Below are 72089 nucleotides of genomic sequence, written 5' to 3' on the forward strand. Positions count from 1 at the left end.
CGGGCCTCTTTTACTAGTTGAAACATAAATAAACAAAGCTTACAATTTTGTTAACAGCATAATGATAGTAAAAATGACCAAATATAAACATAAATACAATAAATGAGGTAAACTTGAGAACAGCAAATTAAAACCTAATAATAGGACTACCATGAAACAGTATCAAAAATATACACATTTAACATCACTGAAATTCAAATAACAGAAATATAATACAATGTCAGCATAATACTAATAAAACATCTAATAAGCACACATTAGAACATTCAAATAACATAGATATAATGATAATGCTTTTCTACAATTCAGCTTACCATGTAGCCGAAGGGCCAAGTGAAGATACATATTATAACCCTAACCTAATCCTAGTAAAATCATAAATGAATAAATGAATAAATTAGTAAAACATATATAAAATTCCTTTAAACAACACAAAAAGATTAATATCATAAATAACATTTTAAAATATCAGAAACTGAATATATGTACAGAGGGGCGAAAATATTTCATCAGTAAACCAAACTGAGGGTTAACTTGATAAAAATAAACTTGACAATGTTTTCAGATCTCTAATATACACAACCTTCCTCTCCCTAAACATTAGGATTTAAATTTAGTGTTCATAAATGACTCCATCTTAAATTGTCAATCTTGGAGAGGAATTGAGCGAACACTTAAATGGTTAAGTGAACCATCAATTTCTGAATCTTATTTGGATGGTAGTAAATATCCTTCATGTGTCATCTGACTGATAGATGCAGTGTGACATGAAGGATTCTGTGCTTCTTGTAGGATAAGAATGCCCAAAATTGGAATGTTCTGGAAGTCTGTCAAGCAGTTTATATATGATGCTACAAAAATGTCCCTGCCTTGGGATCCTGGGATAGAAGGCAGGTCTTACCTGACCAATAAGTCATAGATTTGATTAAAAGGCAGGTATAATCTCTGGCAGGACTTCCCAAATCTCTCCTAGGGACCTCCATAGCTATTCACAGTTTCAGGATATTTGCAATGAATATGCATGAGATCAATTTGCATACACTGGAAACTCACTATATGCAAATTTACCTCATACATATCCATTGTGGATATCCTGAAAATCTGACTGACTGTGGGGTCTAAAGAACACATTAAGGAATCCCTACTGTATGAAAACTATGATTAGTGATACTTCCCTCAGCTGCACGATCCCATTAATGTGTCTTAATTACTAATTAAGGCTGTTATTCACTGGTAAAGCAGTTTAAAACATAAAATCAAAGCAAGAAAATAGTAATGAGCTGTATCACATGCAAAACAGCTTACAGCAATGGAAACAGAAGAATGTAGCTCAAGGAAAACTTTGCAAACTACCTTTTTCTAGAAACGTTAAACCTAAAGAGTGAATTAACTTTCTCTACTGGAAGCCTCACCAGGCGAGGAGAAGACCCCACCCCCACCCTCCATCCAAGTTCTTTGGTGTCTCATGGAGGTAAAGTAAATGTCTCCAGGTCAATTACTCCTCCCCCATGCATAAATATGAAAAACTTGTTCTATTAAGTATTTCCTCCACTTCTAACCCCCACTTTCACATTGAAACAGCCCTCAAGGTTGCCCGCTCTCCCTTGAAGCGTCCCAGCTTATAATGCGTAACAGAAGGGAATAGGAATGATCTCCACACACTCCTGCCTTGTGGTTGTCGTATATAACCTTGATGGTTCAGCATCTTTGAGAAGCTTTTTTTATTTATTCTACTTGGGCATCTTACTTACTTACAGACTCCTGAGGCAGGCACTTTGGCCGAAACATGGTGCCGTGTCAAGTCACTTAGTATTATGAAATAAACTGAATTCAACTACTACCATCTTCTTGGTGTGTTTGGAAGTGTCCTGTTGACTACATTACTCCATTGTTTGACATATACAACATGGCAGCAGCTCACATAGAGCATATACCTCTCTCACCCTTTCCAGTACAAATGACCTCCTCTTCCTCTTCTCCCCCATGATGATGCCTGAAACCTCCAAGGATTTAATGTTTCCTCTTGATCCTATATAACAGGGGCATCAAACTGCAACCTGGAAGGCCACAAACCATTGTGGTTTCCAGGATATTCCTAGTGAATATTCATGATATGTATTTGCATGTGATAGATAATGTATGCAAATATATCTCTTGAATATTCATTATCTATTACCTCTAGTAACAGTTCACACTTTGTATTTATATATTTATCCAACCTTTACTTTACTTTACCGTTAACATTTCTTATAATTGTACACACCAATAGTGCTCCATGCTTCTTTTCCTTTCGCTCATATCACTCATACACTCACACCACTTTCACTCGACTGAGCCCCTCATCACCAATATGATAACAGTCCATCATATTACAAGATTTCTTATCCGTCTTATTACATACACCATTGCTTATTTAACAAGTGGATATCTGATTCAGGTTGGATAAATATATATATAAATACAAAGTGTGAACTGTTACTGGAGGTAATAGATTAGAATAGTGTAATCAGTTAAAATACTTTGCAACTCATTTGATATCTGATTGAATATTTATTAGGGATATCCTCAAAATCTGACTGCAATTTGATACCCTTAATATCTATCTTTCCATATTTCTTTAAATTTATCATCCATATGACATAAAAGGGGGTGAAGTTATCAACATGAGCTAACTTTAAGACATATTACCTTACTGTTAACCCTAGTTATTAGTAACTAGGTCTCATTGCATGAGATGGGACCTGGGCTAAAATAGCACAAGTTAGTGGTAAAATAACACATTTTAATGGTAGCCCACATTGATAACTATGCCCCAAAACCAACATCTTTGCTTAACTTGAGCAGTGTTTTAAGTATTCACTGAGGCCCTCATGATCAAAAGCAAACTCCGACGCTAGAGGCTGTTAACGCCATTCTAGCGCCAGAGTTTGCAGCCGACCCATGATCAGAGCCCTCGAGCGCCTGAAACAGCGCACAAGTAGCACAAGTAGCATACAAATGCATGCTAAACAGGGCTTCTAGCGCAATTAGCCTGCAAATGCATGCTAATTGGTGCTTAACGCATTCGTCCCCAATGATCAGCGATCAGCGCGCCAAAGATTGGGTCGCTGGCTGCAGCAAAATCAACGCCAGCTCTGAGCTGGCGTTAGATTTTGTAGATCATTGGGGAGGAATGGTGAGCCCTGTCCAGCATGCAGTTGCATGCTGGCAGGCCCCCCTTCCCCCCCAAGGCAAACGCGAACAGGGGGTTGGAGGTCCGGTGGACCTCCGGTCCCCCCAACGATCCCCCCCTAGAAAAATGCTGTCCTACCCTCCCACCACTGTGATCCATCGACGGGGTGGGGGGGTGGGGGCTGGAGGTCCGGTGGACCTCCAGCCTACCCCAAATCCTCCCCCCAGCGTTGTCCTTAGATTCCCTGGTGGTCCGTGGTGTGCTTTGGTGTCGTGACACCCCCTCCTCCCGGCCCCCCTACCTTTTGTTGGAGGAGGGACGCAGCCTGCCTGCCTCCCTCCTCTTCCAGTCAGTCGACGCCGAAAATGGCGGCACCCAGCCTCGCCCATTGCATCCTGGGATGCACTGGGCGGGGCTACAGACCATGTAAGGGAGCGATTCCCTTACATGGTCTGTAGCCCCGCCCAGCGCATCCCAGGATGCAATGGGCGGGGCTGGGTGCCGCCATTTTGGGCGTCGACTGACTGGAAGAGGAGGGAGGCAGGCAGGCTGTGTCCCTCCTCCAACAAAAGGTAGGGGGGCAGGGAGGGGGGGTGTCACGACACCACAGCACACCACGGACCACCAGGGAATCTAAGGACAACACTGGGGGAGGATTTGGGGTCATATATGTAGTTTGTACACACACGGATTGCTTTCACTACTGGAAAAGAAAGCCTTGCAGCCCTTAGTCAGAAGTGAGAAAGGAGGGAGGAGGTTTGACGCTGGTTTTGAAATATATGCTTTTTCCTATGTGTCTCGTTTCGCTCCAACCGTGATTTATCTCACCGATATAAAAATGCATAACAAGGGCAGAAGGTTATACAAGGATTATGATAGGCACACAAAAGATAAGGCGGATCGATGTATAAGCACTTTGACAGATAAGACGTTTTATATATATATATGAAACTACACCTAAGGTGCACAGTAACCGGAAGACACAGAAAAAAATGAGACAGAGTTTCAGACACCATTGAAAAGTTAAAAAAATAAGCAAACTCTCCTGCTGTCTAAAGCTTCTCCCCTTCTGTATTTTTTTTTCCCCCTGCTAAAGCAGTTGATGTGGTAATTAAGAATTTGGATGAGAGCCCGGTCAGGTCACCTCATTTCTCAGATCAGAAATTCTTTCAAGTGTCCTTCTGCGTCGCCAAACATGACAACAGCATGCTGTTTGACAGGTTTGGGCGTTTGACAACCCAGACCTGTCAAACAAGTGCGGGAGGATTGTGCTGAGCGCATGCTCGGCACAATTCTCCCGCACTAAAACATGATGGTCAAAGATAATAGCGCTGCTTAGATTTGCATGCATTATCTTTGATCATCAATGCAGAAAAGCCCTGTGCTGTCCCGGCGCTATTTTTAGGGCGCTGTTTGGAACAGCGCAGGGCTTTTGATCATCTGGGCATGAATGTTTCTGTGGCTCCACTGTCACTGCTTCATAGAGGTGAGAACAGAATGAGTCACAGCAGCCCTGAGGGGCAATTGCACAGGGGGCTACAAGCTTGCCTGAAGCTGAAAGAAATACAGCCTACTTGTGGTATTGGAGCCCTCTCCCAAACTTCTGCCCTGAGCCCCGATGAGAGGAGCTAGACAGCTCAGCTATGGGGAAGCCTTTGTAGAATTTGAAGGGAACAGCACAAGCAGAAAGCTCAAAGCTTCAGTACAGAATCTCCCAATATCTCACTGGCATGGATTTTGCTTTCTGCAGATTTTAATCATATTGGCATCCGATTGCATGTTCTGTGACTTTGCTAGATTTAAGCTGCCACTAGTTCTACCAGCACATTCTGTGGGTTTTAGTTTTGCAAGCTTGCATTTTCATGTATTCACTATGGGCCCCTTTTACTAAGCCACGGTAGGCTCTACGCACACCCAATGCACGCCAAAACGGACTTACCGCCTGACTACTGCGCGCCTTTTGTAGTAATTTCATTTTTGGCGCGCATCCGAAAAATAATTTTTATTTTCAGATGCACATAGCGGACGTGTGCCAAGTAGCATCTGATGCACGTAGGTCATGACCGTCCAAATTTTTTACCACTAGGTCTATGGCTGGCGGTAAGGTTGCAGACCCAAAATGGATGCAGGGAAATTTTGATTTTGCCGCACGTCCATTTTCGGCAAACATTTTTTTTATGTATTTTTTGTACGTGCGCTGAAAAATATTTCTGCACGCACCCAAAACCCGCACCTATGATACCGCAAGCCACTTTTTACCACGGCTTAGTAAAAGGATCCCTATGGCTTTACTATTGCTCCATTTTCTGCTTTGAAAGCAGTGAGATACCTGCAGTGATACATAAGGTACTGCTTATAACCAGAGGAAAACCTTTGTTAGTCCTCCTTGGAGGCTTTGTGATTGCCCAACTACTAGGGCAGCTTTTGTACAAAGACACCCTAGGAGCCTTCCCTTATAGGCATGCCAGAATCTCACTGTGTGCACAACAGTCTTTTGTAAATAAAACTCTAGTGAAGCTCTCTATGTGATAATATAGTCAACTAGTAAAAAAGCCCCGTTTCTGATGCAAATGAAACGGGGGCTAGCAATGTTTTCTTCTGTGTGCATGTGGGAGTGTGTGTGTCCCTGCCCTCTGGCCTCTCTCCCCTCCCCCATCTGAGTCCTTCACTGTTACAGAGCCAGCGATTTGATTTCGTGCTCTGCTGTTTTCCTTCACTGACTGTGTTACAGAGAGGGCGGGGCAGACACTCATAGGGAAACCGGATATCTCGCCCCCTTCACACTTCCGGCTGGAGGCTTCATAGAACGTTGGTGTTGCCTTTTATATAGAGAGATGTGCTGATGTCAGACAGGATGCAACCTTTATAACAAATATATTGCATTGCACAGGCTTTCATTGTGATGTCACAAGATTACAAGAGAGAAGAAATGAATGTGTTCAAGTGACAAAGATGGTATGAGGTTTGCATAGCAAGACATATGAGAAGAGAGTTGATGACCTGAACCCTGGAGGAAAGGAGAAACAGGGGTGATATGATACAGAGGTTTATTTATTTATTTGTAGCATTTGTATCCCACATTTTCCCACCAATTTGCAGGCGCAATGTGACTTACATTTGCCGTAATGGCAGTTGCCATTTCCGGGTTACAGAATTACAAATGGTATTGCGTGAAGTTGCATGCATACATGGTAACATACATGGAACATAACATACGTGGAACATATCATGGTATAGATATATATCATGTGCATATACATGGTAAGGAAGAATACATTGTGGTAATGCAAGAAGGTTCCTGAGTAATAAATTGGATTGTAACATACCTCAGGTCATCGACTATGGAGAGATCATCTTCAACATAAAGATGAAAGTGGTAGTGCTTGATCATTAATAGCAAAGAGGTTAATTAGTCAAGTGATAAGATTTCAGTTATGTCTAGGTCGTGTAAAGTCTTATTATTTAGTATTTAAGATGGATGTTTGTGGTATGCCTTCTTGAACAGATCTGTTTTCAGTAGCCTTCGGAAGATAGTTAGGTCTTGCGTTATTTTTAAGGGCTTCGGTAGTGCATTCCATAGCTGCGTGCAAATGTATGAGAAACTAGTCGCATATGTGGATTCATATTTTAGCCCTTTGCAGTTAGGGTAATGGAGATTGAGGTATGTGCTGCTGATCTTTTTGCGTTCCTGGTAGGCAAGTCGATAAGGTCTGACATATAGGTCGGGGCTTCCCCGTGAACGATTTTGTGGACCAGGGTGCAAACTTTGAACGCAATTCATTCTATCAGTGGGAGCCAGTGTAATTTCTCTCTTAGTGGTTTGGCGCTTTGGTATTTCGCTTTCCCAAATATGAGTCTGGCTGCTGTATTTTGAGCGGTTTAAAGCTTCTTAATGATTTGTTCTTTGCATCCAGCATAAATGGCATTGCAGTAGTCAAATATTTGAAAGGTATTAATCCACAAACAAACCTTTTCCATAGACAGGAAGGTGGTAGGACATGACTTGAGGCTGAAGGGGGGCTGACTCAGGAATAATGTCAGGAAGTATTTTTTTCAAAGAGAGGGTGGTAGATACCTGGAATGCCCTCCCACGGGAGGTGGTGGAGATGAAAACAATAATGGACTTCAAAACTGCGTGGGATAAACACAAAGGAATCCTGTTTAGAAGGAATGAATCCAAAGAAGCTTAGTGGAGATTAGGTGGCAACACCAGTAATTTGGAAGCAAAGCCAGTGCTGGCTAGACTTCTACGGTTTGTGCCATGATTGTGGTTGAATAGATTTGGATGGGGTTGGAGTGGAGGTTTTCAAGGGCTTAAATGATAACTTCAGAAGTAAAGACAGTGCCAGGCAGATTTCTACAATCTATGCCCTGAAAATGGCAGGGACAAATTAAGATCGGGTATGCATATGGAGTATCGTAATGGGTTTATCTTGTTGGGCAGCCTAGGTTTTTATCTGCCATCATCTACTATGTTACTATGTAAGCAGAAGTCTATGGTGCTTTGAGTCCCATACTTCAGATGCAAGTCCCAAGTTTGTTGCTTGAACTGCAGATTGGAGAAAGGACAGTGGGGTACATTTTCAATTCCATCTATCCACCTAAATACAAAATTGGACACAGATTAGAATATGCAGGGATGCACTGGATAACTGAGTTTAGTTGCTCAAATTTTGATTTGTTCTAGGAGCAGGCTTGGCATAGTACAAGAAAGCCAGCCATTGTGTCACCTACCTCCTATATGTCAGTAGTATGCCATCATTAAATGGTGCTGCCAAGAGGGCTCTGGCATCCCTCCTGCTGGTGAAGAACAGATTTTAGAGAGCTGGTAACTGGGACAGGAATTTCTGGGGTATTGAGTGAGGGACCTCTCATTAAATAAGAAGCAATAGGTGGGAGGCAACCGTCATTCTCTGATCAATCAAATGCCATAGGTGGGAGGTAAGATCAGAGGTATAATTTTTATTTTTGTTACATTTGTACCCCGCGCTTTCCCACTCGTGGCAGGCTTAATGCGGCTTACATGGGGCAATGGAGGGTTAAGTGACTTGCTCAGAGTCACAAGGAGCTGCCTGTGCCGGGAATTGAACTCAGTTCCTCAGTTCCCCAGGACCAAAGTCCACCACCCTAACCACTGGGGGGGGGGGGGGGGGGGGTTAAGATCAGGTTTGAGACTAAGTTAATTTTGAGGTGGCTGCTCATCTTTAGCAGGCTGTATTATAGCTGAGAGGAGTGCATACTTAGGAATGTTTCACCCACAAGTGCAGCAGCTCTCCTTCTCCACAGAGCCAGCAGAACCTTGCACCTGCGGAGGGTACTGTGTGCATGTAAGATCACTTTGTTTGATATACCCCCAGGGAAAGGCGGTATATCAAGAATCATCATAAACAAACCACTAATTAATATGCTTCACTTCACTGTTTCAGGGGGTTTTGGCAGCAATTTCTGAATGGGGCATGATGAACTAGGAGAAGCCAGACGTGTGTCAATCCCAGGTACTACCAGCTTGGGTGTAGTTCACTGAGGGCACATCCTGAAGTCAGATACTCTAAGTATATATTATTTATTTCAATACATTATCATCCATATCAAGATGAATTGTTCTATAATGTGTAAATTTCTGGAAACAAGGTCAAAAAGCAAGGGAATAAGCCCCATGGGCTCTGAGCTAGTAATACTCTACTACACCATCTCCATACACCAACTAGAGAAATCAGTGGCGTAGCTAGGGTAGTTGACACCCTGGGCCGGTCATTTTTTAACACCCCCCCCCAAATCCAGTACTAGGCATACCGAGAATACAAAACACTCAGGACCTATAGAGCAATTCTACCATACCATAAGCAGTCATTTCTACGAGTCACACAAGGAAAAGGAAAAAATCTTAAAACACTACAGTGAGCACTAGAACATCAATTCACCTATTGTAAAATGAAACCAGACAGAATAGTACAGATCGTCGATCCTGCACAGTCAATGCCAATTGAAAGCCATATCTTTTTCACAAACACAGATACACCCTAATCCACTATAGAATAAGTAATCTTAAACTTTCTATTTAGACAAAAATTAAACTGAACCCCCGATGCCAGACTCTGCATACAATGCAACACCACAGAAACAGAAAATGTCCCCTAGTACTGTGCAAAATATAAAGACAGCAGATGTAAATTTGAAAAACTAACAAATACCAATCACCACTTTACAAATTAACAAATAGAAATAAAACAAATATAGAAAATAAAATAATACCATTTTATTGGACTAATACATTTAGCTTCCAGAGGCCAAAATCTCCTTCCTCAGGTCAATACAGTATAGTGCTGTTACAGTATCCTATCCTGACCTGAGGAAGGTTTTGTTCTCTGAAAGTTAAGTCAAAATGTATTAAAATTAGTCCAATAAAAAGATTACCTTATTTACATGTTCTATTTATAAACATTTATTAACACAGCTACAATACTATATCCTAAAGCAAAATAATAAAAATATATATTTACAGTTTGTTGTCTCTGGTTTCTGCTTTCCTCATCTTCTTTTCACTGTTTTCTTTCCATCCAGCATCTGTCTTCGCTCTCTCTCTCTGCCATCCAGTGTCTGCCCTCTCTAATGTCCCTTCCACCCACTGTCTGCCCTCTCTCTCTGTCCCTTCCATCCAGGGCCGTGCCAACACGGTAAGCGAGGTAAGCATGGCAGGGGGGCGCTTCCCTCTGGGGGGGCGCCGCCGCACCATGATCACCTCGCTCGCCCTCCCCCCAACATCCCTTTTCTTTTTTTTTCCTTTTTAAATGTACCTCCGTAGCGGTTCCGGCAGCGCAGCGTCAGTGAAGGAGGCGGCGCTCCCGACGTCGCTAGCCTTCCCTTTGCTGTGTTCCGCCTTCTTCTGATGTCATTTCTGACGTCAGAAGGCGGAACACAGCGAAGGGAAGGCTAGCAATGTCGGGAGCGCCGCCTCCTTCACTGACGCTGCGCTGCTGGAACCGCAACGGAGGTAAATTTAAAAAGAAAAAAAAAGAAAAGAGATGTTGGGGGAGAGAAGAGGGCTGGCAGTTGAACAATGGGAGCGGGAGGGCAGGGGAGAGACGAGAGCATGGATGCGAGGGGGGGGGTCATGGAAGGGAGAGAGGGGAATTGCTGGAAAAGGATGAATGGAGGGGGCAGGGGACAGAGGAGCGTGGATGGGCATGGATTGGGAGGGCAGGGCTCAGGGAGAGTGGGGAATTGCTGGAAAAGGATGAATGGAGGGGGCAGGGGACAGAGGAGCATGGATGGGCATGAATTGGGAGGGCAGGGCTCATGGAGAGAGGGGAATTGCTGGAAAAGGATGAATGGAGGGGGCAGGGGACAGAGGAGCATGGATGGGCATGGATTGGGAGGGCAGGGCTCAGGGAGAGAGGGGAATTGCTGGATAGGGATGAATGGAGGGGGCAGGGGACAGAGGAGCATGGATGGGCATGGATTGGGAGGGCAGGGCTCAGGGAGAGAGAGGAATTGCTGGAAAAGGATGAATGGAGGGGGCAGGGGACAGAGGAGCATGGATGGGAGGGCAGGGCTCAGGGAGAGAGGAGAAATTGCTGGACATAGAGGGGAGGGAAGAAAGATGAAGGAGATGAAATGAGGGAAAAGGAAGAGAGGAGAAAAACTGCACATGGATGAAGAAAATAGGCAGAAGCTGAGGACCAGAAATGAAGAAGAAAGGAGGAAAGGAAAGAAATAAATGGAAAGGAAGCCCTGGAAACGGAGTTAAGAGGACAGATAGCAGCAGAATCAGATACTGGGCCAGCATGATCAGAAAAAGAAAGTCACCAGACAACAAAGGTAGAAAAAAATCATTTTATTTTCATTTTAGTGTTTGGAATATGTCCACTTTGAGAATTTGCATCTGCTATCTTATTTTGCAATGTATAGCAATTTGTTTCTAAGAATATTGCTGACAATTCCTGTCAGTGTGGCAAGTGGTGAGCGATCATTTTCATGGGGGGGGGGGGCGCCGCCAACTGATAGTCTGCAGGGGGGGCACCAGAGACCCTAGGCACGGCCCTGCTTCCATCCACTGTCTGCCCTCTCTGTTCCTTCCATCCACATCTGCCCTCTATTTCTGCCCCTTCCATCTACCATCTGCCCCAGTCTGCCATTTCTCTCTCCCCTTTCCATCAACATCTGCCCTCTCTCTCTCCCTCCCTTCCATCCACATCTGCCCTCTATATCTGCCCCTTCTATCTACCATTTGCCCCAGTCTGCCCTCTTTCTCTCTCCCCCTTCCACCCACCATCTGCCCTTTCTCTCTGCCCCTTCAATCCGTCTACCCTCCCTCTCCCATCCATCTAGTGTCTGCCCTCCCTCACGCTCCCCCCTTCCATCCAGGGTCTGTCCCCTCTCTCTCTGCCCCCTCTTTTCAGCCCCAGGTTCCAGCCCCCTTATTCCATCTGCCCCTAGTTCCAGCCCCAGCCCACATCTCCCACCTGCCCCCCTTTTCAGCCCCACTATCCCACCAGTCCCCAGCCCTTTTCTCCCATCAGTCCCGAGCTTCAGCCCCCCAGCCACTTCTCCCTGTCCCCTTTTCAGCCCCTAGTTTCAACCCCAGCCCTTTTCTCTCACCAGTCCCGAGCCTCAGCCCCAGCCAGTTCTCCCTGTCCCCTTTACAGCCCCTAGTCCCTCCAGTTTCAGCCCCTGCCCCTTTTCAGCCCCCAGTTCCAGTACTAGCCCCCTTATCCCAACTACCCTTCTTTTCAGCCCCCAGTTCCAGCCCCCTTCATCCACCACATGCCTTGCATCCCCCCTTTTCAGCCCCAGACCCATTCTCCCACCTGCCCCAGGCATGGACCTATTTTCTCTCCTGCCCCCTTGTCAGACCCCAGTTCCAGCTTCAGACCCCTTCTTCCATCTGAGCACTCCCTTCCCCAGTCCCCTTCTCCCCTCTGGGCACCCCTCTGAGCTCCCCCACCTTCCCCAATCCCCTTCTCCCCTCTGGGCTCCCCCACCCTCCCCAATCCCCTTCTCCCCTCTGGGCACCCATCTGGGCTCCCCCACCCGCCCCAATCCCCTTCTCCCATCTGAGTCCCCCCTCCCACCCGACCCGACCCGATCTGACCTGACACATCTACCAGCTCTGTTCTCCTGCTCCCACCCTGTCCTGCCTTAAAAAATTTTTTTGAAGCGCCGGAGTGGCAGGCAGCGCCTCGCGTCTGCCCTGCTAGTAAAAATCTCCTCGACGTCGTCGTCGGGCCTTCCCACATTGAGTCCCGCCCGCCCTCGCGGTAATAGGAAGTTACCTCAGAGGAGGGCGGGACTCAATGTGGGAAGGCCCGATGACGACGTCGATGAGATTTTTACTAGCAGGGCAGACGCGAGGCGCTGCCTGACACTCCAGCGCTTCGAAAAATTTTTTTTTAAGGCAGGACAGGGTGGGAGCAGCGGGAGCGGAGCACCCCCCCACACCCGCTGACACCCGGGGCGGACCACCCCCACCGCCCTGCCCTTGCTACGCCAATGAGAGAAATCTCTTTCTTTGCTAATTCATCTGTGTCTTCTCTGCTTACCAGTAATAAACAGGGCTAGTTATGGATGGGAATGGGGGGGGGGGGGGGGGGGGTCAGTGCCCCCTAAATGTTACTGGTATGGTGCAGATACTGAATAGGTTCTCCCCACCTCCCCCATGAGTTCCTTACACTTTGACCCTCGCCCAAAGCAAGCAAACTATGGGAAAGAGGATGAGGATAGGATTTGACATACTTCTTTTCTGTGGTTACAATCAAAGTGGTTTGCATATTATTGTTTAAATGATTTTTATTGAGTTTTTCAGAAAACATATACATTCAACGTTTTGCAACATACTCACAGCATTGTAAGTCTCTGCATCTAACAACTAATCTTCCAACCCTTAACCTTCCTTACCTCCCATCCCCTTCCCCCCTCCCACCTCTCCCCTTCCCTGGTTAATCTACTACCCACCCTCTCCCTTCCCCCCCCCCCCCCTTTGGAGGTAACTCAGTCTCTTAACCTGTTAATCAAGTCCGTGCTTTACTTTTCACATATTCAATAAATGGCCTCGTGCTCTAGGAGTCAATGTGTCCAAAAAGGGACCCCATCTGCGATAGAATCGTTTCTCTCTGGCGGGGGGTTGTTGTTTTGCTTCCAACCTTTCGAATCTCATAAGCTGTATCATCTCCCCTCTCCAAGACTGAAGCAAGGGGGCTCTTATGGACAACCATGATTTTAAAATGTTTAACTTGGCCACAATTATGGCTGGTTTGCATATTATATACAGGTACTTATTTTGTACCTAGGGCAATGAAGGGTGAAGTGACTTGCCCAGAGTCACAAGGAGCTGCAGAGGGATCAAACCCAGTTCATCTGGTCCTCAGGCCACTGCACTATCCATTAGGCTATTCCTCTACTCCACTAGTAATAAAAGTAAAAGTGGAAAACAGTCTTGTTGACCCCCCATCACCAGTAAGGTGTATGTAGGCAAAGTTCATGGTATTAGATGTCTTACTTTGGCAACATATGTAGAATTGTCATGCCAATAAAGTTAATTCTGAATCTGTTTTTCTTGTGTAACATGGTGCCCTATCCCTGAGAATGAAGCTTGCATTAATGCACAATGACCACTAGAGGGCCCTATGTTATCAATTAATCTGTAGAAGGGACCTGGAAGATACATATCAAGATGCTTAACCAGCTCTTTAGAGGCACAAAGTCCACCTCCCAAGAATCACATTATCCTGCTATTTACAAATATTCTAGCTTATCAACCTCTACTGCCCAGTCCACCATCCAGTCCAGGCTTGTCCCCCTTCAAGATCTGCAACACAGTGAGAGTAGACAGAATCCCAACTGATCTAAGAAGGCTTGAGGAGTGGTTGAGTGCTTTGCAGTTAGGATTCAGTACTAAATAAGCAGATGTATATACTTTTGGAGTAGAAATTCAAAAGAGTGAGCAATATACAATGAAGGGAGATTTGTCAGTCCACAGAACAGGACAGAAACCTCAGAGTGATTGTATCCAAGGATATCAGTGTGACAAAACAGCATGTAAGGTACTGGTTAGTGCCAGAGAGATGCTGGGCTGTATAGGGAGAAGATTATTTTGGGGTCTAAATATGAAGACCCTGGAGAAGAGATACAGAGAAGCTATGATAGATGCATGAAAGATATTACAAGTGCCTGTGAAGGAAACTTTCAAGAGAAAGGAGCTCTAGAAGAAGGTGTTAGTGATAATGAGGCTTTCAGAGGGGGTCGACTGAAGAACAATTTTAGGCAGTGCTGTACCATATTCGTATTCAATTCGATTCGGCCCTGAATAGTGCCCCAAATACATTATTCATATTTTGCCAAATAGTGATTTAAATTCAAATACTAATAATCCTGGGCTCTATTATGCTAAATCCTACTGAAATAAACACTTGACCTCTAATTTCATGTTGCTTCTTTCTTTTTTTGTTCTTTTATTTATTTATTAGGAATCATTTACCGCCTTTTTGAAGGAAGTTACTCAACATGAGCAATAGGCAATTATAGCAGTAAAAATATTCAAATAACAATACAAGATATGGCATGTTATACTACGTAGAATGTCAACACAATACGTAATAGAACATTTTAATTGACAGTGAAGGGTCTAAGCAAAAACAAAATATATAGATAGGTAAGAGAATAAGAGGCGTTAGAAAATAAGGTGACTAATTTAAAGAAAGGTGCACATGAGGTCAGAGAGATGGCTAACATATAGATAGGTAAGCCCACTATTTGTATTCAGCTGAATGAAATGTTTCATTATTTATATACAGCCGAATAGTAAAATATGTTATTCGGTACAGCTCTAATTTTAGGAATCTTTTTTTTTCATGGCAATGGTGGTGGATTCATCCTGCCCTTCTACAGTGAGCGGGTGGTGGAAGCTAAAATAGTAATGGGCTTCAAAAATGTATGGAATAGGCACAGAGGATCCTTCTGCAAAAAGGGAGAGGCAGTGGAAGAATTAGCTAGTACATGGGTCTATCTGCAGACTTCAAGTTCTACAATAATTAGAAGTCCTGAAGGAATTTCAGACACTCACATTGCTGGGTCTCTCTGGCAGGTTAAGTACTCCACATGTTAACTATTTTGATGTGGTGCACAGCATTGGTGATGGCAGGGCATCATCCAGAAAGGTTACAAGGACTTGGGAGACTGGACGTTGCAGTATAAACTGTATTGGTTTTGGTGGCTATTAGATTATTGTGGTACTTTATAGCTGAACAGGAAGGAGAATGATGGGATGCTGGGTGTGAACTAGAAAGGGGACCTTTGAATGCTCAGTTATGCAGGAAAATGGATTTCAAATGAGGAAGACAACAGGAGCTAATATTCTGCCAGTGTCGTTATGCTCATATTAGCCCTCTCCTCAAGTCACTTCACTAGCTTCCTATCCATTTCTGCATACAGTTCAAACTCCTCTTATTGACCTATAAGTGCATTCACTCTGCAGCTCCTCAGTACCTCTCCACTCTCATCTCTCCCTACATTCCTCCCCGGGAACTCCATTCACTGGGTAAATCTCTCTTATCTGCACCCTTCTCCTCCACTGCTAACTCCAGACTCTATTCCAGGCATATGGTGCAGCAAGATAAAAGGAACAGACTTCCTGAGCTGGTACATCAAGCTCCATCTCTGGCCGTCTTCAAATCTAAGCTAAAAGCTCACCTTTTTGATGCTGCTTTTAACTCCTAACTCTTGTTCACTTGTTCAGAACCCTTATTTTATCATCCTCACTTTAATTCGTCTCTTGTTTGTTCTGTTTGTCTGCCCTAATTAGATTGTAAGCTCTGTTGAGCAGGGACTGTCTCTTCATGTTCAAGTGTACAGCGCTGCGTACGTCTAGTAGCGCTATAGAAATGATAAGTAGTAGTAGTAGTAGTAGAGTAACATCCTAAAGGCAGTGGTAGTCTGTGTCTGGCAGCTAGGATATATCATGGTAGCATGGATAGGAAATACTGAGCAGACTGGATGAAATGATAGCCTTTTGTTCTGACTTTATCTAATCTGTAACTGTGACGCAGCATCATTCAGGAAAAGTCTTCTGAGATTCTCCCTCTCTCCCCCTGAACAAAAAAAAAAATTAGACCCCCAAGTGGGCCCCAGCTGAGACTTCTGGGCATCTATGCATTGGATTGACTGAGTGAGTGATTAATAACAGTTTACCAAGAAAGGACACGTAGGTTATGGATGAGTGTCTGACTCCTGCCCCACCAGGACTCAGTGTAGTATCTTTGTTGCTTTCACTAGCTCCTGCTTCCTACCTCTAATCCTGAGGGCTGGACCCCAGGCACGGGTTGCAATGTAGGGCTATCCTCTTCCCTTCCTTCAAGAATCCATTAACTAAACTCCCTTTTACTGAGAACTTTGCACAAACACAACATTAAGAATAATTTCTGTCTGAAAGAGGATAGTGTTACTAAGCCCTATCAAAACCTCTTCTGTTTCAGAAAAACACAGAATCTGTTGGCAGAGGAACTTCTTCTTACTAAAGCCGGAAATACTCACAGTCCTTCAAGCTCAGCTTTGAGCCTTTTCATCTTATTGTGTTGGATACTTCCTGATCTCTGGCAGGGGCAGGCAGATTCTATTGTTAAGAAAACCTTCAATGGCCTGGATTCATTTCCTATTTTCTGACGAGTTGAAAAATATGAAAAATACCACTTTCCATTCTCCACCTTCCTTTTCATTGTCGGTATATAAGGGCAGGCTGTTCTTCCAGAAGGCAGGGCTGCATAGGAGAGAGGTTCTCTGGAGTGATGGGTTGTTACATTACCTTTGCAGGAGTTCTGGTCTGGTTGGGAGTTTCAGTATGTGGTAAGTTATCGGTTCAACTGAGTTAACAATAACTCTTGTCTATGACAGTGATAGGCTAGATAGATAGTCAAGAGTTCCCAGGAGCTGTGGAGGGAAGCAAGGAACTGGTCGCTTTTTCATTCTTGTATGGTGCTGCAAGCTCATCACAACAAAAAAAGCATTGAGTCTTCATATCGTTTTTATAGATCCCTATGGACTGTATTTTTTAAGTTGATCTTTGTTTATGACATTTTTAATAAATATCCCTTGGTTGGTACTTCTTCGGTCGTTCCCCTTTTCGTTTTGTTTTGCCTCATTTAGTGCTGCAACCTCATGCCATGCTGAGTGTCAAAATAATTCATCATAGGAGTGAAAATATATCAAGCTTCTAAAAGTCACATAACAAGAATTTATGTCTGAAAGAGGATAGTCTAAGAGGAGCCATCAAAGAACACAAGGACAGGCTGTGTGCAGCACTTCCTTCTAATGGGTTGGAGCTTAGACCTCTAGCAGTCATCCTGGTGAAAACTGGAGTCTTTGTGTGTTGTGACATCTGAAGCACCAGCAAACCATACGCTAGTCCTTGAACTTTGGAGAGCACACGGGCCCGTCACAGCTGAAGAACATGCCATGTGTTCTGCAAAGGTCAGACAATACAACAGTTTGAAAGAGTCTCACACTCTTCCTCTGTGGAAAAAATGCATAGCGTGGGATAGAAATGATCGTGTTCCTCAGAGAACCTCTGCAGCCATTTGAATTTATTTGGAAGGGGGTTAGAAGCCTGTGCTTGTTAGGAACCACTGTAAATATTAGTATCTGGGTCATAAAATTATGCTGAAATAAATGCTGCAAGTTCTAGAAAGACCAGTATCACCCACCTGGTATTTATCAAGATTTGAGGGAGTGGGAATTGGCAGAAGGGCTTTGCTTCCTTTCTTTTTCAGTGCAGGTTAGATTAACATTTTGTACTTTTCACTGTCCTGGGACTTGCACTGCAGGCGGTTACTTTCTCAGGGCTACCATCAAACTACTCCAAGTCCTGCATTCTTCACTTTTGAGTGAAGTAACAACTAGGAAGTCCCTGTGGACCTCTTCCACTGCCATTCTCTGAGCACAGCACCTGTATAATGGCCACTTTAGCTGAGTATGGTAAATGTGACCTCGGGAGGGCATGGTAGGCTGATTCAGGGTTCCTGTATTCTTGCCTGGGAATAGGTAAATGTGAAGGCAGTGGCAAAGTGTAACTACCTCAATAAACTGATTAGTCTATACGGTGCCACTTGCCTCTATCAATTGTAAAGGGCAAAGTGACCGAGAGTAGTCCTTTCCGATCTCTCTGGCAGTTGAGCAGATGTGATCAGGGTAAATGATGTTGAAGGACTCACGACTTGTGCATTTTGCCAGCTGCTCAGCCTGTGGGCCGAATTCTGGGTGGTTCTGAAGCGAAGCCCCACCTGAGGCCCTACATGGCCTCGCTACACGTGGATGGAAAACACTTATGTGGAGGGTTCCTGATTGCAGAGGAATGGGTTCTGAGCGCCGCACACTGTGCCCCTGAGAAGTAAGTCTCTTTTACCTTCCTATGTTTGGCTGCTTTTCAGATTTGACTTGGCTTTAGGGGTTGTAGGTTAGGATTAGCATGGTTAAGCCAGAAAAGGAGTATCCTTGTGGTTAGAGCAGTGGACTGGGAACCAGAAGCGTAGCCAGGTTGTGATGCCAGGGAGAGCAGAGAGCGGATTACATAGGCATGACGGCCTGCCTAAAAAGAGGTGCTGGCGCAAGTCCATTTGGGGGAGCAATCGCTCCCCTGGCGCCCCACCTAGCTATGCCTCTGCTGAGAACCAGAGACCATAGGACTTATCCAGTCTGCCCCATCCACACCAATTACTAATCTCTGCAATCCTTTCTTCTCCCTTAAAGATCCTCTGTGCTTGTCCCTTGATTTTTTTTGAAATTCAAATACAGTCTTCATTTCCATCACCTCTATTGAGAGGCTGTTCCACACATCCACCACCCTTTATATACAGAAATAGTTCCTTAGATTACTCCTGAGTCTGTCCCTTTTCACTTTCATCCTACAACCCCCCCACCCCTCCTTTCAGAGCTTCTTGTTTGTAGCTTGCCTTGAGCTTGGATTTTGGAAGATAAGTAATACATTTTAGAAAGGATAAGCACAGTAAAAAGTATTATTCCCTCTCCCCTCCCACTTATTTCAAAGAGTTAGCAATCTGATTCTGAGATGGTAAAAGTTCTTAAAGCATTTCTTTCATTTTCTTTTAAGTAGGAATCTTATGCAGATCTGCTTTCACAAATCTACCACTAACCTTCCTTAGATCAGAGTTTCCCAAGTTCAGTCCTGCAATACCCCTTTCCAGTCAGGTTTTCAGGATCCACAATGAATATGCATGAACTTGGTTTGCATACACTGCCTCTGTTATATGCAAATCTTTTTAATGCATATTCATTGTGGATATCCTGAAAACCTGACTGGCAAGGGGTACTTCAGGACCGGACTTGGAAAACATTGCCTTAGCAAATATTATCCCAGCTTAAACTGCTAATGCCTCATTCCAGAGCACAAGCAGAGACTGGGCTGGATGCTCTCTTCTGTCTATGATGTTATAGTTGTGTTTCCAGGTCAGCAGGAAGAAAAAGACTTAGAGGCATATTTTCAAAGCAGTTAGACAGGGGCAGCCCAACCATTAGGGCACCTAAGGTGGGGGCCTCGGGCAGCACTCTTTAGGAGCGGCATCTCGGAGGGCAGCTTCACGGTGTTTTACTTGGTCACGGTGGCTTTCCAAACCCGGCAGCAGCAGTAATTTCCCATAACGCTGCCCTGCCACTGCTGGCACCCGCCTCTTCCCTTTATTACAGCCACCTGAAGTAACTTCCTGTTTCACTCAGGCAGCCTCAGTAAAGGGAAGAGGCGGGTGCCGGCAGCGGCAGGGCAGCGTATGGGAATCGCTGCCACTGCCGGGTTTGGAAAATCACTGTGACCAGGTAAAATGCCTGGGGGGGGGGGGGGGGCGGCATGCAAGCTCCGCCTCAGGTGGCATCTTGTCTTGGGCCGGCCCTACACTTAGAGGTCCTTTTACTAAGGTGTGCTAACAGATATAGTGCACGCTAAATGATAAGATGCCCAGAGGAATATAATGGGCATTTAACATTTAGTGCATGGTAATCATTAGCACACATTAAATCCATTAGTGTACCTTATTTATTTAGATTTTGCTCACACCTTTTTCAGTAGTAGCTCAAGGTGAGTTACATTCACGTACACTGGATATTTCTCTGTCCAAGGAGGGCTCACAATCTAAGTTTGTACCTGAGGCATTGGAGGGTTAAGTGACTTGCCCAAGATCACAAGGCGCAGCAGTGGGATTTGAACCGGCCACCTCTGGATTGCAAGACTGGTGCTCTACTCCTCCACTCCTTAGTAAGCTATGGAACTTTGTAAGTTTAATTGCTTTGAAAATGAGCCCTTAATGCCACTTTTAAAGCAAAAACAAGATATGAGATCACTCCTCCACTCCCATTAAAGCTTAAGGTTCAAATCCTAATAAATAAATAAAACTGAAGATCTAGCACTCTTTTTTTCCTTGGATCTCTGCATGCTGGTAGATGTGCAGTAACCCATCCTTACAGAACTATAGTGATAATCACTTCTATGGTCCTTACTTAGGCATTTGCTGAACTTTCCTCTTTAATCAGAGCTTCCCAAAAGTGTCCTGGTTACCTCACCACACTCAGGTTTTCAGGACCTGATATATATGAGACCAGTTTGCACAGACTAGAAATCAGGTCTATGCAAATATGTCTAATGCATATTAATTGTGGATACGTTTAAAATCCAGTTGGCCACAAGGTCATCAAGACGGGTTTGAGGGTAGTGTCATAAAGTTTTGTTTTTTTACTTCTAGGAACAATGCAACATTTCAGGTTCTCCTGGGAGCCCATTCCCTTTCAGAGCAGGAACCATCTAAGCAGTTCTACCAAGTGTTGAAATACTTTATTCATCCAGAGTACAATGATACAGAAACCCACAATGATCTCCTTCTTCTAAAGGTAACTACAATATTCTGTGCCTGTTCCTAGTACATAATTAGGTTACAGCTTCCAACTGGATCCAGTCCTGTGTTTACCCTGTTGCATGCAGGAGTTTGTAGCTCTGGGTTCTCCCATTGCATTTCCTAAGGAAAGCAAGACTACAAGTCCCAGCATGCACTGGGGCAAACCCAGGTCTGGATCAACCCTGTCTGCAAATCTGGATCCAGTTTGTGGCCTCAACTTAGTAGGGATATAAGCACCATGGGGCAGGAACTGTCTCTTTGTTTACCTGTCCAGTACTGTGTATGTGATAAGCGTAGGACTAGAATGGGATTGTAAGATATTCCTGAAAGAGCAGAGGTTTTTCCACAAAGTGTGTTTTAACAGAGCTGTCAAGTTACCCAATTCCAGGAGGGAGATTTTGGGTCAGTCCTGGATTTTTGACAGCCCACCCTGGTTCACTGTGGGACCCACAGCCCTGGGCCCATCTCCCAGCCCTCCTCCCGTGGTCGCCACCGCCTCCCAGCTGCCACTTCCCCCCCACCACCACTGTGAAGGTACCTTGGCTGGCGGGCATCCCCAACCCCACTAGCTAAAACATTTGTCCCGCACTGGCCTCACATTGCTTGGTGCCCTGCTGTGCACGCTCGTTTTAATGAAACTGAGCATGCACAGCAACTGAAAACAAAACAGGGCGCCAAGCAATGTGAGACCAGTACGGGACAAACGCTTTAGCTGGCGGAGGTTGGGGGCCCCCACCAGCCAAACCGGAGGCCCCAGAGCCAATTTGGGGGGCCCAGGCCCCCATGGCCCCCCATAGCTACGCCACTGGGTGGGCCAAAATGTGCCCCTCCACCTTGGGCTCTGGGCCCCTTCCAGTTGAGGTCTAGCTATGCCCCTCCACACGGCCTTAAGTTCTCTTTCTCAACCATCCTGCATGCTGTCTTTTAATTGCCCATGCATGCTCTGAACCTGACTGAGGTCAGACATGGCTCCATTTCCCTACCCTTCCTGGAGCCCTTCCCTCAGAGATCCTACAGAAATATGAACCGGCTCCTGCCATCACATTTTACCTTCAAAGCTGCCAAGTTATCCAGTTCCAGGAAGGAGACTTTTTGGCCAATCTTAATTTTTACCTAACATCCCAAACCAGTGTGGTATTTGCAGGGCTTTTTTTGAGGGGGTACTTGGGGTTACTGGGTACCGGCACCTTTTTCATTGTGTGCTAAAATTGACCCATGATCCCCAAGTTTTAATGAAAGAGCTCAGGCCCTACACACCAATTCTGCCTTGTCATATATTCTGTGACTGGTTGCAGGGGGCCTGGCTATTGTGTGCTGGGTCCCTAAGCGATCACCCAATCCCTGAAGGGTGACCTGGCATTTGAGTACTGGTACCTTTTATGCTAGAAAAACCACACTGAGTAATTGTAATCTCTACCCATTGAAATCCATGATGCAGTCCCGTAATAAAACAGGATGGGGCTGTCAAAAATCCAGGACTGGCTCAAAATCTCTCTCCTGGAAATGGATATCTTGGCAAACAGTACACACAAATGTATCTGTCAGAGGATGACACACGGAGCTTTGGCACTGACTGGCTGAGAATGTTAGGTAAAGGATGAATGGTACATGTGAGATCAAATCTCTCCTTGTTGATTGCTTAACCATAGTCCTGGAATTTATAGACATATTAGCACAGTAGGTCCATATAGAATCCCTGGGGTCTCAGCTCAATGATCTGTTTCCATACCTCCCAGCTGAAAGAGAATGCAGCCCTCAGTCAAGAGGTACAAATCCTTCCCTTCCAAACAATGGATAGAGATCTTCCAGCTGGGATGTTGTGTAGTGTCGCAGGATGGGGACAAACCAGCTTGACAGGCAAACATCCAGATAAACTGCAGGAGGTGACAGTGGTGGTGATCAGCCGGGAGACCTGCAATCAACGTGATCACTATGACAATGAGATAACAGAGAACATGATCTGTGCAGGAGCCCGGAGGAAGGACTCGTGTGAGGTATTTATTTATTTATTTATTACAATTGTACCCCACGCTTTCCCACACATAGCAGGTTCAATGCGGCTTACATAGTAAATAGAATTACAAAGTTCTTGTAAGGAGAAATATTACAGACTATAGTAAGCATAGTAAAGGCCTTAAGAATATATGAACTGAATACGGAAAGGTGCAACAAAGAAAGTGTAAGTAAAAGAAAAGGGAATGGGGGGGGGGGGTATGGTGTAGGGAAGATGGTGAAGAAGGACTAGGTATTGGCTAGTGACACTCTAGAGCTGGTTGCATGTTACAGCTAGATGCGAATAATCATTTCATAACCTAGCTACGGATACAAATGAAACCTTAGTGCTGATTTGGGGAAAGATTTGTACTAGCAGTGTTAAATAAGCTGTTGCACAGTTAGAATTTCTCTTATGCTGTGGTCATCACAGACCTGAAGTAAAGCTACTACTACTACTCATTTCTATAGTGCTACTAGACATACACAGTGCTGTACATGCTATATGCAAGAACTTTATCCCTAGAGGGCTCACAAGTTTTTGTAGCTGGGACAATGGAGGGTTAAGTGACTTACCCAAGGTCACAATGAGCTGCAGTAGGAATTGAACCCAGGTTGCCAGGATTAAAGCCCACTGCACTAACCATTAGGCTACTCCTAATGAGGGCACCTTTGCACTGTTCTGCTTATTTACATCTCTTTTAGAAAAAGCAGATATCTCCTGCTGAAAAGGGTACTCTGGTTTCCAGCGGGACAGTTGTGTTTGCACCTTCTTCCATCTCCTTTGCCTCTGCTGTTCGATTTCGTGCTGGCTGTCTCTGCCCAGCATTTTCCTGCAGTCCTTCTCATTACTCAGGCTCTCTGTTGCACATGAAAAGATTAACTTTCACCACAAGCCAAATTCAACTGTGGGCAGGAAAGGCATGGGCCACAGTTTGAGGACTCGCACGCTAGGAGCAAGGTTCACATGTCAAGAACGTGCTTTAGCTAAAAACACATGTGACAGAAAGCTGCAGTAATCCTGAGTGCTGCTGCCTCAAGCACAAGAGCCGCCTCCTAGGTGGGGGAGAGGGTTGCCTGGGCCAAAACATACTAATTAACTACTTTGTCTGTGATAGAAGGCAAGTGATTCTACAAGAACATCAGTTCTGTAACGTGTTAACTGTGTAGTTCAAGCACAGAGCAGTGAGATGTGCCTAGGGACCATTTGGATAAACTCCCCCTGCACTCATGCCCCGGTGCTCAAATCTCTGGTAGTGCTAAATAACTTATATGGTAGTTAAGCCCCGCCCAGTGCATCCCAGGATGCACTGAGCAAGGTGTCGCCATTTTGAGGAGGCACCCAGCAGGAGGAGGGAGTCCTAGTCCCTCCTTCTTCTTCAAAGGTAGGAGCGGGGTTGGAGTGGCCACCAGTAGACCACCAGGGCTAGCTCTCGGGCAGGGGGGGTCAGTGGCCTGTCTGGGGTCCCACTGGACCACCAGGATGTTATTTATTTTTCAGGGGGGTTCTTGGGGTTCACTGGGCCACCAGGCCCTTGTGTCTTTAGAGGGAGTGGGGGGTCTGGGTCCCACTGGACTACAAGGATTTAGTGTCTGAGGGGTGGGGGACTTGGGGTCCACTGGACCACCAGGCCCTCATGTCTTCAGGGGGGTGGGGGGTCTGGGGTCCACAGGACCACCAGGGCTTAGGTTTTTGACAGGGTCATTTCCTATTTCTCCCCTGTCCAGCTCCGAGCTGGCATAGGATTTGCTGCGGGAGGAGCACCCTTGTTTGGCATGCTATCCGCTGAGCATTGGGGGTGTTACAAGAAATATTCACAGTTCTTAATATCCATTAAAATGTTACAAAAAATGTTACAGTTCTAATATGATATTTAAGAACAGGGGGAATTACTCAGCATGTGATAATATTTTTAGTTTTTAAGAACATGCGCTGTATTTATATATATTTTGATTCATTCTTCACCAATTACCTATAAGATAATAAGACTTACAATTGCAAGAATACAAAGGAATTAAATGTTATCTCTGTTGGAATTGCACTAGCCTGTACTGCAAGATTTAAAAGCATGTACTCAGAACACAACAAGACCATATATTTAGCTGCAGAAAAGGGTTTATTTACAGTACAGGTAATGTAATAGGTACAAATAAGAGGTAGCTTTAGAATCTTTACAGGAGAAATTGTGCTTTAACACAAGACAACAGGTTCAAATCAAAAGTTAACTTACTAAAGTCCTTGTTGTTGTCCTGCTGATTGATGAGCAGCATGAGGTAAGAGGAGCCCAGGAATTCTGCAGTCAGTGATGGAAGAGAAGAGAAGAGCAGGGCAGAGAGTGGAGAGTCTCTCTTTAGAGGAGCATGCTCTTGCCTTTATACTGTCTTTTTGGAGCACTGAGTTGCAAAGGGTCATGGTCCTCGGTGCACTGATCCCTGGGTATTTGCAAAGCATTATTGTCTTAGGGTCCACTGAGTTGTGGGTAATTTGCAAAGCATTATGGTCCCGGGTGCCCTTGGGTAATGTAGTTGCAGAGGAGCATGATTACATCATATGCTAAAAAGCCTTCTCTCTACACATGGGCTGGCGTCCAGTTGTCTGGGGGTTGATGGTTTATTGTAGCAAACCCTAGGTCTGAATTTCTACTGGCAAATGGTCTTGTTTATGCTTGATGGCTTCAGCCTTTGTCTTTAATAGGTGGAGTGTCACAAACCCAGTCTCTCTGTCTGCTGTTGTCTTTGAACTTTGTTGTGTTGATCTTTTACACTCGGGCAGGCTTTTCACCAGTCCTTTCAGGTGGGAGGGGGGAGAGGAAGTTTATCTCTTTGAAGCAATACCTTTTGTCTTTGTCAGAGTTTGAAAGAGAATAGTCTTTTGTTAAGGGTAGTAGATGTGTTAATGGCTTTAGGTAACCACCCAGCCAAGCTTTTGTTATCAGTAGTTACCAAAGGGGGGGAAAGAGGGGGATGAAAGCCAGACCAGTTTACCTGATTCTGTCCCAATAAGTCTTTAAAGCTGTATTTTTATATTGGTATTTGATCCAGCAAAATTAATAACTCTGCTACACATTTAATTCTGACAATTAACTCATATCATGCTACCTATTTCCCTCTCTTGATTCTTAGAGACAATATTAAAACAATATTGGAACGGAGAATCACAAATAATGGACCGTGCAGGTCTTTTTCTGCCATCATCTACTATGTTATTATGGACCTTGGAACGTGTCACCTAATAGGAATTGTAACTATTATAAGCAAATGATTCATCATTATTACTTTTGCTTGCTCCTACTCATGCCTTAAGTTTAGGTGGCTAGGTTAAGCTTTCTGTGGTCACCTGGCATCTGTTCCATTCGGCTTCTATTCAGTCAGGCGGCAAGAGTCTGGCGTTGCCCTTTAAAATAGGCTTGCAATTACACTTACATGTACCTTTAATTACATCAGTGTCATCTTGCTCCACCCCCAGAGACCAGCTACTTTTCGCCACCCACTCAGGGACATAGGCTGCTCCCAAGTTTATGCCACAGGATATCTTACTCAGCATGCTAGCCAAATCATTAGCATGAGAGTGAGCATCTGACCAATCGATACCACCACAATGGGATGGAACAATCTATTCAGTACATTATTCCCATTATTTGACCTTCCAAGGAAAATATCCCACTATGAATGTTTCCCTATGTTCTCTATTTCAGAAGCTAACTGGTGTATTAATAGCAATAATAAAAGGACAGATAGTTCTAATACATAAACAAGAATGGGAATATGGAACTACTATACTACTGTTATCATCAGAAATATGAAAGGCATAGGTATGCAATTATCATAATAATTTCCTAGGTTACTATCACACACAAAATAATTATTCCTATACCACAATATCTACTTAATCATTGACCAAATAAGCAAAAACAGAGTCATGGTATGGTGCCATGAAGTATTTTTCAGAGAGAAACCATGTATGGGTAGTGAGTGTAGTAAAAGGTTACAATATTTATCTGCTTTAGCAGTGTTCAATGTAGTAAATTAATAGACAATACTCATGTGTTTAGTGTTATAAAAAATTTTAATAGAGATATGTTAATTGTGCTTTGCACACAACCAATATTTCATTCCAGAGAGAGACATTGTGTATGCACTGGTTGTGATACAGAGTAAACTAAAAAGGTCAGATACATTCCCTATACTGATTGTATCTGGTAGGTCATATAAAGAGAGAAACTTTTCTTTTATTCATAATTTTAAATACACACATATAAGTACATGACAGTAAATAGTAATTTGTAGAACTTAATATATATATACCATAGCTTGAATAATAGTGAGCATGTTTTTTTCCCTATAGCTTGCCTGCCAGTGAGAATGTGTTTTTTCTTTTCTTTTGGAAAAGGACATGGTTCAATTTGAACTAATGGAAGGGCTGTTAGTGGGGAGGGTCTAGGAATGTCTGTTTATAGTTTCTTGGGTATCCCATGAGAAAAACAAACATATAAACACGGAGACCACATGACAGACAAACACAGAGCTCTAGTAGGCCTTATGTATCCGACCGTTCATTCTGGATTCAGGATTGGGCTTAACCTGCAAATAAAACACAAAAGCAGCATATGAGGCATCCAATTTGGATTACCAAAGCAGTTTCATTCATTGAGAAGTACTTCTTATGCGCAAAATAAGCAAAAATTATACATGGTATCACTATCTCATAAGTAGAAAAGGCACAGAACTGTTTATTTTAAAATGTATCTGAGATAGCCATGTATGTATCAATTTCTGACCCATAAAAATCCTAAATTTAAAGCTTGAACTCTGAAAAAAAAAAGAAAAAGACACTTTCACATTAATTTAAAAGGTCACATGGCTCCATGTTTCTGGTGGGACATTCCCTCCTTCACAGTTTCTTCCTGGGATCTTAGATTACGGCATGCAAGCTGGATATAGATAAGTTTTAGTTTCTTCTACAAAAATAAGCATGCCTTGTTAGTTCAAATTAAAGCACAATATTCAGTTTCAGCTCAAGTGGGAGTTACTTATTACAGAGAGACATTTTTAAATCTTACACAATATTCTTTAGGTACTTCAGTACAAAAACATTTTCCTATTTTCCTGTCCAACCTATACCAAAAATCAGCCACCTGGATCCCACTGCCATCTGCAGAGTGGATCCTGCTGTGGAGAAGTCCAGTCCAGGCTGGACGCGTCTCCTCATGTCTCATAGGAATCAAACATTGTAGGAAGGGCTGAGAGAATGTCAGTTTCTGGTCCAGTAGGGCATGCAGCTATAGGTTCATGCTTATCTGGTGGCAGATTTCTCTTTTTTATAAGAATTCTGGGTAGCTATCTGTAAGGCTCTTGCTGTAAGGACACTGGTGGGTTTGTTTTCCCAATATGAAATATTCTCACCATGAGATTTTAAAATGTCACATGCGTGCTTGCGGTTTTCAGTATCTACATACTGAGGAGCTGAATTTTTAATCAAAGGTTTACTTTTATGGGAGCTTCGGTCAGAATGCAGCCCAGGTGGTGCATCTGAGTGTTGGGGAGCTGAATATTTAATTGAGGGCTTACTTTCATGAGCATTTAAATTAGACTGCAGAACAGGTTGTGCATATATGTGCTGGGGTTTTGGATGCTGTGTGGGGGCCTGGGGGGCCTGCTCTTGGTATGAAGCTAAATCAGGATATAAAGTGGGTCCCGCTGCTGCCACTGGGTGTGAAGCATAAGGCTGATACCTTTGGACATTCCTTGCCTTCACATACAAATCTCTAGCAGAGGCAGGCTCACCTGGGGCCCACGAGCAGAGAGCTCTTGCAATAGTAGGATGCATGCCTTGACAAATTTCTCTTAGATTCTCAGTATCTATGTGCATATCTAGAAGATCTCTTGGGGGGGCGCCCTCTTGCATCCCCCCCTCAGCTGATCCTGTCATCACCAGCAATAGAATTGCTTTCCTAACATAATCTTCTGTACTCTCATTTCTATCCTGTTGAAGATGTACACTTTGAGCTTTGAACCTCCTCATGCCAAAAGAGACACTAGCAGCCGACGCCAGAGTTAGCAAGGAGAACCCTATTTGTTTTGCCAATTCAATAGCTCTCTCCATTTGTTCTGCAAATTCAGGTTTAATACAGAGACGGATCACTTTAATTAATTCATCTGTATCAAGCCTCTCTTCCTGCTCTAATTTCCCTAGCACCACACAAGCATGGGGGAAATTATTAGGGTCTACCTTGCCTAGCTGTTTAGCTATCATCTCTATATGTCTGTGAGAGGGGCTGAGAGCTAATAGTTCTAGTTGAACCTCCTGCTAGGGGTGTGGACTGTGATACTTTTACCATGGCTGAGACAGGCATGGCTGTGGCTGTATTTGGAGGGGCACATGGGGCACATGGGAGACCCGTAATGGCTGAAACCTGCATGCGAGCATCCTGCAGCTTTTGTCTTAATGCTTCTATCTCCCTGTGACAGTGTGCATGATCAGTATTCTCACCTATAGGGGGCGTCTGCAGTGTTAATTCTCTTATTAAGTGCTTCAAGCCTGGAACCTGAGTTGCCTGCATATCTAAAGCTGAAATTTGGGTCTTCATTTTATTTTCCTGGGCTGTCTGGTGCTCTATCTGCTGCTTAGAAGAATCTAATTGATAATTTAAGCAATTAGCCATTGTGATTAAAAAATTATTTTCTGTGCCTATCTGCATGCATTCTTTTTCATTCGCTAATAACCTCTCTTTTAATTCTGTCTGTTCTTTTAAAACTTTATTATACGTTGTCCATATCAGCCAAATGCAAGCAGCATTTCTCTTGCGCTCTGACTTAACTGAATACAAGGCACAATATTTTTCAAATTTGTTATCAATATCAGAGGGGCCACTAATGTCCTCTGCTATGCTAGGAGTCCATGGATTGGGGCCAGAGGATACTATGCATTGCTTAAGCAAAGTGGGGTTATCTACCCCTAACATAGTGTGTGTATCTGTGGCTAAATATTTGGTTATACAGTACATAAGTGCAATAAGTGCATAAGTACCTAGGTATTGCCACACTGGCAAAGACCAAACATCCATCCAGCACAGCATTCTAAATACCCTGAAAACCTTATCAATTTCTCAACTGGGAATTTAATTAATGAAACCTGATACTCTGTTCTCTATAAAGCAGAAAAATACAAAAATACAATTTCAGTAATTATAGGAAGAACACTGTCACCTTGCGCACAATAGCTCTGCCCACATTCTCCACCATAAAATAATGTTACAAGAAATATTCACAGTTCTTAATATCCATTAAAATGTTACAAAAATTTTTACAGTTCTAATATGATATTTAAGAACAGGGGGAATTACTCAGCATGTGATAATATTTTTAGTTTTTAAGAACATGCGCTGTATTTATATATATTTTGATTCATTCTCCACCAATTACCTATAAGATAATAAGATTTACAATTGCAAGAATACAAATGAATTAAATGTTATCTCTGTTGGAATTGCACTAGCCTGTACTGCAAGATTTAAAAGCATGTACTCAGAACACAAGACCATATATTTAGCTGCAGAAAAGGGTTTATTTACAGTACAGGTAATGTAATAGGTACAAATAAGAGGTAGCTTTAGAATCTTTACAGGAGAATTTGTGCTTTAACACAAGACAACAGGTTCAAATCAAAAGTTAACTTACTAAAGTCCTTGTTGTTGTCCAGCTGATTGATGAGCAGCATGAGGTAAGAGGAGCCCAGGAATTCTGCAGTCAGTGATGGAAGAGAAGAGAAGAGCAGGGCAGAGAGTGGAGAGTCTCTCTTTAGAGGAGCATGCTCTTGCCTTTATACTGTCTTTTTGGAGCACTGAGTTGCAAAGGGTCATGGTCCTCAGTGCACTGATCCCTGGGTATTTGCAAAGCATTATTGTCTTAGGGTCCACTGAGTTGTGGGTAATTTGCAAAGCATTATGGTCCCGGGTGCCCTTGGGTAATGTAGTTGCAGAGGAGCATGATTACATCATATGCTAAAAAGCCTTCTCTCTACACATGGGCTGGCGTCCAGTTGTCTGGGGGTTGATGGTTTATTGTAGCAAACCCTAGGTCTGGATTTCTACTGGCAAATGGTCTTGTTTATGCTTAATGGCTTCAGCCTTTGTCTTTAATAGGTGGAGTGTCACAAACCCAGTCTCTCTGTCTGCTGTTGTCTTTGAACTTTGTTGTGTTGATCTTTTACACTCAGGCAGGCTTTTCACCAGTCCTTTCAGGTGGGAGGGGGGAGAGGAAGTTTATTTCTTTGAAGCAATACCTTTTGTCTTTGTCAGAGTTTGAAAGAGAATAGTCTTTTGTTAAGGGTAGTAGATGTGTTAATGGCTTTAGGTAACCACCCAGCCAAGCTTTTGTTATCAGTAGTTACCAAAGGGGGGGAAGGGGGGGATGAAAGCCAGAACAGTTTATCTGATTCTGTCCCAATAAGTCTTTAAAGCTGTATTTTTATATTGGTATTTGATCCAGCAAAATCAATAACTTTGCTACACATTTAATTCTGACAATTAACTCATATCATGCTACAGGGGAAAATAGGTAATGACCCATTTAGCATGCATTTGCATGCTCATTATTTCATGTGCTCGCCAGCTCTGAGCATTAGGCAGTAACAAATGCGGGGGGTTAGTCTGGTGTTAATGGCCTCTAGTGCCCACATTTGCTTAGGAGACTGAGGCCTTGATGCTCAGAATATCCTCCCTCCCCCTGAGCTCTAAGCTATGCTCTTAGCTGCAGTTACATGAATCATTTTCTGTGGTTTGCCTTACAGGGAGATTCTGGTGGGCCATTGGTTTGTGATGGAATAGCAGAGGGAGTCGTTTCCACTGGCTATCGCAAGTGTGGCAATATAAAGAAACCCGGAATTTACACCCGGATTTCAGCCTATGTCCCCTGGATCAACAGTACCATGCAAGCAGCCAGCAAAGAAGAGGGGGAGAGTACAGGATCCAAAGAGACTGCAAGTCAATAACATAAGCAACCGTGACACCCTGTCCCAGCGCCTTGTAACTCAGAACCCACACTAATAAATGACAACACATTCACTTTGTAATTAGTGGAAGAACTCGGCCACAGCTTTATTACAACACACGAGCCAAATGTAAGCTCTAAAAAGCTACCATCACAACACCCAGTCCGCCACCGTAAGCAAGACTGACCAATGAGCTAGAGGCTGTACCAGGATGCTCCCGCCACGCAGCAGGGTGCGTCTAACCCAGGTGCAGCAAACCCATCTGCACCAAACTGTAACTTGATGACTTAGTGCTCCCCCAATCATTCAGGTTCAGGTATTCCCGCTGCGACATGCATAAATTAACATACATAATAAATAAAGCAAGGGGTGGGTGGGATGGTAGGCTGATTTCACCTGTGACCTGCGGGAAGAAAAGGACACACCCAGTAAAGCCCATGTCTATGGCCCCTCCTACACAGTAGGGAACCCTATCGGGGGCAAACCCTCTTCCGGCTGCTGAGGCTCCCTTCCAATCGCAGCTCACCTTCCCTCGCAGCCAGGGCATGGGTGCTCAGCACCATGTTATGGGCGGCTCTGAGCACTCTGGCCCTCTGCCTTGTTATATACAGACAAGCATTAGTCTCCCTCCCTCCTTCTAGACCCCCAGTATTAAAGATGCTACAATTACTATTTACAGTAGTCGCTCGACCAGGAATAACCATGGTCACCCAATCTACTCTCCATGCAATTAACGGCACTCGCACTGCCTGTATAAAACCACTTTTTAACTCAGACTCTTTAAATCCCAGATTAAGTAGAGTTCTTTTAAGAAAGGTGAATCTTGGGGGAAAAGAACAGTATATTTTATCAGGGCTTGAGTGTCTGAAACAGTTTTCCATTGTATATTAGACTGTAATCTTCCTACTCTTCCTTTCATAAACAGTGGAAAACATTTAACATAACAACAGAAGCATTGCTATACTGGGACAGACCAAAGGTCCATCAAGACCAGTATCCTGGGGCCTTTCCAGGTCACAGGTTTCTGGCAAGATCCCAAAAGAGTAAAACAGATTTTATGCTGCTTATCCTAGAAATAACAGATTTTATGATGCTTATCCTAGAAATAAGCAATGGATTTTCCCAAGTCTATCTTAATAATGGCTTATGGACTTTTCTTGTAGGAAATTATTCAAACCTTTTTAAAATTCTGCTAAGCTAACTTCTTTTACCACGTTCTCTGGCAATGAATTCCAGAGTTTAATTACACAATGAATAAAGAAATATTTTCTCTGATTTATTTTAAATTTACTACTTACTAGCTTCATTGTGTGCCCTCTAGTCCTTGTATTTTTGGCAAGAGTAAACAAACAAGCGATTCATGTCTACCTGTTCAACGCCACTCAGCATTTTATAGACCTCTATCATATCTCCCCTCAGCCATCTCTTTTCCAAGCTGTATTCCATAAATATTTAAGTCAGGACTAGAGTTGATCTGCAATTGGTTGTTATTATTATTATTGGGGTTTTCAGTTATTTTAATATTAATAACTTTGTTGTAATATCCCAGAGTATACGCTGGTTTCTGTTATGGAATCTGCCCTGGACCTACACGGGAACAGGTAAACTATTAAATTCTTAAGATTAAACCTGGTGTATGCCAAATGAAATTAGATCAGGCATTAAATATGTTTTGCTGTAAAATCTAACACTGTTTCAACTGTGTAAAAGCTGTTTTTTTTTTGTCATATAATTAGGCCTATTATTTGGGTAAAAGTTCAGGGATGTATTAATCTCATAGGACATCATTCTCTGCTGGTGTTATGAATCTCTTATCAAATAATCCATCAGAAGAAAGTGTCCGAGTGTGCAATACAGAGTGCCTCTGATTTCAGGACCAGGACCAAAATCACAAGGGATGAACAAGCTTGCCTTGTCTGAAGTAGGCATCCCAAACCCACCCTGGTGACCCTGCAGGATATCATTGATGAATTTGCAGGAAATATGTTTGCACATATAAAACAGCAGTGCATGTAAATTTATGCAAAAAAAATCAGTTTACATACACTGCTTTTCCGTGGTTGCAAACATAGCTTATGTAGAACCGTCAGTGGTACCCAGCAGGGTCACCATGGTGGGCTTGGGATGCTCTGAGATGAATACTGAGGAGAAGTGATTATGCTGGTGGCTTCTTTTTAAATTGACACTTCTAATTCCAGTACTAGCTTGCTGAACACCCAGTAACTTAGACCACTTCTTTATATGTTGTTTAACTGTACAAAGATTTTACCTTGAGTTTAGCCGCCCATCTTTTTATCCCAGTTGACTCTGTACTACCCATCTTGTCCCCATCTATATATATCTGCACTTTGTGCCTCAGATACATAGAAAAGCATTTGCATCATATCTATGTTATTTTAATGTTCTATCGCGATGCTTATTAGCTGTTTCATTGGTATTATGCTGACATTGTATTATATTGACATTATTTGAATTTTTTTCCATGCTGTCTATTATGGTATTGTTTGTATTGTATCGACATCATGTTTCGAAGTTTACCTGATTTATTGTATTTATGTTTATATTTTGTCATTTTCCTATTGTTACAGCATTAACAAAATTGTAAGTTTTATGTTGACCTGGACCTACTGTACACCAACTTGAGTGAACCTGTTCATACCCAATCAATAAAAATGGAGTGAAGCCTGCCCCCAGTTTATCGGTTTTGTATTACGAGGGGTAAAAGATAACATATAACTCCCCACCATCACCACCATTGTCTCAATGTAAAGGGGACTGGGGTGCAGATTTTGTTCATTTCTAACCCCTCAGGGTTTAGATACTTGGACTCTGAAAAATCACAGTGTTTCAACAAGAATCCTAACTCCAATAAACTTACTTCAATGGTGATAATGTGCTGGGAGCTGAGATTGCTTCTCACAGGAGGGGCTGCTTCTCTGTTGCAGGATCTCCTCATGCACAGGGTTAGAGAGTTCCTAGGGCAGTGTTTTTCAACCAGTGTGCCTCTGGTGCTCTGGAGGTGTGGCGCAGGCATTTGGTGTCACTCCTGTCCCCTCCCCAGCCAGTGACCTGGCATTTTAAGTTTTCTTCTGTAGCGGTTGGGGGCAGCAGGCAGCAATTCATACAACTTGCTAGCGCCAACCCCTGAGTCTACTACTACTACTACTTATTACTTCTATAGCGCTACAAGGCATATGCAGCGCTGTACATCATACATAAAAAAACAGTCCCTGCTCAAAGAGCTCACAATCTAAGTAGGACAGACAAACAGACAGAACAACTAAGAGGTAAGGGAATTAAAGAGGAGAGGATAAAAGGGTACAGGGCAGGTGAGTAGTGGTTAAGAGTCAAAAGCAGCATTAAAGAGGTGGGCTTTTAGCCTGAATTTGAAAACGACCAATGACGGGGCTAGACGTACAAGATTGGGAAGTCTTTTTCAGGCGTGAGGTGCAGCGAGATAAAAGGAACAGAGTCTTGAATTAGCAGTAGAGGAGAAGGGGCAGACAAGAGAGATTTATCCACAGAACGGAGTATCCGAGGGGGGGCATAGGGAGAGACAAGAGTGGAGAGGTACTTGGGAGCGGTAGTGTGAATGCATTTATAGGTCAGTAAGAGAAGTTTGAATTGAATGCGGAAACGGATAGGGAGCCAGTGAAGTGAGGAGAGGGCTAATGTGAGCATAGCGACTCTGGCAGAAAATGAGTCATGCAGCAGAGTTTTGGACTGATTGAAGAGGAGAGAGATGGCTAATCGGGAGGCCGGTGAGAAGCAGGTTGCAATAATCTAGGCGAGAGGTGATAAGAGTGTGGATAAGGATTCTGGTAGAGTGCTCAGAGAGGAAGGGACGGATTTTGCTGATGTTATAGAGAAAGAAACTACAGGTTTTGGCAATCTGCTGAATGTGAGCAGAGAAGGAGAGAGAGGAGTCGAAGATGACCCCAAGGTTACGAGCTGATGAGACAGGGAGAATGAGAGTGCCATCCACAGAAATAGAGAAAGGGGGGAGAGGAGAGGTGGGTTTTAGGGGGAAAGATGAGAAGCTCAGTTTTGGCCATGTTAAGTTTCAGATGAAGTCCTCTCTCTGACGTAACCTCCTGCTTTCGCATAGGCGGAAAGTGTCAGAGAGAAGGCTTGGTTGGCGCAAGCAGGCTCTCTGAATCTCTTCCTGCTGCCGTCAACCGCTACAAAAGAAAACTTAAAATGCCAGGTCACTGGCTGGAGAGGGTGTAGCTGTGCAAGGTAATCGGCTCTTGCATGGGGCACTTTGTACTGCAATACTTTTAAGAAAATACAGGACTTGTGCTGTAAACTGCTTTAAACTCTCTGGCTAGCCAGGCAACATAGTGAGAAAGGTATGTTAGTGTGTGTACAAATGTATGATTAGTGCACTGTATATACACATTTTCCGCTTTCCATCTTCCTCTCAGGGGCAGACTGACCATTTGGGCAACTGGGCAGTGCCAGAGGGCCCAGAGGCTCTGCCCGGATGCCCACCGCACACTACAGCCTTCCCCGGTCCTACCTTTAAAGGCACACCGCTGGTGATCTAGTGGCCTCTACGGGGGGGGGGGGGGGGGGGGGGGGGGAGCATGTTCTTTCCTGCCTGTTATGTTGCTGCTATTCCCCCTGCCCGGCACTGCTGTACTTTAGAAATGGCAGCTGAGACTCCCTGCAGAAGTCTCGCAAGACTGTCGAGACCTGCGAGACTACCTTGGGAAGTCTTGGCCACCATTTTAAAAACACGGCGGTGCTGGCAGGAGGGGAATAGTGGCAGCGCAGCGGGCTGGAAAGAGCATGCTTCCCCCACTCCCCGCAAACACTATACCAGCAGGGCCCTTCAGGTAAGACTGGGGCTGCAGGGGCATCGGCTGCGGCGGTAGGACGGGTAGCGGCACGGCGGAAGGGGGTGTGTCGGCAGAGGCCAGATGGGGGGCCCAGACCACTCTCAGTCTTCCCCTGCTTCCTCTCCTCCTTCCTGATGGATACGATCTATGGTAGTAATAATACTTTCTCTGTGTTATTCCTCTGAGAGTCACACCAAATGAGAACTTGTGTCTGCCAACCCATAGTCGCAGCTTCCATCATTTCTAATAAAGCCATGTGGCCATCGGACTAGTAGAGAAGTCCACTTGGATAGGTTGAAAATAAAGGCCAACAACTATCTGGATAATGGCATGCTAAAGTTAGTCCAATAAAAATGTACCACCTACAACAGTTTACAAGTAGGCTTTGTTGCAAGGGGTCGACAGAACCAAGCTGAACGCAGTATTTATGGGCCGAGGCTGCTTTACAAGGGAAGAGGCACAGAGAGTGACACCATCCTTGGTTTATTTCCAGGAAAGTGTGTGCTGGAGGAAGTGCCAGGAGTAAAAGGTTCCTGCTACCTTGGAAAAATGTGTGTGAGGGGAGGGGGCAAGTGGAATATGGCATCCTAATTGTTGGGAAAATGTGGGAGCAAAGTAGGAGGTTTTCTGTTGTTCTAATGCACAGGTGGGTTTGTTTGGAGCAGAAATGGAGCAGGACTTTCTGCAGTATTGGAAAGAGGGGTAAAATCAGAGAGAGAGGAAGCTGTATTATTTCTATTGGCTTCAATGCAGTAACAGTAGTGTTGGAAATGTTATTTGAGAGCTGAAGTTTTTCAGTAAATACTCGTTTGATAAAATATATCTGTAAAAAACTGCTGGTGTGCCTTGATAATTTTTGTGCCTTGCCAGTGTGCCCCGAGATGAAAAAGGTTGAAAATCACTGTCTTAGGGAGTCAGTCCCATGCATTATACTGCAGTTTGCGTTCCTGTTAAAATGGTAAATAAAGACATGAGACCCATCTAGACCCCTGCTCATTCTATTTCCTCTCTGAGTTCACCTCCTTTTCTTACAAGGAGGATTCTTCTGTGCTGGTCTTATGCATTGTCTTACTTCCACTGAGGGGAGAAAATAGACCCTGGGATTACTGGGGGGAGGGGAGAGATGACGTAGAAACCTAACTTCAGGGTGTCTGTGGCAGAGCTACCAATCATTCCTGTCCTTTCCAGAGCAAAGGGATTCTGGCTGGGTCGAAGTGTTCTGGATAAAAGCCTGAGGAGAATCAATGTATGATAAAGTCACATCAGCGCAAAGAAATAAAGGTTAATACAGAAGCACAAACCGGCTGTTATTCATAGTATAGTAACATAGTAAATGACGGCAGATAAAGACCTGTACGGTCCATCCAGTCTGCCCAACAAGATAAACTCATTTTACATGGTATGTGATACTTTATATGTATACCCAAGTTTGATTTGTCCTTGCCTTTCTCAGGGCACAGACCCTAGAAGTTTGCCCAGCACTGTTCTGAACCTAACATTGAAGTCCCTCAAAATTTACACTCCAGCCCATCCCTATCCAGTCACGATCAGGGTGTAGACCATAGAAGTCTGCCCAGCTCCTGTTTTGTTTCCAATTACCGGCGTCGCCACCCAATCTCCGCTAAGATTCCACGGAACCATTCCTTCTAAACAGGATTCAAAATGATTAAAGCAGGCAGGAGAGGCTCCTGCCCGTTACTTCACTTGTCTGTGGCTAATCACCGATATTCAGCAGCTCTTAACGGATTAGCACCTGCGCTGAAGTCAGCTAACCTGTGGGTGTTGCAGGGGTGGAGATGGCACTGATGTGGTTGTGCAATATTCAGCCCTTGACCGCATAAATAGCAGTCCTATGTCTAAATGGTTCAGCTTGTGCGGTCAAGGTCTCAATATTGCGCCGAGCAGCATTATCTAATCTAATCTACTATTGGCATACTTATTCCACTTTACCAAAAGTGGCCCCAGGCAGATTCCATCAGAAAAGAAAAGATCAATAAGACAATTCCTTGTTATAAAAAATATTTCCATAATAATTGTCCTATGTGGCAGAGTGGCCAACCTAAAATTGGATATTCAATGTGGTGTCTGGATATGGCCCGACCTTGAATATTTGGGAATATAGCCAGCAGCGGACATAAAAATGCTGACCACTGCCGGCTGAATATCGGCCAGAAAGAATATTAGGCGATACCTTTTTTTTTGGAGTGACATCAAGGGCCATTTTTGATATGACATCTAAATCCGACTTTGGACATTTTTCAGAAAACGTCCAAAATCTGGATAGGAAAGAAGGCCATTTTCCAAAAGGAAAAACATCTATCTTTTTTATTTAAATGCTGTTTTGTGATCTGGATGTTTTGTTTTTTGGTCCATTTTCGAAAAAAACCCGTCCAAGTGCAAAATGCACAAAATCAAACAATTGTGATGTAGGAGGAGACAGCATTTTTAGTAGACTGGTCCCCCAGACATCCCATGAAAGCAATAGGACACCCTTGGGGACACTGCAGTGGACTTCATAAAATGCTACCAGGTACACATTTCACTATTGCTCCCTTATCTTGTCTGGTGAGCCCACCAAAACCCACCCAAAACCCACTACCCCCAACTATTCACTACTACCATAGCCCTTACAGGTGAATGGGGCACCTATATGTGGGTACAGTGGGTTTCTGGTACGTTTTGGAGATCTCACAGTTTCCACAAGTGTAACAGGTAGGAGGAGGTATGGGCCTGGGTCCACCTGTCTGCAGTGTACTGCACCCACCACTAGACTACTCCAGGCATCTGTATGCTGTTCTAATGGACCTGAGTATAACATCTGAGGCTGGCAAGTAATGTTTTAAATCACATTTTTTTTGCTGGTGGGAGGTGGTTAGTAACTACCGGAGGAGTAAGGAGAGGTCATCCCTGATGCTCATTCCTCTAGTGGCCATCTGGTCATTTAGAGCTCCTTTTTGTGCCTTATTCATTATAAAACCATGTCTAGCTCAAAACATCTTAGTTTTAGTTGGACATTTTTGTTTTGTTCCATTATGGCTAAAAAACCATCCAAGTGTTAGGAACGCCCAGATCCCGCCCTTAATACACCCCTGACACATCCCCTTGTGATTTGAACGCACTTCTGGCAGATTTCATAGAAAAACATCTAAAAAATTGGTTTTGAAAATACCAATTTGGACGTTTTTGTGAGAAAAACGTCCAAATGCAGATTTATGTCAGTTTCAGGACGTTCTTCTCTTTTGAAAATGGGCTCCAACATCTCCCAAAACTAGTTGACAAATGCAAACACCCCACTGAAAGTGCAGCTTCTTTCTGAATTTCTGTTTCAAGCCTGCTTCTTACCCAGCTTTTCTTCACATTAGGTGGTTGTCAGAAGGCCTGTAGTGGTAGAGCAGGGAGCATCTTTCAGTGGAGTGTTAGTACCCAAAAGGTAATCAAAAAATAAACTAAGATAGTCCAATAAAAAGGTATTGCTTACATTAAAATATATTAAGATAGTCCAATGGAAAAGTATCACCTCAGATTCTTGGTTATTTCTTATTTTTTATTTATCATTTTACTTAATTACATTCACATTTATCACGTAAATGTAAGGAAAAACAGAAATTAATATAAGGAAAAAGAAAAAACATTTTCTCTCAACAATATATATAATTGTCCACAATTGGGGGATCCAAGATCAGGAAAACAATCTCAAAGAAAATAAGAAAAACACCAAGTGGTTAATCTTACAAATTCATTTAATCTTACAAATTCATATTTTCTGAGGGAGGAAGGTTAATCGGTAATTGCAGCCGGTACAGTGGTAACTAAAGGAAGTTGCTGCAGAGGGTTCTTCATCTGTTCTTTTAACTCCACAAACTCTTGTAATTTCTTGGGTTCAATAAATAAGTAATAAGGAAATAAAACACTTACAAGGGAATCGCTGTAGGAAGGTCCCACCTAGGGCAATGATTCTTGGCTTAAAAGCCAAGAGTTCACACCTCCTAGTCTGCGATTCCCTTGATATATCAGGAAATATATTTATCTTTGAACCCAAAAAACTATCAGCCATATATCGGAAATACAATTTCAAAACATTGTTCCTATCTAAATCAAAGGCAAAAGTCACTAGTAATATAACTCTCTATGTAGGGTATTTTAGAAAGTTTTATCATTCTCAAGTTATTTTTCCTTAATTGGTTCTCCAGAAGTTCCACTTTTTTACAAGAAACATGACTGTCCTTCATTACCAGATTAACTGATTTTCGTAGAGAAACCATTTCCGTAATCAAAGTCTCTATTTTTATATCTTGGACTTCCACTTTGTTAGATAAGTATTGATATAATCACATATTTATTCATGAAAAATTTTTGACATCTGAAGAAGAGAATTATTCACACTCTGCAGCACTTCCCATAGTGCGTCCATTATGACATTTTTTGTCTTCACCAAGTCCAATTTCTCCACAGAAACCGCTCCAGATATCTTCGGGGGGAAGAGCTCACTCTCCAATCCCCCAGTTGGTTTATTATCCGGAGTCAATGCTGCGCCAGGACCTCCTTGGATCGTGTGAGAATCCTAACCCATTTCGGGCGTTTCCACTGTCGACCTCCATAGCGAAGCGTTACTGTTTCCGAGTCTTGGAGATGTCATGCCAACAGGGAGACTCAAAGTCACTCCCTCTCCACTGAGATTTGGCGATAAAGCCTTGCTGTTCCCCGAAGCAGGAACCGATATCCCGACGTTATGACCCCGAATCTCTCCAAAGTAGACTGAGAACTGGTGGGAACCCCAGCCGTGTTTGAGGAGGACAACACCACGGCTTTGCCTTTTTTCTTCCCCATTCTCTGGGGAGCGCGCCTACTTCTTCAGGTATTCTGGTGTAAAACGGGAACTCAACTAACGTACGTCCTCCCTCGACGCCATCTTGGATCCTCCAGTTTGGGACACTCTTTGTCTGGTTTTTCCTCAGAGGCCTGTCTGATATGGGTAACCCTTCAGCATAGCCCTCTAAGTCATTGAAACACGGAAACCCCTCCACCACTTACAAGGTGGTGTCCCTTCAGAGGGGTTTATTTCTGTGCTATGCACGAAGAAAATTCACTTGTTTTCTCCCCCAGATAACAGCACATGAGGCACAGAAATGGTTCAGCACTCAAACGCAGGAGCTGGACCAAGGCTCTGAGTATTTGCACTCTGTTCACATACTAAAGAGTATGGAACTGGATAAGGAGGAAGCTATCTTGGGCAAGACCCCAGCGTAAATGAAGTTCAGTTTTGTGTTCAGTTTTGGAGGCCATATCTTACTAAAGGATGTAAAAAGATTTGAAGCAGTGCAAAAAAAAGTTACAAAAATGGTATGGGATTTACCTTGCAAGACATACGAGGAGAGACTTACTGACCTGAGCATGCAGGGCCATGCCAATACAGTAAGCGAGGTAAGCATGGCAGGAGGGCGCCATCCTCTGGGGGGCGCCCCGCCGCACCATGCTTACCTCGCCCTCTTCTCCCCAGATCCTTTTCCTTTTTTTTTTTGATTAAATTTACCTCTGTCCGGCGGCAGCGTAGCGTTAGTGAGAAGGAGGCGGCGCTCCCCTGCCCCGACATGTCAGTCTTCCCTTCGCTCAGTTCCGCCTTCTTCTGACATCAGAAATGACATCAGAAGAAGGCGGGAACTGAATGAAGGGAAGACTGACACGTCGGGGCGGGGGAGCGCTGCCTCCTTCTCATTAACGCTACGCTGCCGCCGGACAGAGGTAAATTTAAACAAAAAGAAAAGGATCTGGGGAGAAGAGGGCGGGTAGTGTAGCGATTGTTTTCGGGGGGTGGGGCGGGCGCGGGGCCAACTGCAGGGGGGCGCCGGAGACCCTAGGCATGGCCCTGTGAGCATGTATACCCTGGAGGAAAGGAGAAACAGGGGTGATACGATACAGAGATTCAAATGTTTGAAAGGTATTAATCTGCAAACAAACCTTTTCCAGAGACAGGAAGGCAGTAGAACTAGAGGACATGAATTGAGGTTGAAGGGGGGCAGACTCAGGAATAATGTCAGGAAGCATTTTTTCACTGAGAGGGTGGTGGATACGTGGAATACCCTCCTGCAGGAGGTGGTGGAGGTGAAAATGGTAACAGAAATCAAAACTGTGTGGGATAAACACAAAGGAACCAGAGAAGCTTGGTGGAGATTGGATGACAACACCAGTAATTGGAAAGCAAAGCCAGTGCTGGGTAGACTTCTACACAGACTGTGCTCTGAAAATGGCAAGGACAAATCAAGGTCTGGTATACATATAAAGTATCACATACAATGAGTTTATCTTGTTGGGCAGACTGGATGGACCTTACAGGTCTTTATCTGCTGTCATCTACTATGTTACTATGTAAGTTGGCTCTCTCAGACACTTTCAAATGACATTAACTTTACTCATTTAGATTTGTGCTGTGATGTATGCTGCACAGAGAAGGGTTAAGTCCACCAGCTGACAATTGATTGCCATGCTGCAGCCTCTCTCCCTGGTGTTAAATATTTATAACATTCATTTCAGTTCTCTCTCACATGTCAGTTCATGGGAGTTACTGGAAACTCCTGCAAGGAGTGTCACCCTCTTTCTTCATCCTTCAGCTTCCTGGAGTTGGGTCATTGGGTGGGTGCATCACTCTGTATCCAACACTTTCCTCTCCTTGTTTCCTGTCACTTAGATACAATTAGGGCAACAATCAGTCTTTGAATTGCAGGCAAGTTTTATTTCATTTTTCACTACTCATCAGTGGTTTGAACACACAAACATAGAAAGCACTGGCAGAAAAGGAGCAAGCTCAGATAATATTTCTTCAAAGAAAGCAAAAAATATGTTTAAAAGCCTGGGGTAAGCACAGAGGATCCATAGCTTGGGGGGGGGGGGGGGGGAGTGAGTGGTAAAACCTGGAATAAGCACAGAGGATCCTTAGCTGTGAGAGGTAAAGCCTGGGATATGCACAGGGAATCCTTAGCTGTGGGGGAAGTGAGGGGTACAGTCTGGAATAAGCACATGATCCTCAGCTATAAGGGGTGGGAGGTAAAGTCTAGGAAAAGGTGAGGGACAGATTATTCTAAGAAATTGTTAGTTTATTTCGGTCTTGCTGTTGTGTGGACAATGTGAAGGCTCATTTTCAAAACACACAGACTTACAAAGTTAAATAGGTTACTATCAGGCTTATTTTCGAAAGAGATGGGCGCCCATCTTTCGACACAAATCGGAAGATAGGCGTCCTTCTCACAGGGTTGCCCAAATTGGCATAATTGAAAGCCGATTTTGGGCATCCTCAACTGCTTTCCGTCACGGGGATGACCAAAGTTCATGGGGGCATGTCGGAAGCATAGCGAAGGCGGGACTGGGGCGTGCTTAACACATGGGCGTCCTTGGCTGATAATGGAAAAAAGAAGGGTGTCCATGACGAGCACTTGGCCGACTTTACTTGGTCCATTTTTTTCTTGTGACCAAGCCTCAAAAAGGTGCTCGAACTGACCAGATGACCACCAGAGGGAATTGGGGATGACCTCCCCTTACTCCCCCAGTGGTCACTAACCCCCTCCCACCCTAAAAGAAAAATTTAAAAATATTTTTTGCCAGCCTCAAATGTCATACCCAGCTCCCTGACAGCAGTATGCAGGTCCCTGGAGCAGTTTTAGTGGGTGCAGTCAGGGCCAGTGAGAGACTGGGCCGGGCCCGGAGCAAGGCTGCCCCTGAGGCCCCGCCCCTGCCACCCTCACCCCCCCCCCCCCCCCGAGGTCACCGCCACCGCTCCCCCAGATCTGCAGCCACTGCTCCCCCCCCACCTCCCGAGGTCGCCACCACCGCTCCCCCCCTCTGTCCCCTACCAAGCCAGGCCCCCTGCATTGAAATCACAGTCTCACCTCCGTGAAGGCAGCGCTGCAGGCAGCAGAACGCCTCCCTTCAGCCCTCCTTCCCCCCTTGTGTCCCGCCGTCGTGTAAGTTATATCAGACGAGGGCGGGACACAGGGAGGGAAGGAGGGCCAAAGGAAGGCATTCTGCTGCCTGCAGCGCTGCTTTCACGGAGGTGAGACTGCGATTTCAATGCAGGGGGCAGACGGTCGACGACGGAGGGTGGGTGGGACTGCGGCACCAGGCTCCCCTTGGAGGCCCAGGCCTGGGCCCGGGGAATTTTGTCCCCCCTGCCCCCCCTCTCAGTGGCTATGGGTGCAGTGCACTTCAGGCAGGTGGACCCAGGCCCATTCCCCCCCCTACCTGTTACACTTGTGGTGATAAATGTGAACCCTTCAAAACCCACCACAAACCCACTGTACCCACATCTAGGTGCCCCTCTTCACCCCTTAGGGCTATGGTAGTGTTGTACAGTTGTGGGTAGTGGGTTTTGGGGGGCTCAGCACCCAAGGTAAGGGAGCTATGTTCCTAGGAGCAATTTGTGAAGTCCACTGCAGTGCCCCCTAGGGTGCCCGGTTGGTGTCCTTGTTGGAATGTAATTGTATTTTACATGCATTGCCTGTCACCTATTATTTCTCTGTGATTACTCTGTGACCTCTGATGTGAATTACTTAGAGAGGTCACACAGCTATGCAACTTCCTGTGGGGGATAGACACAGCACATGCAGCACATGAAGCACATGGAGCTCATGATCTCTCCTAACCTGAGAGGATCTATGGTGGTGTGAGCATCCATTACCATCTAAGCACATGGAAGGAGCTGATAATACAAATGTATAGTAATATGTATATATAAGCCTGTCTGATTATAATCTAACTACAAACTGTGAGTAAACAGATGTTTTGTTACTTCAACTTTAAAGTGACTCAGCAGTGAATTATTCAGGGGTGAATGAGAGAGAGATGAAGAAAGAAATTAACATTTCTAAAGCTGAAGCTGTGTGTACTAAAATCTGCTAATTATTTACTACAAATAATCCAACAAAAGGGTTATGGGCCCAGGGCCAGGAATTGAAAAAGAAGAGAAATATTACCAGGCAGAAAAAAAGGCCACATTTTTCTCTTAAGTTTTAAAGGAAAGATTCAGTCTGTCTCTCTCTCCCCCCCACACAGCAGACAGAAGGCTAAGAAAATGGCTGAGGGAAGAAATTCACCATTGTTCTATTCTCTCAAGGTGCCTAAATTAACTGAGTTTAATTATCAGCAATGGGAATTAAGATTCATATGTCTCCTTCGAGCAAAAGGATTAAATATATGCTTAGACCAAGACAGAACAGCTGAAAATATGGCTGAATGGGACAATGCAAACTATTATGTGAAGTGCATGCTTTTGGAAGCTCTCTCAGAGAAACAAGCCATATTAGTGGAGGGAAAAGATACACCAAAGGACATTTTATATAAACTGAGAACTATGTATGCAACTACATATGCAAAGCAGCAACCAATTTGGTTGGCAGAGTTGAATGAAACCAAATTAAGGGATAAAAGTAAATGTAATGATCACATTATGCATCTTATGTCTTCATTTCAAAAGTTAGAACTTTCTGGAATTCCCATGTGTGATGCATTGAAAAGAGCATTTCTTTTTACCTCACTATCAAAGAAGTTTGATGTTTTTAGGTCTGTAAATGAGGCCATTGAAGGGCAATCTTTTGAACAGACAACATCAAAACTAAGGCAGGAATGCATAATAAATGATTCTGAGGAGATGTGTTCTCAAAGCAAGTCAGAGAGAAATGAAACAAATTTCTTGGCAAAGAACAGAGGAAGGCGGAGCTATGGGAAAACTCCACCCAAGGGCAAGCTGATTTGCTACTCATGTGGAAAGGAGGGACATGTATCTAAATGGTGTAAGGAAACACAAAACACTCCCTCTAGCTCACCTAAGCCAATGGAACTAAAGAATTTTCAAACCAGGAAATGTATGAAGGACAAAGATAAACACCAGGGCTTTCTAATGGCAGAAAAATCTTTGACTATGGTAAATAATAATTCAAATGAAAGTACTTGGATTTTGGATTCGGGGAGCACATGCCATTTAACCAATTGTAAGAATTTCTTTCAGGAAATGTGTCCAGAGGAAGGTATTCTTAAAACTGCAAACGCAGGGACTGCTAAGATCCAAGCAAAAGGTATTGGATTCTTAAAATGCAAAGTGTCTAATGAAGTTAAAGAAATTCCTGTAAGTGATGTCTTGTATATTCCCCAAGCAGTTTGTAATATGCTTAGTGTATCTACATTAGATAAGAAGGGATTTGCGATTCATTTTGAAAACAGTAAGTGCACAATCTCTAAAAATGATGAAGTGTATGCTGAAGCTTTTATGCATAATGATGTTTATAAGCTGAACATTTCAGGTGAAGCCTCACATATGGCGCAAGTAAGGAAGAATGATGGTAAATGTAGTCTGGAAATCTGGCACCGCCGCCTGGGACATCGTGATTCTAAGGTGATCCAGGATCTTTACAGTAAGCAACTAGCCACTGACATTCAGATAAGTGCAGATGCTGGTAAAATGGAGAAATGCATAGACTGTGTTACTCAAAAAGGTGTGAGACCCTCATTTCCTGCATACACAGGAAATAGGAGTAATAAAGTACTGGACTTAATACACAGTGACTTATGTGGACCGTTTAATATCCCATCATTGGGAAATAACAGATTTGTGCTAATATTCTTGGATGATTTCTCTAGATATTGTGTGGCCTATTTGCTGAAAGAAAAAAGTCAAGTCACAGACATGCTGAAGAAATACGTAGCCATGGTGAGCAATAAATTTGAAAGAAAACCAAAGGTTCTTCAGACCGACAATGGTGGTGAGTTCACTTCACAAAGCGTGCGCACATTTCTAGAACAAGAAGGCATTCAGCATATCACAACAGTAGCTTATACACCAGAGCAAAATTCTGTTGCAGAGAGAAAATTTAGGTCACTTGTGGAAATGACCAGATGTATGCTGTCAGATAGCAATCTCCCTAAAAGACTATGGGGGGAAGCCATTCTCACAGCAGTGTACCTACAAAACAGAATGCCAACTAAAGGCGCTGAGCGCACACCACATGAGACATGGCATGGTAGGAAGCCAAACCTGTCACACATAAGAACATTTGGAAGTACAGCATATGCTCATGTACCAAAGCAAAGAAGGCATAAGCTGGATTCCACAACAGAAAGGGGCATTTTAGTTGGCTATGCTCCAGGACACAAAGGATATAGAATTTTGAATCTGAAAACTGGCATTGTTGGCATAAGACATGTTACATATTTTGATGAAAACAAGAGGGTTGATAAAGGCTGGATTATCCCAGATGAGCCTTATCATCCAGAATATGAAACTAGAACCATAATAGACATGCCAGTGTATATAAATGCCATACCAAGGCAGATGTCTGAAAGCAACTCATCTGTATCTAACGAGGAACAGGCAGAGGAAGCAGACACAGAAAGGATCATTGAAGAAGACAGTACAGTTGGAGAAGGGGAATCAATTGGAGAAGAACTCTCAGATTTAGAGGATGCGGAAAGGTCAGACCAACCTGTTGTCAGACGCTCATCCAGGGAAAACAAAGGTGTTCCACCCCCAAGACTGTCTTACCTAACAAAGTCAGCAGAAGCTCAAGAGCCCTTAACATGGGATGAGATTGAGAAAATGCCAGCAGAAGAAGCTGCTGAATGGCATAAAGCTGCACAAGAAGAAATTGATGCATTGGATAAAAATAATACTTGGATTCTTACAAAATTACCTCCTGGCAAGAAAGCTATAGGATGCAAATGGGTATTCAAGTTAAAAAGGAATGCACAAGGAAAAGTGGAAAGGTATAAAGCCAGATTAGTGGCAAAGGGATATCTTCAAAAATATGGAGAAGATTTTGATGAAGTGTTTGCACCTGTAGTGAAACACACGACAATAAGAACACTTCTGAGCATTGCAGTCTCAAAAGGCATGCAAGTCAACCACATTGATGTGAAAACAGCATTTCTTCACGGAGATATAACTGAAGACTTGTACATGGAACAGCCAACAGGTTTCATAAATACAAAACAAAGACAGCTAGTGTGTAAATTAAACAAAGGTCTTTATGGATTAAAGCAAAGTGCAAAATGTTGGAATGAAAAATTGCATGAAATATTGACAAATTTAGGATTTAAGCAAGGTGAAGCAGATAAATGCTTGTACACTAGGTGCAGAAATGGACAATATGCATACATTTTAGCTTTTGTTGATGATCTGCTCATTGCAAGCAAAAATGAGCAAGAGTACAAGGACATTGTAAAGTGTTTAAACCTGAATGTTGAGATAAAAGAACTGGGTAATGTGTCATACTATCTTGGTATAGAAATTGAGAAACAAAATGATGGTTCTTATCTTCTAAGCCAGAAGCAGAAAATAAATGAGCTTATTGAAAGTTTAGGTATGCAAGATGCCCAAGTTGTAAGCACTCCCATGATCACTGATTTTCTGAAGGATGAAACAGTAAGAGAACCTTTACCAGATAACATCCAATATAGATCAGCCATAGGTAAGCTTTTATATCTAGCTACCACATACAGGGCTGATATAGCAAATGCAGTAGGAATTTTGAGCAGAAGGGTCAGCTCACCTACCAAATCAGATTGGACTGCAGTTAAAAGGATGGTAAGGTATTTAAAGGGTACCATTGATTGTAAATTAAAGATTTCAGCCAATAGTAATCCAAAACTAATATGTTACTGTGATTCAGATTGGGCAGGGGATCATTCTGATTATAAATCCACAAGTGGATATGTGTTTATGTATGGAAATGTACAAATTTCATGGGCCAGTCATAAACAAAGTATTGTGAGTTTGTCTTCTGCAGAAGCTGAATATGTGGCCGTATCGGAAGCGTGCAGAGAACTGATGTGGATTGAAAAACTTTTGCTGGATTTTGGAATAGCTGAAAAGAGACCAATCCAGATAATGGAAGATAATCAGAGCTGCATCCGACTGTCACAGAATGACAAGGTTCAGTCACGCACCAAGCACATCGCAACGAAATACCACAACGTGCGAGAGTTGGCAAAAGAAGGGGTCATCAGTCTACACTATTGTCACACCAGTGAGATGACAGCTGACATCATGACCAAACCGTTACCCAGAGAACATTTTGTGAATCTGCGTATAAAGCTTGGACTTTGTATGAATAAATAATTGCATGACAGTTATGCATGAGAAGGGGTTTGTTGGAATGTAATTGTATTTTACATGCATTGCCTGTCACCTATTATTTCTCTGTGATTACTCTGTGACCTCTGATGTGAATTACTTAGAGAGGTCACACAGCTATGCAACTTCCTGTGGGGGATAGACACAGCACATGCAGCACATGAAGCACATGGAGCTCATGATCTCTCCTAACCTGAGAGGATCTATGGTGGTGTGAGCATCCATTACCATCTAAGCACATGGAAGGAGCTGATAATACAAATGTATAGTAATATGTATATATAAGCCTGTCTGATTATAATCTAACTACAAACTGTGAGTAAACAGATGTTTTGTTACTTCAACTTTAAAGTGACTCAGCAGTGAATTATTCAGGGGTGAATGAGAGAGAGATGAAGAAAGAAATTAACATTTCTAAAGCTGAAGCTGTGTGTACTAAAATCTGCTAATTATTTACTACAAATAATCCAACAGTCCTGGCATGTGAGGAGGACCAGTGCACTACAAATGCTGGCTCCTCCCATGACCAAATGGCTTGGATTTGGTCGTTTCTGAGATGGGCATCCTCGGTTTCCATTATTGCCGAAAATCAGGGACAACCATCTCTAGGGACGACCATCTCTAAGGTCGACCTAAATGTTGAGATTTGGGCATCCCTGACCGTATTATCGAAATGAAAGATGGCCGCCCATCTTGTTTCAATAATACGGGTTTCCCCGCCCCTTTGTGATGACGTTCTGCGAGGACGCCCTCAGGAAAACTTGGGCGCCCCGTTTGATTATGCCCCTCCACGTAACTTTGTAAGTCTATATGCTTTGAAAATGAACACCATAATGTCTCGTGGTGCATAGGATCTGTGGATGATACATAGAGGAGGAATTAGGCTGAAGACATGCAGAGATGCTGCTGGTCATCAAGATGGAGGCAACACCCATCCAGCAAGGGTAAAACTGACAGAAAACTTTTCTGTAAAAGGATGCTGTTTGATGCATCAGTGAATCTGTTGTGGTTAGCAGGTTCCTATACATGGAAGGAAGCAGATTTTAGAGCAGATTGGGACAGAGGCCACAGATAGTGCAAAGTATTGTGAATCAAGTACTGGTCAGCAAACATAAACCTGGGCGTAGAGCCAATTTACATTCTACAAAGCAATAGGAAACCACAAGCCTGAACCTATGAATTTTGCAATCCAAGCTTAAAGTACAAGGAGAATGAAATCCTTCAGTGAGAGGAGGAATTCTTGGACACCCACTTCCACCTGCATCCAGGAAATTACTTCAGAGAAATTGGAAGATAAGAAGTAAATCTAGGATGGGTAAAGCCTGGAAAAGGGATAAATGTGATTCAAGGAACTCAGACCAGCTTGCACCAAGAGCAGAAACCACTACTGAGAATGTGAGAAGCTGGAGAGATAAGCCCAGTTTTCAGCAGGTCATTTCACTTATAATCAGGGGTTTTTTTTAAGGGGGTACTTGGGGGTACTGAGTACCGGCACCTTTTCTATTGTCTGCTAAAATTGACTGATGGTCCCCAAGTTTTAATGAAAGAGCTCAGGCCCTATACACCAATTCTGCCTTGTCATAGATTCTGTGATTGGTTGTAAGGGGGCTGGCTATTGTGGGGTGGGTCCCTCAATGATCACCCCATCCCTGAAGGGTGGCCTGGCATTTGAGTGCCGGCACCTTTTTCGCTAGAAAAAACAAACTGCTTATAATTCAAAATGTCTAATACACACGTTTCAAATTATACCTATATTCAGAAGCACTATGGGACCGATATTCAGACTGCAGGAGGCAGCCCGGCTAAGTCCCGTGGTTGGCGGTCAGCCTGGATAGTCAATGCCGGGCCATTTCCAGTGACCTGCATTGAATATCTAGTTTATTTTTGGCCAGTTACAACTTAACCAGCTAAGTTAATATTCGGGGATAGCCAGTTAAGTTGAAACTGGCCAAAGATATTCCAAGTACTTACATGGCCTGATGTGGCCACTTACAATAGCCAGCCATACACTGAATATTCGGGGATATCTGGCCATATCACACGATAAAGCCGGTTATCTTCTAACTGCTAACCGACAATATTCAGCAGGGGATAGCTAGTTATCCCTACTGAATATCATCGGATAGCCAGTTAAATGCCATTTAAAGGTAATAAGGTTATTTGATTCCCTAAATGTTCCCTGTAAATGGCCATGAAGAGAAGAGCAAATCCAGACAAGGCAGCTGCAGTGAGTAAGCAGAGCACTACCTGGGAATAGTAAATCTATTGCCTCTTTGCTGTACATATCTTTACATGTGTAGATACATGATGTTGGGGTTATGGTAAATATGGAACACGGTTAGTTAAATATTGAAAATTAATGTATTTTCCTGGAGGAAAAGTCCATCTAATAATTTGTACCATCAACGTTCTACGGCTGGCTGGCTGGCTGACTGGGTTCGTAACATCCTGACATCAGCAAGCCTCCAGCGTTCCCTTCCCTCTCACTGTCCCGCCCTCATGTAAAGACAAAATGACGTCAGAGGAGGGTGGAACAGTGAAAAGGAAGGGAACGCTGGAGGCGAGCTGACGTCAGGATGTTACGAACGAATGGGAGGGCAGGGCTGGCAGGATGTTGAATATGGCGATACAACTCACTGTAAGTGCAGAGCAAGTTACTGAGGTAGAGGTGCGGGTCTCAGCGCTTTAGGATGGCCACTGGCGGACAGATCATAAGGCCCTGGCATCACTATGTAAGGAAATGATGGATCTGAATAATCGAAGCTGTCGTAATAACATCCGGATTTTAGGGCTGTCAGAGGGGGAGTCCATCCAGTGGCTTTTATTGAGGAGTTCTTACCAAAATTGTTGCAGATTACCTTCCGCTATCCTTTTGAAGTGGAATGCACTGATCGGATACCATGTCGATCAGAGCATGAGGCACGTGTGAGGCCTTTCAGTCTGAAATTGCTCCGACACACTCAAGTATTGGATATTTTTGCTAAAGTGAGGGCTATGCCTAATATCCAATGGAATGGAACCAATCTCAGAGTTGTACCAGACTTCGAACGACAAACTGCACAAATAAGAAAGCAGTTGTTGTCTGTGTGTCTGCAACTGAAGCAATTAGGAGCATGGGAGGGCACGGCAGAAGAGAATCGCTGGGGAGGGCAGAATCGCGGGCCATGGATTGGAGGGCAGGGCACAGGACAATCACTGGACATGGAGGGGAGGACAGAATCACGGGACACAGATGGGAGGGCAGGGCAGGGCACAGGGCAATCGCTGGACATGGAGGGGAGGACAGAATCGCAGGACATCGAGGAGAGGGGAGGGCAGGTCAGAGGAGAATTGATGGACATGGATGGGATGGGAGGAGAGAGAATCACAGGACATGGATGGGAGGGCAGGGCAGAGGAGAATCGTTGGACATGGAGGGGATGGGAGACAACGGGAGAATCGCGGGACATGGATGGGATGGGAGGAGAGGAGAGAATCACGGGACATGGATGGGAGGGCAGGGCAGAGGAGAATCGCTGGACGTGGAGGGGAGGGAAGGGCACAGGAGAATCGCTCGACATGGAGGGGAGGGCAGAATCACGGGACACAGAGTGGAGGGCAGGGCAGAAAAGAATCGCTGGACATGGAGGGGAGGGCAGAATCATGGGACACAGATGGGAGGGTAGGGCACAGGACAATCACTGGACATGGAGGGGAGGACAGAATCGCGGGATATAGATGGGAGGGCAGGGCAGAACACAGGAGAATTGCTGGATATGGAGGGGAGGACAGAATTGTGGGACACGGATGGGAGGGCAGGGCAGAGGAGAATCGCTGGACATGGAGGGGATGGGAGACGATGGGAGAATCACGGGACACGGATGGGATGGGAGGAGAGGAGAGAATCACAGGATATGGATGGGAGGGCAGGGCAGAGGAGAATCGCTGGACATGGAGGGGAGGGCAGGGCAGAAGAGAATCGCTGGACATGGAGGGGAGGTCAGAATCGCGGGACACTGAGGGGACGGCAGGGCAGAGGAGGATCCCTGAAAATGGAGGGGAGGCCAGAATCGTGGGGCACGGAGGGGATGTCAGGGCAGAGGAGAATCACTGCACATGGAGTGGAGGTCAGAATTGCGGGACATGGAGGGGATGGGAGGGGAAGGAAGAATCGCTGGACATGGAGGGGAGGGCAGGGGAGAGAGGAGAAATCGCTTTGACGAGAGCCTTAAAAACATAATCACCATTACAAGATAGCCTTGCTAGCGCCCGTTTCATTTTTTTGAGAAATGGGCCTTTTTTAACTAGTAGTCTACTATTTGGAAATACAGATGGATTCCCAAAGAGAATTGCATACAAATGAGATGCTCGTTGTTTTTGCGACCCCATGCGATATGGGGGAAGCCAGTTGGCTGCTCTGCGCGTGCTACAGACGGCGTAGCTTTTTTTTTTTTTTAAACAAGCCAGGAGCCTGCATTAATGCAATAGTAAACAAGCAATACAGCAGTAAACAAGTCTGCATCATATCTAGCCCTCAGGCTCACACATGCCTTTCATGTGCCTTTCATCTGAAAATGCAAAGCTATTAATATGTATTTCAAGTCACCGCTTACAACTTAGCTTTACAATCCTGTGGCACCTTACTATGGCATGCCATACCATGGATGGATCACTCCCATTGGCTGGCTACTAACATACATGCACTACAAATGCATTCACAGAGCTATGTTGAACTCTAGTGAGGGAATGGGGATTTGGAGATGGGGAGCTGAAGTCTCAGAACTTGAATTTATATACATGCCCAAAGGATCATAAAGAAAAGTTAGATGCCTTTTGAAACAATATTCTTTCAGTCACTTGGGCCTGGGCTTGGGGGAGGGTGGGTTGAGAAGTGCAGAGCTGCAGACAGCCCTTTTACAACACCCCTCTCTCCTGTGCGTATTTCATAGCCAAATAGTCTCTCCGCCAGGTTGCTCGTTGACTCCGGGGTTCTCTTTTCTTCTCTCCTCTGCCACTCCCACTTCCTTGCCAGGGAGCAGGACAGGGCAACAGTAGCAGAAAAACTCCTGCAGCTCTCCCTCCTCTCTGCCTGGCCCTGGACAGCTGAAGCAGGATCCTTTCCTCCCATTGCAGGGAATCACCAGCTCCCTACAGCCTTTCAGGCTGGATTTTTGTCCCACTTTTTTGTGTTCTGGTTAAAAGCAGTCCCTCTGCCCTGATATTTTGTTGTGTGGAACTCACTCAAATTTAACCGGAGGTCTGGAGCTGTCAGGACCAACAGCTCCAGACCTCCCGTTAACTTTTCCACAGTAAAGCTAGGGACTGTTTCTGTGCATTGGGACAGAAAATGGCTGTGCATCGCCTTGCATGCACATTTGTATAGTAATTAGCTCATTATAATAACTTTGCATTCTGTTTTCATTAGCTGCTACCATGATAGGAAAAGAGCTCAGAGAACCCTTTTGTGCATGTCCTGTTTTACTTCTTTGCTCGCTAAACCAGCTAGAACTGGTATAAAAACCACGCTGCTGGCTCGTTAGGTTTTGTGCATCTGGGTCTTAACTGGCTAAATGCTGACTCTGCCCCGGAACACTCCCAAAATAGCCAGTTTTCAGTTCGGCGCTAACCAGTTATTTTCACCAGTGCTAACTGATTAATTTCCACTGAAAAAGACTGGTTAGCCCCAAACAGACAATTTAACTGGTCAGGAGCCATATCTGGCTGGTTAAATCATGTTCAATATCGACCCCAATATCTTTAAGTATCAAGTACTGCCCCACTACACATAAAGATTTAATTTTTGCTGTCGCTCAACTTATACCAGCGAAACATGTGGAGGGGCGTTTTCGATATGACGTCTAAATCCGATTTTGGCCGTTTTGTGAAAAACAACCAAAAATCCATTAGCAAGTATAGCCATTTTCAAACCAGAAAAACGTCCAACTTTTTGTTTCAAAAATGGCCATTTCCTAGATGTTTTTCTGCTCAGTGCATCTCTCTTTTAGGACTGTTTTCAAAAAAATAAAAGGTCCAAGGGAAAAATGCACAAAAAGAAATCATTGGGATGTAGGAGTAGACAGCATTCTTAGTAGACTGGCCACCCAGCCATCCCAGCAGAGCAGTGGGGCACCCTAGGGAGCACTGGTGAACTTCATATAAAAGGTCACAAGTACACATCTCACTGTTACTCCATTATATTGTATGGGAAAAACCTACAGGTACCCAACTGTACACCACTACAATAGCCTTTATGGCTGCCGGTGTTCCCTATATGTAAATACAGCGGGTGTTTGGTGGATTTTGGAGGGCTCATAGTTAGAGTGGGATATGGGCCTGGGTCCCCTTCACTACAATGCACTGCATTGACCATTAGGCAGTTACAGGGACCTTCTTGCTGCTCGAATAAGACTAGCCATAACATCTGAAGCTGTCATAGAGGCCGGTATGTACTGTTTCTTTCACATCTTTAGGAGTGGGTGGGTGAGAGGGGGGTCAGAGACCACTGGGGCAGGGTCATGCCTTACTTCCTCTAGTGGTCATCTGGTCATTTAGGGCAGCTTCTTGTGACTTAGGCGTGATTGAAACAGGACTAGACCAAAATGTCTAACTTTTAGCCCTGGGCATTTTTGCTTTGTTTCATTATGGCAGAAAAATGTCCATGTTTTGGGAACGCCCAGATCTCACCCTCAACATGCCCCCTTGTGATTTGGATGTACTGCAGAGAAAAAAAAGTTCTGAAAATCACGATTTGGACTTTTTCGGAGAACAAATACCATTTTATGCCATTTTTAAGATATTTCTCTCTTTCGAAAATGAGCCCCATAATTTATACATGTGGTCAGTGGCTGAACATTGACACTTATGGATTATGGGCTAGATTCTATTTATCATGGCTAAAAAATCAGCACTGACAAAAATATGCCTGGGGGTATTCTATAAACAATGCTCATATTTAGGTGCTGTTTATAGAATATGCCTCCCTGAATTCTAGAAAGGTTGAAAGATCAGTGACCTATTACAACACCACCCAGAAAGCATAAAGCTGATCAAAAACTTGACACACTAAGGAGCTGGATCTTTCCAGATTTTTATTTGAGGGAACTTGGTCACATCTGTACAGTAAAAGCATTAAAGAGCATTATACGACACAAAAACCTTTCTTCTCTTTGTTTTTCCAGTAAATCCAGAGTACATTCTGCAGGTGACATGCAGGATTGGGCCCATACCCATTAGAAGATAAGCATGGATCTTAGGTATTCATCTATTCTGAAACTCATTTAGGATACCCTTCCTTACCTTTCATAACTATCAGCAAGATCAGATCAGAGACTGTGGCAAGGGTGAGAAACTGCGTGCCTTTCTCTCCTCCTGACATACACTTACTGATGCATGAGAGAAGGTAACAATGTTAGCCCTAACCAGCATCCCAAGAAAGAGTCTTTATGTACACCTTCCGGGAGATGGGAGACCTAGGCTTCTGTCTCTGGCTTGGGACTGGTCTGCTCCTGTTTTTCCATCCTATACTCTTAGGTTTGCATCACTGCATCAAAGGACTCAACCTCTTCCTCTCTTCATAGCTGCTGAGAGGTGGGGCAGGGGGGACAAAATTCCCCTGGCCTCCAAGGGGGGGTCTCTTTCTCTTTCCTGCTCCTGATGGGATACGAGTGATCGCGTCCCGACAGGAGCAGGAGAGAGAAAACTCCACCATCACGGCCAGGCCCCCCTTAGAGGCTGGGGAGGACTGGAAGGAGCACCTCCAGCGTTGCTTTTCTGCCCTGCTGAACGGCTGCTTTTCCTCTCAAGTGCGCATGCGCCTGAGAGGAAAAGCAGCTGCAGGGGCAGGCAATCGGCGGAAGAGCAGCGCTGGAGGAACACGTTTTCTGCTGGGGGGGCCTCGGGATCCCCGCCAGCGAAGGTAATTGGATTGTGTGTGTGTGTGGGGGGGGGGGGGGGGGGGTGACAGTAATCCGTGGGGGTGCAACAGCAACGGAGAGGCGGTGGCTCTGCCTCAGGCCCGGTTCAGTCTCTTGGCGGCCCTGCCTCTCTTAATTTGCAAGGGCACTGTCAATAAAGCTACGAAAAAGTGCAACCCGGGCAAAGAAATCTGGGGCAACCCCACTGCCACAGGAGCGAATGATGAAGGAAGACAGGCCATGAAGGATGTCATTACAAACCAATGGTCCACCAGAATCGCCCTGAAAGAAAAAGAGAACAACTGAGTCAACAGAACAAAGGGAAATTAATTCTTAGATGCCAATGCATCCACCTTCTCCCACTCTTCCTTTGTGCTAAGAGCTCTTAACAGAAAGACACTGTTGCACATAGGTACACCCTACCACGAAACGTTCCCTCCCACGGACATATCTCTAGCGATGTACCCCAATCCTGCCTTGCAGCACCCCCTGCTGTTCCAGTACTGGTAACCCCAGCACTGCAGGACCCTTTGCTATTCCAACAATGAGACCCCCCACAGAGTTCTGCTCATGCACTTCACTTCTACACTGCAGGACCTTTTGCTATTCCAGTACTGAGAAACTTTCTCACACACAGCTCTGCCAGTGAACCTCACTCCTGCCCTGCAGCACCCCTTGCTGTTCCAGTAATGGCAACCCCACAAGACATTGCAGCACCCTTTGCTATTCCAGTACTGAGACTCCCCTCCCCCACCATACATCTCTGCAAACGCACCTCATTCTTGCACTGCAGCTCTCCCTGTTTTTCCAGTACTGAGAACTCCCCCCGCCTCCAAAAATAATAATAATAATAATAATAAAACAAACTCTGCCAAAGCACTTCACTCCATTTCCTGTACAGCAGTAAATAAACCCATTGATCACTTACAAAGCAGATTCCTGCCTGGCGCATGGAAACACGAGTACAGATATTTGTGGATCTGCACAGACGATTCCCAGTAGTCGTGACATTCAGCTCCTGCAATTGGTCTGAAGAAGGGCCTTGGGTGGCCAGCTGGCCCCACCCTGCTGTAACACATTGGGTACCTGTTGGGACCGTCTGGTTCTGCTTTGGAAGTTTCACTGTCTGCACAGTGGCATTCAGATCAGCTGCACGGTTCAGCTGTGTGGGCACAAGATAGAGGCAATCAACAGTGTGTAAACAAAGGTCAGGATTAGTAATGTGACAACAAGGGCTTTGGTTTCCCCTTAAGAGACCTTTTCTAACCCTCTTTCAGTGCCTTAGAATAGGACTTTGCTGGCCAGAGTCCCTCAGCGCTTAACTCAGGCACTGCACAGATTCAAAACTTCCACCAGCCCTCTCATCATTCATTTACACTCACTTTTACCACCAGAATGTCATTCTCCAAGGTCCGAGGGTTAAAACCATTCTCAAAGATCCGCGAGATCCGGAACGTCTGTCTCGTCGCTTCATTGGCAGACAACGAATGGGCCCCAAGCACAATGGTCACAAATGAAGGATTTCTAGGGAGAGGTTGGAGAATCATGCACGTTAGGTTTACAGCACAAGTGCTATGTTTGTGTAAAAATCACTGTCCTTAGGCCCTGCCTACTATTTTCTCACAGACAGGGACCCCACACTCAAGTGTGACAACTATCATTGCAAGGATTCTGAAGCTCACCCAGGGCCCAAAAGTCCAAGGGCTTGGTGCCTGATGAGATAGGAAAATTCATCGTGTACCAATAAAGCAGGAACCTTCTGTACATAAGAACATAAGAGTAGCCATACTGGGTCAGACCAATGGCCCACCTAGCCCAGTATCCTGTTTTCCAGACAGTGGCCAAGCCAGGTCACAAGTACCTGGCAGAAACCCAAATCATGGCAACACTCCATGCTACAAATCCCAGGGCAAACAGTTGCTTTCCATGTCTGTCTCAATAGCAGACTATGGACTTTTCCTCCAGGAATTTATCCAAACCTTTTTTAAACCCAGATATGATAACCGCTGTTATCACCTCCTCTGGCAAAGAATTCCAGAGCTTAACTATTTGTTGAGTGAAAAAATATTTCCTCCTATTTGTTTTAAAAGTATTTCCATGTAACTTCCTCGAATGTTCCCTTATCTTTGTACTTTTGGAACGAGTAAAAAAAAGTCTATTTACTTCTACTCGTTCTACACCACTCAGGATTTTGTAGACCTCAATCATATTTCTCCTCATCCATCTCTTTTCCAAGCTGAAGAGTTCCATCCCCTTTATCATTTTGGTCACTCTTCTTTGAACCTTTTCTAATTCCGCTATATCTTTTTTGAGATATGGTGACCAGAACTGAACACAATACTCGAGGTGCGGACGCACCATGGAGCAATACAAAGGCATTATAGTATTTTCAGTCTTATTCACCATCTCTTTCCTAATAATTCCTAGCATCCTATTTGCTTTTTTGGCCACCACCGCACACTGAGAAGAAGATTTCAGCGTATTATCTACAACAACATCCAGATCTTTTTCTTGAGTGCTGACCCCTAAGGTGGACCCCAGCATTAGGTAACTATGATTTGGATTATTCTTTCCAATGTGCAACACTTTGCATTGGTCCACATTAAATTTCATCTGCTATTTGGATGCCCAGTCTTCCAGTTTCCTAAGGTCTTCCTGCAATATTTCACAATATTTCACAGTCCTGCCCTTAACATACCCCTGCCACGCCCCCTTGAGATTTGGTTGCATTGCAGACGAACTGCACAGATAAATGTCTGTAAAATGGGTTTTGAAAGTACTGATTTGGACACTTTGGTGAGAAAATGTCCAAATGCTGCTTTATGCCACTTTTTAGATGTTTTTCTTTTTCGAAAATGATCCCCACAGTGTACACCAGTCCTGAGATGAGGCTGGACTGAGACTGCTTGGAGCAGTCCACAGAGCCAGCAGTAGATGGAGCTAATGAGTCAGAGAGACCAGAACTCCAGGACACAACAGGCCAGATATAGCAGGACATAAGGAAGACTTGTGCTGAGGCTGCAGTTTAGTGAAGCCAGATGTCCTGTTTTATATATGACTAGTAAATAAGGCCCGTTTCTGACACAAATGAAACGGGCGCTGGCAAGGTTTTCCTCGGAGTGTGTATGTTTCAGAGAGTGAGTCTGGGTGCAAGTGTGTCTGTGAGAGAGAGAGTGTATGTGTCAGAATGAGAGTGTGTGTGTTTGAATTAGGGTTACCATTCGTCCGGATTTTCCCGGACATGTCCTCTTTTTGAGGGCATGTCCGGGGAGTCTGGCGGATTTTGCCTGCACCCACGTTTGTCCGGATTTCTGAACAAACGTGGGCGCGGGTGCGGGCAGGCGCATGCGTGTGGGCGGGCGATCGGCGCCGTGGGTCTGGTCTCCCGTCCCCTCCCCTTCCTTACCATGTTCCCTGGTGGTCTAGTGACGTCTTCGGGGCAGGAAAGAGCCCCCTCTTTCCTGCCCGGAGCGCTGCCTCCCCTGTCTATCATCCTCCTCAGTCTGGCTGGGGATTCAAAATGGCCGCTGAGAGTTGAACTCTTGCGAGGCCGCTTCAACTCTCGGTGGCCATTTTGAATCCCCAGCCAGACCGAGGAGGATGCAGCAGGCAAGGGCAGGCAGCGCTCCGGGCAGGAAAGAGGGGGCTCTTTCCTGCCCCGAAGAGAAGATGCTACTAGACCACCAGGGCTAGATAGTAAGTGAGGGGGGGGTATGTGAGAGGGGGGGAGGGGATAGGGTTACCATTTTGTGTCCTCTGAAAAAGAGGACACATGTCACGCCCCCTACCCCGCCCCGCCTCATGCCCCGCCCCCTGCCATGCCCCCTTCGGGTCCTCATTCTGCCCCTATTCCCCGCCCCCCATCACATAGTCCCCTCCCCCCTCTCACATACCCCCCCTCACTTACTATCTAGCCCTGGTGGTCTAGTAGCATCTTCTCTTCAGGGCAGGAAAGAGCCCCCTCTTTCCTGCCCGGAGCGCTGCCTACCCTTGCCTGCTGCATCCTCCTCGGTCTGGCTGGGGATTCAAAATGGCCACCGAGAGTTGAAGCGGTCTCGCGAGAGTTCAACTCTCGGCGGCCATTTTGAATCCCCAGCCAGACCGAGGAGGATGATAGACAGGGGAGGCAGCGCTCTGGGCAGGAAAGAGGGGGCTCTTTCCTGCCCCGAAGACGTCACTAGACCACCAGGGAACATGGTAAGGAAGGGGAGGGGACGGGAGACCAGACCCACGGCGCCAATCGCCCGCCCACATGCACACGCCTGCCCGCACCCGCGCCCACGTTTGTCCAGAAATCCGGACAAACGTGGGTGCAGGCAAAATCCGCCGGACGCCCCGGACATGCCCTCAAAAAGAGGACATGTCCAGGGAAATCCGGACGAATGGTAACCCTAACCCAGGCCCACCCTTGGCTATGCCACTGGTTCCTGCTCAGAATGAGAGTCTGTGCGAGTGCGTATATGAGACACAGTGAGTGTAAGAGAGAGAGTGTGTTTCACACAGATACACTGTGTGTGACAGAGAGAGTGTGTGTGAGACAGAGAGAGTGTGAGAGAGTATGTGTGCGATACACAGACTCTCTGTGAGACCGAGTGTGTGAGAGTGACTCAGTGACACATAGAGAGTGAATGTGATACAGTGTGAGACATAGTGTGAGAGACTGTGTGAGAGTGAGAGAGAGAAAGACACTGACTGTGAGATAGAGAGTGTATGTGTGACAGAGATACCTCCTCCCCTCCATCTGTGGTGTGGGGACCCCCTCCCCCTCCCCTGTGGTCTCAGGATCCCCTCTCCCCCTGTCAGGTCTCAGGGCCCCCTCCCCTCCCCCTCTGCCTTTACCTCCCCTCTGGTCTCAGGACCCCCTGCCCCTCTCTCCCCCTCTGTGTGGTTGGCAGCACCGTGCGAGTGTGTGTGTGTGAGAGAGAAAGAAAGAGTGAGACTGGGTGCGAGTGTGTCTGTGAGAGAGAGAGTGTGTGTGATTGTCCTCTGTCCTCTGTCCCCTGCCCCTCTCCAGGCACCCAGCGATTCTCCTCTGTCCCCTGCCCCCCCTGCAGCCACCCAGCAATTGTCGTCTCCCCTGCCCCCCCTCCAGCCACCCAGCAAGTCTCCTGTCTCCCCTGCCCCCCTCCAGCCATCCAGCGATTCTCCTCTGTCCCCCCTCCAATCACCCAGCGATTCTCCTCTGTCCCCTGCCCCTTCAGCCACCCAGCGATTATGCTCTCCCCTGCCCCCCCTTCAGCCATCCATCGATTCTCCTGTCTCCCCTGCTCCCCTCCAGCCACCTAGTGATTATCCTCTCTCCGCTGCCCCCCCTCGAGCAATCCAGCGATTATCCTCTGTCCCCTGCCCCAAGTTTCAGGGTCCCCTTCCCTCCCTCCCTTTTAGTTCTAGTGTCATCGTCCCTCCCTTCCTCCCTCCCTCCCAGTTCCAGTTGCACTCGCTCAAAGTTTTAGAAATCATCATTAAAAGGCGTGCAGCCTCGGTCCTTCTCATTGTTTTAGCTCTGGTCCCGCCCTCATTGCAGAAAGAGGGAATGAGGGCGGGACCAGAGCTAACAGAGAGAAGGTCCGAGCCTGCATGCCTGTTGGTGGCGACCTGGGGAGGGCGTGGCATTGCGGCGAGGGCGGCAGGGGCGGGGCCTCGTGCAGTTGGTCAGTGCTGCGGCTGACGTTCCCGGAAGTACATGACGTTCAGTAGCTCAGCAGAGCACACGAATGCCTCAGCCATGAGCCACGCAGTCAGCTTCAGAACGTTGGAGGTGGGTTTTATTATATAGGATATATAAGATAGATCTATTTTTTAAAGAAATTATCCTCTATCCTGCTTAAGCGTGAACAGAATACAATTATTCTGTTTTTAATATTTGGACAGAATACAGAAAAATAACAGAGTTGCCAGTTACCGAGTACCAGAAGGGAAACATTTTGACCAGTCCTGATTTAACTCACATCTCCAATGCAGTAAGGGATTTGTAGTCCCTGATTCTACTCATTTAAATCAATACTGCAGGACCCATCATTCACCGAATGAAGCTGCAAAAAATATAGTTCTGAGTTCTGACCTACAATCTTCCTTCTGGAACCAAGTAACTTGGAAGCTCTAAGGTAAACATAAACAAACAAACTAACTAAACTTCCTACTTGACTAGAGATGCCATGTCACCCTGTTCCAGGCTGTAGATTTTGGGACAGTTTTGGATTTCTGACCACCTAATTCTGTTGTGTTATGGGACTTGCAGCACTGATTTCAATAAGCAGGATCAGGCACTACAAATCTAACACTACTGTGGGATGTAAGTTCAAAATCCGGATTGGTCAAAAAATCTGCAGCCTGGAACTGGGTAACTGGCAGCTCCTCGTGACATGTGTGTATAGATTAACGACTTTTTAAAAAGGAAGTTGCAGAGGCTGACTCCTGGTCCCTTTCCTTTCCTTTCTACTCCTTGATTCCTCTCCACTACTTCTATTTCTCTCTGCTGCCTCCTCCCTCCCCCTCCAGTTTTCTGCCCAAGGAACATGCCTGGGGCATGGGCACAAGAGTTTCATAGTAAGCACACAGCTCTTGTGTGCATGCCAGGCAAACCCAGAAGTGATGAACACATCTTGCGCCTTTAAATATAAACTATTCAAAAAAACATTTCCACTTCAATGGCTTATATTTAAGCGCAGAAAACAGGTGCAAATGTGTGCTTTCACTTGCTCAGATCTGCACACATTTATTTCTCAGTACCAGCACCTCAAGGTGTTCATTGGATTCCTTCCACTTCTGAAACAAATCAAAACTGGCAGATTTAAAACAGAAAATCATAATAAATCCTCTCTTCAACACCCCCCCATCACCTCCACAACCACTACCACCACCACCAACTCCAGTTCCAAGCTGGCATTAGGTCTCCAGCAGTTTGTTTGAGTACTGTCCTCTGAGCATTGGGAGGGAATAGCAAATGACCACATTATCATCCATTTTACTACATGAAATTTGCAGCCATCTTTGGTGCACGTTTCCTGCACTAAAGCTCTCTGAGAATTCTGCACAGATTAATGCTGGGTGCTAGTCCAGCGCTAATGGGCTCTAAGGCATTAGGTTCTTATCATCAGCCCCCAGGTTCCTCTTCCTCAGCAGGCTCTTGTCCACCTCCCCCTGTTCTCCTATCACTGCATTCCCAGGTCCCTCTCAGTTTCCTGGAGTACAGAGAGTACTAGTGACAAAGAAGCAAGACAGGGATGAACTCCCTGTGCCCCTGGTTGCTCTTTCCCCAGGATGCACACTTCCTTTCTAATCAGGACACCAGGAAGGAGGGTAGGAGCAGCTGCAAAGATGAGGAGGATGTGCTTATTGTGTCCCCACAGAGCTGCCAAGTTACCCAGTTCCAGGAGGGAGACTTTTTGGCTAGTCTTGGTTTTAAACTTGCATCCCAAAGCAGTATGGGATTTGTAGTCCCTGATTCCACCCACTGAAATCAGTGCTGCAAGTCCCATAATGCATCAGGATGAGGGTGTCTTAAATCCCAAACTGGCCTAAAATCTCCCTCCTTGAACAGGGTAACTTGGAAGCTCAATCCTCACGCTGCCAGCCTTGTCAGAAAGGCATACTGCAGGGGAAATTTTGGAGGTTTGAAATGTTCCTGTTTAGCACTTTCTGGTGGCCCTAGCCATGGCTTTGGAATCAGTTGTGTATACTTATACTCTGCAATGAACACAGCAATTGCTCCTGAAAAAGATACGTATTACCAAATGCTGGAATAAACTTGTAAGCAGTAGAGAGATGAGACTTACAGATCCATAAGGCAGTGAGCCGCTGTTATCAGGAAGTTGGGAGCTATGAGTGACCCGCCACAGAAGTGCTGCCCTTGGATCTGCAGGGAAGCGATGAAGGGCCAGGAATTGGGAATAGCTTCTTTACCTCCAACAATCCAGCTCTGAAGACTTCCTGGCAGGTTGTTAAAGATAAATTCACATTATTTCTAATCAGAGCCTTAAAGAAATGTTTCCTAGCCAGGGCAAAAGTTAAATACCTTCTTGTCTCATGGAAGGAATTCTATGGAGCAGCTAAAACAAAAGACCTCATACTAGCCAAACAACCTAATTGGCTTTCTCCAGCTGCATTTTACTGCACATAGCATGAGAACAGGCAATATAGAGCATGATGATAGATACCCTGACTCACTGGCTTTGTAAATCTGACCCACAGACTTTGGGTCAGATGCTCAAGACATTCCATTTCCTGCACTCTCCCAACGCTGTACACAGGACATGGCTCAGTGCCAGGGATCTGTCCTTATGCTGGATTCTGGATTGCACAGGCTGTCATGAACCCTAGCTGAATCAGAAAATGTGAGAAATGCAAACTTACCACCTTGGCTGGGGTAGACTGTACTGAGCACCCAGAGGGCAGAGGAGAGAAGCCAGAGAAGCGTCATAATGCACCAGTCACCAGCAATTAAAGCAATCCTGGTACCCCTAGCTCTACTTTGCTTTTTAAAGCCTTCAGTATGGGCAGTTATCATTACTCCATAGCCACAGCTCAACAGTCTGTTTCCTGAATGCCTGTACCAAGACAGCAGGAGGTGTTCCGCCCTCGGCACCCTATCCACCCATCCCCCCCCTCTACTTAGTACATGGGGGTTAAGGGGAGAGAATATGGTTGTAAATTCAAATTTGACTTCTAGGCAAAACTGCTGATCCGTCTTGCAGTTGCCACAAGTTTAAAATGGTTGCCGAGACTACAAATGGTGTCCCCACAAAACTGAAAGGGATCCCTGCAGGATTCCCGCTGTCCCCGCTCCCATGCAGCTCTCTACCGCAAAGATTCTCGGTGAGCAACAAGTTGCAGAGAGGGAGAGCGGCCACTGCGACATGGACGCTTAATGTGCATCAAGGATGTCGATGCATGGGAGGTGCTAGCAGAGTGCTTGGAGAGAGAATGATGGTGATGCTTCTTAGGTTTTTTTATGCTGTAGGTCCCTCGATGCACACGGCACCAACAAGGATGTAGGGTCCTTATGCGGTCGTGGTACCAAGTCCGATGTCAGACATTGTCGATGTTGCGTCGATGCTGATGCAAGTTCCATGTCTATTGCCGAATCCCCCGCCATTCTTGATGCTGATACAGAACCAAAAAGCTTTTTGTGCTGGACTCTGTATGCTTTGTTTGCATGCGCAGATAGAGGGCCACACTGTATGTTCCAGTGCTCTGGACCCAAGCACTGAACACACCAGTAACGGGGGTCTGTACTGAAATGGTCCTCTTGCATTGAGTACATTTTTAAAGCCACTCGGCACCCTCGTTGACATGGAGGAAAAAATGGCAGGCCAAAAGGCTCAATAGCCTAGGAAGCTCGAGTAGGTTCCGTTCCCAAAAATTGTTGATGCTTCCTGGCCAAAAGAAGGCCTCAAAGGCTGAAAAAAAAATGAAAACATTTGTAGAAAATCAATAAACTGATTAAAATGAACAGTGAAAAAAAAAGAAAAATATGATTTAAAAAAGTCCTGAAAAAGGGAAAGCACCAAAAATGGAAACGTTTGACGCACTGAGGAAAGATTAGAAACCCAACCTCTCTACTCCATAGAAAACTGCTGGTCCCGTGCTCGAGCATCGGGTGGGAAGGCAACAGCACATGTGTGGTGTGGGGACACTGCCTTAAAGTTTTACAGTGACAGTGCACTATCACAGTGTCCACACCAGGTTCCGAAGATGATGTCACCCGCATGTGAGAATATCACGCCTGCTTGTCCTCGGAAAATATATTTCACACTTCCTAGCCACAAAGGGGGGAGAGGGAGAGGCAGGAGTGGCCCAAGGCAAGATGCCGCCTAAGGCAGTTCTAAGATGCTGTCCCCTTCCTTCCTCCAACCCATTCGTGGTGTTTACCTGGTTGTTTTGTCACGTTCCATCACATTCCAAAAGCCAGCGCCTGCAATTCCCATACAGTACCTCTGCCTGAGCATCTGACGAAACAGGAAGTTACATCAGAAAGGTGGCCGCAGTAAAGGGAAGAGGAGGGTGCTGGTGGCAGGGCACTGTATGGGAATTGCTGCTGCTGTCGGCTTTTGGAATGTGACAAAACAACAGGTAAACATTGTAAAAGGAATGGAGGAAAGAAGGGGGAGATGCCACTCCCCAAAGAGTGCCACCTGAGGACTCCACCTCAGGAGGCCTAATGGTCGGGCCACCCCTGGGGAGAGGACCCTAAAGACAAGTACTCTGTTCAATTCAGGGTGTGTGTGCTTGGGGGAGGGGGGAGGGGAAAGAGGGTTGAATTTCCTCCTCTGAAGTAACAGAAAGAGATGCAAGTGCCTCTCTCAAGCTCTTTTCATTCTGACACCCTTTAAAAGAAAAAAAAAAATCTTTCTTTTTGTTATTTCTGGAGAATGAATCACGAAAAGAAATATTTCCTGCCCTTCTCTCCACCCCCCCCCCCCCCATTATAACCTTCTGCTAGCCACCTAAGCTGAAACAAAAACTCATCAGAAGTAAACTCCAAACAGAATCCCAGATAGAAGAAAGCACCAACTCTTGCCAGACACTGTGATGCAAGTTACGCCAGCACTTATCACAAGATCCTACCCACAAAAGAAAAACGGTTAGTCAATTCATAGTTACTTGTAAAGTTCTGATGGTAGAAAATTTTTATTAAAAAAGGGCAATAACAGAGTGCTACTTCTCATTGGAAACTTTGTAAACATTACATTGCTGTACTAAAAAAAAGCACTGGATCATGATCCAAAGAGAATTATGAAGAGGTTATGATCACAAGGAACCAGGGGCGTAGCCAGACCTTGAGATGGGAGAGAGCCAGAGCCCAAGGTGGTGGTGGTGGTGGGGGCACATTTTGGTCGCTGCTCTGCTGCCATCCCCTCCTCCGCTACCCACTGCCACCGCTGTACATCTTGGCTGGTGGAGGTCCCCAACCCCCGCCAGCTGAAGCACTGCCGCCACAAATACCTTGGCTGGTGGGGGTCCCCGACCACACGCCAGCTGACGACTTCATCCAGCGCTGGTCTCCGGCGCCACCGCATTGCCTGTCCAGCTCTCTCTTCCCCTCACGTCCGGCACGCTACTTTTAGTGAAACTGAGAGTGCCAGATGTGAGGGGAAGGGAGAGCAGGGCAGGCAATGTGATGGCACCGCCACAGACCAGCACTGGACGAAGTCTTCAGCTAGCAGGGGTTGGAGATCCCCGCCAGCCAACCAGGGGCCCAGAGCAAATTTGGGGGGGGTCCCAGGTTCCTGTGGCCCCACCTAGCTACGCCACTTGCAAGGAACATTCCTATTCCAACCGATAATAAGCTGGATACAAGGAAACCAGTCATAGCGGTGAAAGAGAAAGGGTATTAATTATAGAGGTGTCAGTCCCAAGCAATTAATTTGTGAATTGTGTAAAGCAGGGGTTCTCAACCCAGTCCTCGGGACACACCTAGCCAGACAGGTTTTCAGGATATCCACAATGAATATGCATGAGATAAATTTGCATACAATGGAGGTAGGGCATGCAAAGCTATCGCATGCATACTCATTGTGGGGTATCCTGAAAACCTAATTGGCTAGGTGTGACCTGAGGACTAGGAGGAGTGGCCTAGTGGTTAGAGTGGTGGACTTTGGTACTGGGGAACTGGGTTTGATTCCCATTTCAGGCACAGGCAGCTCCTTTTGACTCTGGGCAAGTCACTTAACCCTCCATTGCCCCAGATACAAATAAGTACCTGTATATAATACGTAAGCTGCATTGAGCCTGCTATGAGTGGGAAAGCGTGAGGTACAGATGTAAGAAAAATAAAATAAAAATAAAATGGTGTAGAGAGGAAAGATTTTCATGGACCAAGAAATGAAGTATGAGACCAAGAAAGATACAGAAATATTAACAAGATGCAAGTACCACAGTGCACCTTACAGTAAATTTGAGACTGAAATGATACTCCATATACTCTGGATCTGGACTGAGCTTCATTACTGTGCACAAAAGTAACCTATTTGGAGACACTGCCCTTGAGAAAAACATTCAAAATAAAAGACTGGCATTCATGCTTCTCTATGAATGTACTGTATTCATATCCAAAGACACCAGAGAAACAAGCCAAAACTGGAGGACATAATTTTCACAGATATAACAGAAACCATCACAGAAAACAAAAACCCAGAATGACAGCTCAGTAGGTGAACATTTCTCTTTTTTTTTTACTTTTATTTCTCTCAATTTCAAACATTAAAATCACAATAACACTTTTGTGACAAAAAAATGAAGAAAAACATTAAATTAGGTAATATACAGCATATAAAGAAATTCAAACTGAATAATTGCCACAATAAAAATAAAATAGGAGGCCAAGATTACAAAAAGAAAAACACTTGAGGAAATTTTTAAAAATAACCAAATAGACACCACTCCAGTCTGAACCTTATAGCCAGCTATTTTACAGTGGCTCCCCACTGCAGTCATGTCTGAATCCTCAGCTCATCCTTAGAAATCAACAATTCTGTAATTGTTTGGGATTAAAAAACAAATATATGATTTACCCTCACATACTATCATACAGGCCAGGGGCAGACTGACAGTGGTCAGGGCACCCGGGCAGTAATGGTCATTGGGGTTCCCGGGCAACAGCCTGCCACCTCCCTCCTGCAAACCACAGCCCCCTCCACTGCCGCAGTTGCCACCCCCTTCCCACACATTACAGACCCAAGAGCCAAAGTGGGCCCTCCCTGATCCTACCTTGAAGGGCCCTGGTGGTCTAGTGGCTTCTTCGGGGGCAGGAAAGAACTCCACTCTTTCCTGCCCGCTGTTGCTACTCTGCCCGGTGCGGCCGCCTGTGTATTTTCAAAATGGCTGCCAAGACTTCCGTGGTAGTCTCATGGGTCTCGGTAGTCTCACAAGACTGCTGCAGGTAGTCTCGGCAACCATTTTTAAAACACAGCGGCACCACCAGGCAGAGTAGCAGCAGCGGTCAGGAAAGAGTGGAATTCTTTCCTGTCCCTGCAGAGGATGCTAAACCACCAGGTAGGACCAGGGAGGGGCTGTAATGTGCAGTGGCAGTAGGCAACCAGGCAGAGCCTCTGGGCCCTCGGACATCACCCAGTTGCCCGAATGGTCAGTCCACCCCTGATACAGGCACAAGATATGATTTACCCTTAAATACTATCATATAGGCACAAGGAAACTGAAGAACAAAACTAAGATCTAACGCCTGGGCTCTGGGATGTAATGCCAAGAACTCCAGATGCCGTTTCTGCGCCTCTCTAGATATATCAGGAAATATTCTAACTTTTGACTCCAAAAACAATTCATCCCTTACATGGAAATAAAATGTCAAAACTGCATTTTCTGGAAAGAGGGAATGGACATAAACGGGCAGAAATTTAACTGAAGATATTCACAAAATAGATATGAAAAGGAGAAATGCTACTAATAGGTGCTGGGTTGGCTTAAGTGTCGCATATGGCAATCCAGTTGTAGGATGGGCTGGGGAGAGCTTCGACGGAAACTACTGTGGAACATGAGGACAGTGCCAGGCAGACTTTTATGGTCTGTGTCCCGCAAATGACAAGATGAATTTGGATAGGCTGGAGTGAGCTTTGAAGGCAACTCCAGTAATTGGAACATAAGAACAGAGCCGGGTGGACTTCTATGGTCTATGACCTAGAAACACCAAAAAAAGACCATGATCAAGTATATAATATCAAGTTGATAATGAATATGACAGTTGGGCAGATTGGATAGACCATTCAGGTCTTTATCTACCATCACTTACTATGTTACTAAATGATTTCAGTATGCCAGCTTGTGACATTCCAAAAAAGAATGGATCCGGGTATCCAACCCAACTTTACACTTAAAATTGTGGAAGGATGATAGTTGTTCCATCTGGACCCCTCTAAGGACCAGCTTAAACAGTATTTCTTGCAAGTCAGCACTAGTCACAAGTTTTTATCCCCTTCTTCTGACACTTTTACAAGATCCCCTTCTACAATTTCTTCATGTAAATATACTATCTACTGTTGGCCAAGGGCAAAAGATGTCTCCCTTCTTTACCCCACTGCCTCTCTATATACCATCTAGACATCTTGTTGAACTTCAGTAGCAGGATTGTGAAGTCTTCATCAATCCCTCCTGGTCACACCTCTGTAGCTCCTGAAAATAATAGTGCACCTGAAAGAAGTGCAGAAGATGACCATTGAACAGCTGCCATTTTCGCTTGATTTGCTTAAATGAAG

The 72089-nt window shown here is 44.9% G+C and overlaps 2 protein-coding genes across 3 annotated transcripts; one reads left to right on the top strand and one right to left on the bottom strand.

Annotated features, from left to right (window-relative positions):
- The first annotated feature begins 16897 nt into the window (after positions 1-16897).
- Positions 16898-33132, top strand: LOC115479507 (complement factor D-like). 2 transcript variants are annotated; one of them, XM_030217449.1, is made up of 5 exons: positions 16898-17005; positions 18389-18545; positions 20905-21049; positions 22791-23048; positions 31835-33132. In XM_030217449.1, the coding sequence occupies exons 1-5, from the start codon at positions 16948-16950 to the stop codon at positions 32033-32035; spliced, it is 819 nt and encodes a 272-aa protein (XP_030073309.1). In that variant the 5' UTR covers positions 16898-16947; the 3' UTR covers positions 32036-33132. The 2 variants fall into 2 exon arrangements, with proteins under 2 accessions (XP_030073309.1, XP_030073310.1); XM_030217450.1 differs by having other exon boundaries at positions 16928-17005; positions 18328-18545.
- Positions 33133-57879: 24747 nt separating this feature from the next.
- Positions 57880-66379, bottom strand: LOC115479506 (neutrophil elastase-like). Its single transcript, XM_030217448.1, has 5 exons — positions 66235-66379; positions 65658-65811; positions 59265-59406; positions 58811-59044; positions 57880-58164 (listed from the first exon to the last, which is right to left on the bottom strand). The coding sequence occupies exons 1-5, from the start codon at positions 66299-66301 to the stop codon at positions 58015-58017; spliced, it is 747 nt and encodes a 248-aa protein (XP_030073308.1). The 5' UTR covers positions 66302-66379; the 3' UTR covers positions 57880-58014.
- Positions 66380-72089: the final 5710 nt, after the last annotated feature.

The sequence above is a fragment of the Microcaecilia unicolor genome, chromosome 11 (genome assembly GCF_901765095.1).
Source record: "Microcaecilia unicolor chromosome 11, aMicUni1.1, whole genome shotgun sequence".
NCBI classification, from domain to species: domain Eukaryota; kingdom Metazoa; phylum Chordata; class Amphibia; order Gymnophiona; family Siphonopidae; genus Microcaecilia; species Microcaecilia unicolor.

Coding starts and splice junctions, on each gene's coding strand:
- LOC115479507 (XM_030217449.1), top strand. CDS start 16,948: ATGGGTTGTTACATTACCTTTGCAGGAGTTCTGGTCTGGTTGGGAGTT. Junction 17,006..18,388: donor GTTGGGAGTTTCAGTATGTG/GTAAGTTATCGG, acceptor GCATTTTGCCAG/CTGCTCAGCCTGTGGGCCGA. Junction 23,049..31,834: donor GGAGGAAGGACTCGTGTGAG/GTATTTATTTAT, acceptor TTTGCCTTACAG/GGAGATTCTGGTGGGCCATT.
- LOC115479506 (XM_030217448.1), bottom strand. CDS start 66,301: ATGACGCTTCTCTGGCTTCTCTCCTCTGCCCTCTGGGTGCTCAGTACA. Junction 65,812..66,234: donor AGTCTACCCCAGCCAAGGTG/GTAAGTTTGCAT, acceptor ACAACCTGCCAG/GAAGTCTTCAGAGCTGGATT. Junction 58,165..58,810: donor GCCAGGCAGGAATCTGCTTT/GTAAGTGATCAA, acceptor TTTTTCTTTCAG/GGCGATTCTGGTGGACCATT.